Source organism: Periplaneta americana, chromosome 11, assembly GCF_040183065.1.
Source record: "Periplaneta americana isolate PAMFEO1 chromosome 11, P.americana_PAMFEO1_priV1, whole genome shotgun sequence".
Taxonomy (NCBI): Eukaryota; Metazoa; Arthropoda; class Insecta; order Blattodea; family Blattidae; genus Periplaneta; species Periplaneta americana.
The window spans coordinates 4,667,056-4,739,144 of NC_091127.1; the positions used below are offsets into that span (position 1 = coordinate 4,667,056).

The following is a 72,089-nucleotide window of genomic DNA, read 5'->3' on the forward strand; positions in this document are numbered from 1 at the left end:
GCATATAGCCAACAATGTAATCTGACAACAAGCATTATCTGAATGTGTGCACAGATACCAAACTTGTTTTCCTGAGAGAAAGTAAGAATACAATAAATCTCGCATACAAACACACCTATTTTTAATAAATGTTGTTTTTTCTAATGCCAGGCATTTGACAAAGTCATTTGACCTCTTGCACTCCAATATTTTTCAAAGATATTATCATGGTCAGCCACTGAAGCACAGATTTTGAGGTGTTCCGAATCCATTTCTTGGTTTGAGTTGCACAATGGGCAGTTAGGGGACTGATATATTCCAATTCTATGCAGGTGTTTGGCCAAACAATCATGACCTGTTGCCAATCTAAATGCAGCTACAGACGATTTTCGTGGTAAATCAGGAATTAACTGTGGATTATGATGCAGAGAGTTCCATTTTTTCCCTTGAGATTCTGTTACTAAATTTTGTTTGTTGAAGTCTAAGTATGTAGATTTAATAAATCTCTTCACAGAGTAATACGTAGATTTAGTAACAGGTCTGTAAGTAGCAGTGCTGCCCTTCTTTGCTAAAGCATCCGCATTCTCGTTTCCCAGGATTCTACAATGGGATGGTATCCATTGGAATACAATTCTTTTATTGAGTGATATTAATTGAGAGAGCATTTTAGTTATTTCTGCTGTTTGAGATGAAGGTGTGTGTTTAGAGACTACTGATAGAATAGCTGCTTTGGAGTCTGATTCCTCCCCTACTACCTAAGGTCAGTAAATTATACTTAACAAATGAAAAAAAATACAGTACAGTGGTTTTCAAACTGTGTAGTGCAGATCCCTAGGGTATTGCACTGACGAAGTGCTTCTGACATGTGCTATTACAATTGAGGTGGCCAGAAGCAAAGGGGTGTAACTGCACTTACGTTATTTTCCATAAAATGTGATTAAAAGTTACTAAGCATTCCTAAATTCCATGAAGTTTTAATTTTAAATGTTAATGTGCGATGTGATTAAAAGATATATCCCTTTACCACTGAAATTTTAAATGCTTTCGTTTACCCTGGATGCACTTAAATAATATTTTTTAGAAATGTCACTTAAGGCCCATTCACAATGAAAATTAAACATAACCGTAACATAAACACAGAAGTTTGCACCCAGGCTACCAAATGGGATCATTCACAGTGATTCACATAAGCATTGACATAAACATTACCGTAAGACGTTAACATGAAAGTTGGAAACTCCAACTTTCATGCTTACGTGATTTGCAAACAGAACACAATCATGGAGCGCTGAAGTATACAACAGAATATGAGGAAATGGCGCCGTTGTTATGTTTCCATGGTTACCAAGTATATTTGCTGTTATGTTTATGTTCCCATCGTGAATGATAGTATGACTTCTTGATTTTATTGTAACGTTAAGTTAACGCTTACATTATGTTTAATTTTCGTTGTGAATGAGCCTTTACGGTCCTTTGCTTCTAACTGCCTTAATTTAAAGCACATTAATCATTTCTAATATTTTCATACACTGCAATTTATTTTTCCTCAGACTTCAAATTTTTTACATATTTACTTATGAAGACAGCCATTTTCATTCCTTTTTCGGGCAACCAATTCAAAGAATGTCCACTAAAAAGAGACACAATTATGTTTCACTGTGAAACTTCGTATTTGATAGAAGGGAGCTGAGGTACGGCACAATGTAGACCCAAACAGTCTGAAAACCACTGATGTCGTGTATGTTTTTCATTATACCTGGTAAGGTTTATCTTGTCTCAGTAGCAATAAAACCAAGTCCCTTCAAATGAGGGTGGAAATTATAGGAGGGTTGTAAATTTTCGGGATTCCTTTCAAAACCTTGTTATTGTACAGGCTGCTGGAACTTAGTTTCCTGAAAGACAAACTCAGTGACGGAACTACACAGTACAAAGAGAGATATTTTGTAATTTTATTTTGCGCTACAGAATGTATCAACTAGTCCCTTCCGCCACTGGATGGATGGACGGCATCACTTCACTCCCCCATTGCCATAACAATACAGACGAAGTAAGACATATCTCCTTTCTCCTGAGACAAGATACATTACACAGACTCTAAGTTCGTAATGACGCCGTAAAAACAGAAAAGCAAAGAAGTTGTGTAAAACATGTTTAATAATGCATTCTTTCAATGTGGCTTACAGAACATTGGGTTGAAACATACCATAAATGCAGACAGGGGCCATCCACCCTAACATCAGCTTTCGTCTCTCATCATTCAAGGAACGTATCATCTGCTACTGCATAATATTAAATCTTCACGTCTCATTCTTCTCCTGCCCCTTGTTCTATACTTATAAATAAACTGCATTACTACCCAAATATGTATTCCTACCATTCATTTATTAATACTGAGATGATAACTGGAGAGTTTCACACATTACAGTAGTTATGAACTATAGGAACTCAAAGCAACAGTAAACAAAATTATAGCATTTACATTTAAATGAGAATTCGTTTCTTAAATTGTGTAAGTTTCCATTTTTATATACATTTTCTAGGATCGTAAAAAGATGTTTTTTTTTTTCTTTTTCCCTACCCTTTAAATACACACTGCAAACTACTTAATACTATTCACAAGTACCTAGAACTCCCATTTTCAATTTCCAAGAATATTAAAATATTTATGCATTGTATAAGTGAACAGCATATACAGGGACATCATTTTATTTTTACTTCAATTTTTACTGTACCTGAGTTTTTGAATGTACTTCACTCCCACCCCCTCTACTAGTAAACTTACAACTGTTCTCCACACAGAACTGTGGCCGCATATGCAGTACTGAGTTAGTGAGTATAGTATGTTCCAGAAATATGTTCGCGTTTTCCAGTGACGAAAGAGCTTTCAATATTGAATCATATTTTCGCACAGGTACTGTCGCACTTATCTTTTCAGATCGGGCAGAAATGAAGATTAAATTTACAATATGTAAGGTACTCTTTTATAGAGTGCATACAGAATTATTTCAACATTAGTTTCTCGTACAAAGGACGAAACTGGTAATTGGAATTAGGTACAATAGTCTATAGTGCGATAATATGCACAAAAGAACTGAAGCCTGTATCGAAATGAACGGCCACCATTTTTCAGAAATGTGTTTAAATATCCATATTATGATTATTTTTCAATTTAATTCATTCTCTATATTGTACGCTAATGTGCTGTAACAGTACAATATACACTGCATAATTAATACGTCCGAATGGATAGCTCAATTCGTGAGTAAAAACACTAAGTGTTAATACAGTACTGTATTTTGATTAAACAAAAACCTAATGGAAATTATCAAACTCAAAACTGCGATATTTTATAATTTACGTAAATGGATGAACTACTTTTCTACCCTTCTATACCTAGTAAAGTGATTTGTATTTTACGCCAGTATCATCGAACTCTAGTCTTGGAAGGGGGAGCAAGTGGTGTTTCCGGTTCTAGACTTTTAATCCAAAGATATAGCCAGGTTAATATTAGAAATGTTAGTAAAAATAAAATGATGTCCCTGTACAATACCGGTATTTAATAATAAGCAGACAACAAGATAAATGTTTGATACAACTTAGTTTACACAGGTAGGCGAACACTAGGTGACCAGAGAAGAGAGGGAATTAACCAACTTGAAAGCATACTGCCTTATCCAGAGTAAACCACAAGACATATTTCATTTTCCAATTTTCGATTCTGTCGATACAACAAATGTAGTGAACTGTACTACCCAGGTATATCAAAAAGACACAGCTATGTTTATCTATGTGTATGTTCTACCAACTCATCAGACATAACCTTCTGAACACTACGTACATATAAGGCATATTCCCTGCATTCTAGAGTACCTCTATCAATATCTTAAAATAGCTCTCATTTGCTATGCAAAAACTGTATCTTAGATTTGTATTATTTCGAATTAATTGAAATGTATTTCAAAATTAGGCAAGTCTTTAACTTATACCCAAATATTCTATTATCTTGTTTTTGAGATTTCATATATTTTTCAAATAAAACAAGTTACTTAATATGTATTGTACCCGTTGCAATACTTGGAAGGTTAAAACACAAGCTGCAAAGCCATTGGTGCAATAAAATCCTTTGGTACACTACAATTCTTTAACTTTCAGTCCTACAAGTTAAATGGACGGACCAGTTCAGTTTATCAAAATCCCGCTGTCTCTAATATTTACAGATTCTAAAGCACTTAAAGTTAAATATCAGTGTGGAAATGTCAATTTTCTGCCTGCTATGATGTAGGAGGTTATACACTGTTAAGATATTTAAAAAAAACCTGACTGCTGAAGAGAATTGAATGTGAATGAGACAGGTATCCATACTAAAACATTCAAGGAAAAATACTTCCAAAATTGTGAGATGTTTCTTCAATGAAATTTGTATATACAGTGAAACTTCCCCTAACGAACACTTCCCAATAGCGGACTCCTCTCAATAGCGGACATTTTAAAATTCCCCTGCAAAATAACATTGGCCCGTATGATAAAATTCTTCCAAATAGCGGACATTCTCAATAACGGACGCGGACACTGAAATGTATCTCCAACAACAATTAAAACTTCCAAATAATGGACAGCGTGAAAGAAAAAAAAGAAAAGGCGGTTGTAAATTAAACGGAATTCTTTGCAACAATCATTATCATGCATTTGAACGTTCTTGTACTTTATTGAAGGTAAGCAGCACAGTTGTTAGTTGTGATACTGTACGTGAGCAGTCTGTACTTTCTTAGTTTGTCAAGTTGAGTGTTCGGAAGTACAGTCACATTAAAAATGTCACAAAAAGGTAAACATTTGTCACTAAAAGAGAAAGGGGATATTGTAAAGCATAGTGAGAAGGAGAAATTAAGTGTTCGTGAGCTGGCCACAAAGTTTAAAGTGGAAAAAAACTCAGGTTAGTGAAATTTTGAAAAACAAGGATGTTATTTTAAAATCATACATTGAGAATGCAAATGAGAACACAAGAAGAGCTTTTCCTAAAACTGAGGTGCTTGCCATTGACAATTTAACATATGAATGGTTCTGCCGTGCTAGAGTAAATAAGATGCCTTTATCTGGGACCTTGATTAGAGAGGAAGCCTTAGAAATAGAAAAAAAGTTGGGTTATTCTAATTTTGAAGCTTCGGATGGTTGGCTAGACAAGTTTCGGTGAAGTGTATGTGGTGAATCTGCTTCTGTTCATCCACAAACTGCGAAAGTAAACTTACTGATACTTGTATTTTGATGTACTGTATACAAAATAACGATTTTCTAAATGGCGGACACTTCTCAATAACGGACATTTAATTTTTCCCCGGCAGTGTCTGCTATTGGGAAGTTTCACTGTATTAAGTTTGAAGACTGTGAGCTAATTTTACGTGAACTTTCAAAATGTTTTTGTCAAAAAAAAAGTAGCATTATCTGGATAAAAATGTTTAATCAGAAATTAATCCTGAGGACTCTATGTTCACTTCAAAATTACCACATCGATAGTGACAGTGATCAGGGACCAGAAGAGACACTAAGTCACACATATTTGAACTAACTGCCACATGTAAAACAAATGTACGTACTAACTACAGACGTGGACAAATTATTAACAAAATTAAAGATATTTATGGTAATTCTCTTTATAAAATTTGACTTTTCAATTTAGACTACAGTTGACAATTTCGCATATTTCTATCATTACAGTAGATAGAAATATGCAAAAATTTACCTGTAGTAAATATTGAAGAGTCAAATTATGTAAAAATGTAACTCCAGTCTAAATTGAAGAGACAGATTTTGTAAAAATATATAATAAAAATCTTCAAGTTTCCTATTAATTTGTAAATATGCAATGTCAACTCCGGTTTAAATTGAAGAGTCAGATTTTGTAAAAATATATAATAAAATCTTTAGTTTTGCTAGTAATTTGGAAATATCCAAACTATCAACTGCAGTCCAAATTGAAGATTCATATTTTGTAAAAATATATAAGAAAAATCTTCAGTTTTGCTAATAATTTGTAAATATGCAAAAATAACAATTATAGTCTAAATTGAAGAGTCATATTTTGTAAAAATATACTATATAAATCTTCAGTTTGCTAATAATTTGGAAATACGCAAAAATATCAACTGTAGTCCAAATTGAAGATTCATATTTTGTAAAAATTTATAATAAAAATCTTCAATTTTGCTAATAATTTGTCCACGTCTGTATTTATTAGAAAGAAACCTAGAAACTCCCATCATATTACAATTATTATTTTCAGTAATTCCTTCTATAAAATGAAACACCATTAAAGCCAAGTTACACACAACAAAGCTCGAACTAATATGTTTATCCAATTACTTTATCTCGACTGTACTTATTGGATGAACAAGCTTTTCACAGCGGATAAAATCTCCCAACAAAATAAACTGCACAATCTGTATTTTACTGTAATATTAATATTGCACTTATATTGTTTCTGTCTACTACTTAATGGCTTCATAGTTATAAAAATTATAAATGCTTCTATAACAAGTAACATTTCATTAAATCTGCATATTAACCTCTTGGTGATGCAGTATGCTTACACAACAGCAGCTCCTCCAAGGCTACTTATCAACCAGACTTGATCATCCAACAGAAAGAAACTGGACCAAATGTAGGCATGGTCAAAACACAAAATCGTTGATGAAGGAGCGATTCCTCCTCTATCCTATCGACATCTTCCTCATCATTTTTCTCTGTGAAGAGTCGGAACTTGCCAGTCCACAGAAAAGAATCTCAAGGTACGGTCACACGTCGCTACTTTTGCAGCGCTGCAGTACAAAAAACTGCGCAACTCTCGTATTGCGACGTGTGAACAACGGTGCAACCCGAAAAGTAGCGGCTGCCGAACCTGCTGCCCGCTACTTTACCATGCTGCGCGCAGCTTTGAAGTAGCGACGTGTGAACAGGGTTCTCAGGGTTGCAGCCGCAGCACTTTTGATATCGGTTTTGTTGAAACTTTTGCTGCGGTTGCGACCAGTGTTGCCACCCAAATGTGCCAATGATACTTTTATTGTTTGGATGTGTTTTAATGTTAGATGTGATGAAAATAAATTATTTGTAACAGTTATTAAATGCACAACACAGTCTGAGCATATTTGCTGACGATATAATTCACTTTTTTAATTTTCCGTAGCGTAGTTTCAAACAGGAGGGTTGCCAACATTGATTATGTGAATATGCTGTTGGTTATCATTTAAGTATATAGGCGTTTTTAAAAGCTTTATAGTAAAAAATAATGCCAATTTCTGAATACTAGTTAGGACAGAAAAGCAAATAATAGATAAGGAAGCTTTCGCATGACTTTATTAATAATGCGAACATAACCACAAAATGTATATTGAGAAGTCGACACGGAGATGGAAACCTGCAGCATGACTGCGGCTGCAAAAGTAGTGCCTTGTGTGTGAACAGACTCACAACCTCCAGTTGCAACTTTTGCTGTACTCGGGTTGTGCAGCGCGCTACTTTTGGCTTACGTGTGAACACAACATGCAACTTTTGCAGCTGCAATACAAAAGTTGCGCAGTAAAAGTAGCGACGTGTGACCGTACCTTAACACTGAAAAGGGACTTCATATCTGACCAGAAACTGAAACCGAATAAAAATTATGACAAAATAAAGTAGACTTCGGGAAAGGTGCTGTAATACTACTTCACAAGATTCGATAAGCACTTTGTGCACAGTACCACAGAGTTCATGGCAACCTGCTTCATGGGAAATTCTATTACCTTATCTCAACTCTGGTCACTTAAATTAGTAAAATGAAGCTGGTGCATAAACTTAATTACCAGAAACACACTAGACGATATAATACACTACCACCGAGTGCAAGGCTCATTTTACACAAAGCAACCCCTTTATAGAAATTAGTTACAAAAAAAAAAGTGACAATATATAATCATTTATATTTCAGTCTACACAATTTATTGAAATGTCCGTTTTTTTTTAATACGCAACACTACATAACGCGAAAAAAAATCCAATCCTTTAATATTTTAAGCACTTATCAGCCTGAGGTAACCTTACCGTGAATCCAATCCTTCAAATATTTTTTCAGTCTGTAACTTGCAAATTTCAACAACTATTTCCAACAATCGATATGTATGACTGCAGAATGAAGCAGATTAAACAAAATACTTGAAATAACTCTCAACACAGAGAGATATGAACATTTTATATTAAAAAAAGTCTTTACCATCTTAAAAATTGTTTACCTTGAGTTATAAAAACCCGCCATTAGTTTCATGTTGGAGAAATTCTATTGTAAGAAAAATTCTGATCGTACTTTGAAGAATAAATTTTTTGTACAGTAAAACGAGACAACATGAATAACTGTGTAAGAAGACAAGGAATTTATTTTCAGGTACCACACAGAGCTCTGATGGTATAACACACACCTGCATGAGATTCAAGACATGTTTGTTATCAAAATCCTCCATCATGGGACAATAAAAAGACTGAAGAAAGTGAGAGGTCAAATCAATATTTTTGGTGGTCACAGTAATATATATTGGCTGACACAGCCAAGAGGTATGTATTCCTACTAATCAGATAACCTGGGTTTAATTTCTGGTTCCCATCAACAGAATTTGTAATGTACGAAATTGATACAGAAGTTTTCTCCAGATAGTAACATTTTCCATCAAGTCTTCATCAAAAAGCACAAGAGAATCTGTTTCTTATATACTATGGAAGCATGTAATACAAGAAATAATCCATTTCCATCATTCTTCGCAATAGTTTAATGGAAATTGTGTCTGGTAGTATCGAACATTATTGGAATTATACATAGAAAGATGTACAAGTTAGGTTCCTAGTGTAATGGAGATGCAATGCATTCACGTACTGCTTCTTATATATTTAACACCCGCTCTTGAAAATGTTTCTTCAATTTCAGGCCCAGTTCATATACTCTAGACAAAACAGTCCTATGTACCGACTTTAAAATGTCACAATAGACAAGACAAATGGGAAGAAAATACTGAGCCTTAAAGAACACAAAAACAATTTAAATTCTTATTCAGACAGGAGAAATATTAAATACAGATTTTGAATATTTACACCATTCCTGATTTCTTATAAACGGGCTGCACTGTGTCAAAATACGGTGCAGGGAAAGACTGGACAACACAGGTCACAGGTAGTTAGGACAGATACAAGGAATGTTAGTACATCAAAACTTGTCATGAAGAATTCTCATATTGCAACACACAGATATGTAATTACACAATGAGACAAATATTAATAGTGTATTGTGATTTTCTCCCATGTCTGGTTACACTTCACATTTGATGACTGTCCATACAAGTTCAATGGCTTCTTCTTTAAAAGCTATGGAAGATACGCATGTGATGTATACTCAACAAAACGATAAGTTCGGAATATGTATGATAAGAACTTTCTTGTGTTAAATATTAACGTACCTTGTTAACATGTTTCGACCTATTTTCGGTCATCTTCGGAACTGGTCGTTGTTGGTCTTGGCGCCTCTTGTTTCATGTGTGGGTGTGTTCGTAGTGTAGAGTGAAAGAGTGTGTGTATTTTGAAATTGAGCTGTGTGTTGAGAATATCGTTGGGGTGTGTTTTTGTGTGTCTGTATATTTCATATTGTTCTAGTGTGTTGAGTTTCTGGCTTTTTGGTTGGATGTGCAGTATTTCCATGTCTGTGTTGATGTCTCTGTAGGTGTGGTTGGCATTTGTGATGTGTTCTGCATATGTGGAGGTGTTTTGTAATTTTGTTATGGCTGTGATGTGTTCTTTGTACTGTGTTTGAAAAGATCTGCCTGTCTGTCCTATGTAGAAGTTGTTGCAGGTGTTACATTTGAGTTTGTATACGTCTGTGTGGTTGTATTTGTTTGTTTGTGTTGTTTGTGTGTTGAGATGTTTTTGTAGAGTGTTATTTGTTCTGTATGAGATGTTGTAATTTAATTTTTTGAATGAGGTTGCAATCTTGTGTGTGTTTTTGTTTTCGTATGTTAGTGTGATGTATTTTTTGTGTTCTTGTGCTTGTGTTGTAGTCTTATGTTTTTTGTGATTATGTTTTGTCTTTCGTGTTATGTTGTCTATTATGTTGGGGTTGTATCCGTTTTCTTGTGCTATGTATTTGATTGTGTTTAGCTATTCTTTGTAATCCTGTTGGTTCATTGGTATGTTGAGTAGTCTGTGTACCATTGTTCGGAATGCAGCTTGTTTGTGTTGTGTGGGGTGGTTGGATGTGCGCCAAGACCAACAACGACCAGTTCCGAAGATGACCGAAAATAGGTCGAAACATGTTAACAAGGTACGTTAATATTTAACACAAGAAAGTTATTATCATACATATTCCGAAGTGATACAGTGTTAAAAGTTGTGTAACCAAGAAGTATAAAAACGATAAGCCTGAGATCATGATAAGGTAATGACAAATTACTGTGTCTTTTATACTTCAGCATTTCTGAGAAGAAAATAGTAATGTTTGGAAACTCTACCTCCCCATAAGGTACAAGCAAACCCAGGAGACAAAGGTCTCTTTCCACTCAATTCTCTATTTTTTAAAGCCACTCCTCTAGTAGCTGTACGTTCTCACATAGTAAAGGAATGCGGGAAGATTCAGAGTTTTACTTCATGACGATTTTAATTCTTTTTTTTCTAGATGCAGAGATTGATCAATACTGTAATATGCAACCTGTTTTAGTCTAGAGCCATCTCTCACTTACTAGTAACCAAACTTGAGATACTGATATTTTACAAAATCACAAGACAAATCGTAACCAAAAGGAGAGAGGAAAATTTCCTGGACTGTATAAAACTGTGTTTATAATTTAAGAGAATAGATAATAAGATTTAACCTCTTTTCTTTTGAAACATAAATATCACATCTACTGTACACTGACATGACGTCCCTACAGGTTGTGCATTTCAACTGCTGTTTAAGCAGCAGGGCGTTCAGATGCTTCAACAGGTGCCTGGTCCTGGGTTTGAGGCTGGGGTTGGGGTTGGGGTGGAGGTGGCAGTTGGAACTGGGTTTGCGGTTGAGGTGGTAGTTGGACTTGAGGTGGGAACGAAACGGTGGTTGGCTCATGTGCAACATCCACTGCTGCCGTGGCGCTTGCATATGACGGTGGAGGTGTTGGGAACTTTTTGACAGCAAATCGAGGATCGCCTACAGCAGTTTCGTAGTCGGGCAGGTCAGGGAGAAGAGACTGGCTGTCTGGGTCGATGTAGTGAATTGTTCTCTGCGCTGCCACAAGACGGAGACTCAGATATTTGTAGCAACTCCAAACCACTCCAATAAAGTAGGCCTGAAATATCGGCAGAAATTCAACCTTTTTTTTACCAGAACATATTGCGTAATTAAACATATACAATATGGCTAAGCTGAACCTCATTCTCTAATGCGTAAGTCTGTTCTGTGGCAGATGAAGTATGAATTCGTGCATTACATACCCCAACTCTGTAATAAGAACTCCAGTTATACTGCAGAAGATACTGGAAGGTTACCGGGGGGTTACCGGTTTGAACCTCCCCCTTCACCTTTTTTAAAAAATGATATATTTAGATTTGAGTATTTATTTTATCCATAATCGCTTTCCCCATCTCTAATGTTTCACTGTCAGAGTAACAAAATCTACATCGACATAAGGTACAGTCCTCCTACACTCCTTCAATATAATCCCTGTGCTAGGTGCTGCAGCATGTTCGAATTGTAACAATGCTGTCTTTATTATAGAGACACTACCGCCTAGGTCTGGTTTCTTCAATCTTTGTTAAATTATAACAGTGTGTTATTCCATTTTAACTGTAAACTTAACAGTTGAAGCATTTCTTCAACTACTGTTAGTAGTAACAGGCTGTTAAAACCTACATTAATTTAACTGCCCAATTTCATTGTATTGTATTGTATTTATTAACAATCCATGGTATTCATACATGCTTACAGCTAGAATATGGAACAAGTCAAAAAACTTAATACTATTATAAAGTCTTAATTTATAGTCACAGTCTAGATGAAATATATACAGACGAGATTTACAATATAGTCTACTAGTACAACACAAAGTTTTAGTATCAATTTCATGAAGTGTTATTGAATGTCATGAATTCACCTACAGAATAGAAGGCGTGAGAAATTAGGTACTTCTTTAATTTAGCCCTAAATAATCTTATGTTTTGAGTTTCATTTTTTATATTGATAGGGAGGCTATTAAACATTTTACTGCCATATAATGCACTCCTTTTTGATAGCACTATAGACTTGCCGATGGAGTATGAAAGTCATTTTTTTTTACGTGTATTTATGCTATGAACTGTTGAATTAGTTACAAAGTTTTTCACGATTACATACGAGGAAGACTATTAATGAAAAGATATACTGACAAGCCATGGGCATTATTTGTAGTTTTTAGAAAATAGTCCTACACGATTCCCTGGATTTGGCACCTACTATTATTCTAATTACTCTTTTTTGTAATAGAAATATATTGTTACTATCTGTGGAATTTCCCCAGAATATTATTCCAAAACTCATTACTGAGTGGAAGTATACAAAGTATATTGTTTTTAAGGTATTGATATTTACTATCTTTTGCATAGATCTAATAGCAAAACAAGCTGAATGTAGTTTGGGGGTAATTTCTTTAATATGATTTTTCCAACTTAACACATGCAGTTAAATGATTTAACTCTCTTTTAGCATAGAAGTATCCAATATGGCTGGTGCGTTAGATGCTGAACTTATATATCTGGATTATTTAGAAAATGATATCCATGAATACATAAACAGAGGGGATGATTTCTGTGATTTGACAGGCCAGAAGTTCATACAAATGTATAGGCTATTTTCTGCCAAGCCTCACTTTTCGCTTTCAACTTGGATTCGTTTGTTTGTTTATTCTCATTAATTGGTTTATACTGCGAAATAATTTCCAGCTGAAGGTTTCTTTCGAATGAAGAGAAATTAGTCCCACGATTTCTTTTTATTCCAGTGTTTTTCATTTCACAACAACAACACCAATACGCCGCTCCACGCTATTGTGGTACAGACGAGGAAAGAAGCAGAAATCAAACCTGAGAGAATAGAAAGACTTCTATCCTCTCTGAATCAAACACCGGAAACAAGCGAGAATCGCAATTGTCAAAGTTCAGAGAACAGAAGTGAGCCTATACTTGGTTATAGGTTATGGTTAAACTCTAGAATCTCTGGTCCTAACAGAGAGTTAACAAACAGAATGTTAAAATGTGAAATGTAAAGCTGAAGAAACGCAATATTTTTAACAACAATTCCTACTTTAAATTGCAGTTAATTAACGGTATGTTAGGTGCATTTTAACAAAGGTTGAAGAAACCAGGCCCTACTAATAAAATGAAGCTGACACAATATGGAATTTAATTTATTGTGAAACATGTTGAAAAAATTATTTTGACAGTTTTGCAGTGCAGTGTTGTTAAATATTCTGCATTGTCGATTTTAAACTCATTTTAAGAGAGGTATTCACCTGTTCATTAGTTTGAGTTCTGACTTTAGAACATTTCACGTTTTGTGCATTTGACAGTTCATATTTTTAATATAAACTTCACACTTCATTCTGGGTTCTTTGATATGTCTAAGCGACCACAAAGTGCAATTTTAAAATTATTTAGCAAAACGTCATGTAGTGATTCTCACGAGGTTAGTGAAAATTTAACATTGGCAAATATTTCTTCACAGCTGCAGAGTGACGATGTTGTCAAGAACGTTCTTCCAGGAACTAATTTCACATCCTCTTATGAAAACTCAGCTGATGATGATGATAATAATAACAACAATAATAATAATAATAATAATAATAATAATAATAATAATAATAATAATAATAATCATCATCCTTCACGAATTAGGCCTCTGTAGACCTGTTTCGGCTCCATCTAGCAGTCTTCTAAAAGGTCTTCCTGGTCGATGATGTCCTCTAGGTTTATACTGCATCATAATTTTTGGGATTCTTGAATTTTCCATTCTTCTTACATGATCTAGCCAATTGAATTTGTATCTGCTGATTTTTTCTTCTACTGACTACTTCTAATTGTTCTAAAATTTCTTCATTCCTTTTTCGGTCTAAAAGAGTATATCCTGCTGTCCTGAAAAATTTCATTTCCGTTGCTTTGATTCTGTTCATATCTTTTTTCTTTAATGTCCAAATCTCGCTTCCGTATAAAAGGGAGGGTAATGCTAGTGTATTATATATTTTTATTCTTGTAGATTTTTGTACTAATTTAGCTTTTAATGTATTGTTTATTATTCCTAGAATTTGTGTAAATTTGGTAATTTTCTTGTTCACATCTTTTTCATTTTGATAAGATATTTCACAACCCAGATAATTGAAATTTTGCACTTGTTCGAGGCATTGGTTATTGTGTATTATCTTACTTCTGACTGGGTCTTGTCCTAAAAATGCCATTACTTTTGATTTTTGTGCTGAAATTTCCATCCCAAAATCTTTTAATATTTTATTTAAGGTCCATAATCCTCTTTGGAAATTATCCTCTGAATTGGAAATTATGACTTGATCATTGGCATAGAGTAAGGTATTTAATGTTAGAGCACTGGTTATTTTGATTCCTGATGTGTAGATGTGGTTCCATTTAAAAAAATTTAATTTACACAAATATTAAAAAAAAAGTTTGTGATAGTGGACAACCTTGTCGAGCTCCATTATTAACTAATTTTCTTTCAGATATACAGTTATTTATTTTGACACTTATTTTGCTGTCTGTGTAGATTTCTATTATATTTTGTAACAGCAAATTTGGAATATTTTTATCTTGTAATATGTCGAATAAAAGGTCTCTTCGGACTTTATCAAAAGCTTTCACAAAATCAATAAAAGCTATACGGGTTTCTAAATTAAATTCTCTTCTTTTTTCTAACAATAGTTGATACTAAATAATGGATCTACACATGATCTTCCTTTTCTAAAGCCATTTGACACTCCAGAAGAAAAGTTTCAGTATGTTTTTTTTTAATTTTTCATTTAAAATCCTACTAAATATCTTATAACATGTGTTGAGGATACTAATCCCTCTATAGTTTTCAACATTCTGTTTATCTCCTGTTTTATATACGGGAATAATTACACTATTTTTCCATTCTTCTGGTACAGTGACAGTCAGATATATTCTGTTTAGAAATAATAATAATAATAATAATAATAATAATAATAATAATAATAATAATGATAATAATAATAATAATAATAATAATATTGCACAACATTTTAAATACCGATAATGTAAATTGTAAACAATTTTAATAATGACTGTTCATCCTTAATTTCAGTTTTTCTTGACTGATGATCCATCGATGATTGCCACTTTTAAAGGATACTGTCCATCAGATCTTCAAGCTAGATGACTTATTTCGTGTACTATTTAATGTAACAACACGAAGATTACCAACTCTTGTATTAAAGAACTACCCATGACGTAACAAGTAAAGAAAAAAGTTCCAGGGATTATGAAACAAGAGATAGGTTAAAAATGTTATGTTTTATTTAACAACGCTCGCAACTGCAGAGGTTATATCAGTGTCGCCTGTGTGTCAGAATTTTGTCCCGCAGGAGTTCTTTTACATGTCAGTAAATCTACTGACATGAGCCTCCCGCATTTAAGCACACTTAAATGTCATCAACCTGGCCCAGGATCGAACCCGCAACCGTGGGCATAGAAGGCCAGCGCTGTATCAACTCTGGGAGCCAGGCCGATCAGAGATAGGTATGCAATAGAATAAAACATGGCAGTAGTTAAGTACAGTATACTGCACATTCATTATTAATTAGTATTAGGCCTACTATGTACAACTATATAATTAATTTATTGATAGGAATTATGTTTAAAAAATTGCTGGTTAATTTAATTTTTTTCAAATTCCCCTTTGAATTAAAAAGATTTCAATGTACGCGCAATTAATTCTGCACAAATTTATTTAAAAGAACTGTATGCATATTCCAGTCATCTCTAATTATACATTGTATGTATATATATATATATATATATATATATATATATATATATATTGAGTAGAGCAAAAGCAAAGTTTGAAATAAGAACCAATAGCATTATGAGAGAAAACTTCTGTGTTAAAATATTAAGAATAGCGAGTACAAATTGCTTATTCAATGTTTATATCAAACTGAGAAAATGGAGTATAAATGATAGGGATCTGAATTTTTAACATCTATTTTCATCAAAATTAGCATCTAGTTTTTTTATTCTTTCATGATCAGTTATAATTGTTTGCCCCATTTTATGAAGGAGCATGTGTTTCACAAATTCACTCAATTCTGCCAATATAATTAGAATAACTGTCCAACTCTCCTGCGATCTCAAAAGCAAATGGCTGAGTAAACTGATGCAACGCGAATTAGGCAAGCCCATACCGAATATAGAACTTGATAATCGATATATTATAATATGTATATCAATTATCGAACCTTCATTAATTATCAATATACTATATAAAATTTAAGTAATAGATTAACTAGCGGACTTACTCGTGTTAATTATGTAAGTTTGTGTGGCTTACAGCTGTTTCGGTGTTTAACACACCATCCTCAGACCCTACTAAATCCCAGCGTCATCTCAAACTTCTCTGCCTGTTATGTGGGTATGTTTGATTGTTGAAAGGTGTTGAAAAGTGGAGTCAAATAGTGTGTGTGTTCTGAAATTGATCTGTGTGTTGAGAATTTGATCAGGGTGTGTTTTAATGTGTTTGTATATTTCGTATTGTTCTAGTGTGTTGAGTTTTTGGTTTTTGGGTTGTATGTGTAGGATTTCCATGTCTGCATTTATGTTATTGTATGTATGGTTAGCACTGGTTATGTGATCGGCGTATGTAGATGTATTGTGTCCTCTGGTTATAGCTTTAATGTGTTCTTTGTATTGAGTTTGGAATGATCTGCCTGTATGTCCAATGTAGAACTTATCGCAACTATTGCATGTGAGTTTGTATACGCCTGTGTGGTCGTATTTATTTGTTTGTGTTGTTTGTGTGTTGAGATGTCTTTGTAGTGTGTTTTCTGTTCTGTATGCTATGTTGTATTTCTGCTTTCTGAATGAAGATGCGAGCTTATGTGTGCTTTTGTTTTCATATGTTAGTGTGATGTATTTCTTGTGTTTGTGTTGTGTTTTGCGTGTTTTGTATTTGTTGAGTTTTTGTTTTGTCTTCCTTATGATGTTATCTATTATGTTTGGATTGTCACCATTTTCTTGTGCTATGTATTTGATCGTGTTCACTTCTTCATTGTAGTGTTGTTGGCTCATGGGTATGTTGAGTAATCTGTGTACCATTGTCCTGAATGCAGCATGTTTGTGTTGTGTGGGGTGGTTAGATGTGTTGTGTATGTGTGTGGTGGTGGTGGTTGGTTTTCTGTATATTTTGAAGGTGTGTTTGTTGTCAATTTTTATTATGGTGATGTCTAGGAAATTTATGGAGTTATTGTTTTCAAGTTCTAGTGTGTATTGAAGTTTTGGGTGTAATTTGTTTATGTATTGGTGTAGTTTGTGTATTTGCCTTTTGTTTCCAATTACTTATATTCAAGTGTTAAAAGTAGTATATGCAAGAATCAAAATGGAATATAAAATTTATCGAATTGAGCAGATAATAATTGATAAAGAGATAATCGATCAACATGTTTTGAGTATTTAACAATTTTTTAATTATGGTTTATTTAACGACGCTTTCAACAGCTGAGGTTATATCAGTGTTGCTAGAATTTTGTCCCGCAGGAGTTCTTTTACATGCCAGTAAATCTACTGAAATGAGTCTATTGCACTTAAGCACACTTAAATGCCATCGGCCTGGGCCAGGATCAAACCCACAACCTTGAGCACAGAAGGCCAGCGCTATACCGACTGCACTACCCAGGCCGACTTTTGAGTATTTAAAAAGTGCCTTTAATTTTCGTATACTATACACAATGCACTTTTCCCTTGAAAAATAGTATTTTATTGATAAATTTTTCTCGTGATTTCACAATTTGATAGGAAATCTGCATTTTTCGCACTTTAAATTCTGCTAGAAAATCATGCTAAATCACCTTACAGATGAAGAAAAATACTAATTCACAATTCAAAATTTCGCGGATTTCGCAAATGCGAAATTTTCAGGTCTCTAGTAATTGAATATTATGGGGATTCGGCATTCTGAGCCCCCTTAACGCAAGCTCACCACACGATCTAGAACTTCCACTACGTAGCGCTTTTTCATATTCCCCAATGGGAATTGAATACATCATAAGTCACGAACCTTGGAAAGAAGACGGCAAAAATATTACGCTATTTACCTGAAAATTTTGTAACGGAAAAAACTGTCATCCCACACCACTACATACTTCAACAAGAGGTCGCAAAACACATCTTACCTTAACCATCATGGCTACCATGAAAGTAAATAAAACGAGAAGTGAGAGGCATTGTGGGTTCAAACGCAGCAATTCTTCTTGGAACGGCATGTGAGGATTATCTGCAACCAAATGATGGATATCTGGCAGGTAGCACAGATAACCTACTGCCGTCAAGCTGAAACAAAGGAAAACAAGTTTATACTACATTATATTCTTCAGGTTACAGTATTTACTTTCTTATGGAAGATCATGACTGTTATAGGCTGGTTAATTACACTATTGTCACTTATTCATTCCAGTACATTTCATTGCCAGTCACAGACTGTACTTGGAACTAAATTTTGTATTCTTTATGGGGGGGGGGGGGACAATTTAGAGGGCTAAAGGTATACAAAAACAACAGTGTATAAATGTACATTAGAATTTTGTAACAAAGTGCAATAAAAAAATCTCTCTAAGATTTGTTCTGTCACATTTGCAAGGTCATTGTTGTTGTGTCTGCTGTGCAAGTGCAGAAATGGCATGAGAACAGGTTATGCATTAAGGCTGGTTCACAATAAACCGGGAACGAGAACCAGAATGAAAACGAGAAGCAGAGGACGTGAATATGAAAATTTTTGATTCACAATAAACCGAGAACGTAGACGACTATGCATATCGATATGCATGTCAATAACGATATGTAAAGTCGATATTACGCATTCTGATGTTATTAGTGTATAATTGACCAATGGCGTTCTCTCATGAGTACAAGGCAGCCAAAATAAACACAGGTTAACCAACTTCGAAATTTCAACGGTACTATAAATATGCCCATGCATCTTTATTATCACAACCTATTTTAAGTCTACCATAACGTAAAATAATTAGAGAAGAAACATTTGTAATAGAACAAAAATGAACACAACAGTAGTTATTGAATTGAAGCATGAATATGTAGTGTGTAATACAACCAATACAGTAATAACATATGATTCACTTACGATCGGTGTTCAAAGATGCAGCTATTGAAAGCCACGTATTCTCCTTCATTTATACGAGGCGCGCCGCTTATCGTAAACGTGAGGATTTTCCTCAACACTCAATATTAGAATCTCATCAAATAAAACTTGCTCCATGATGCACAGCACAGAACAAAATAATGCATAGGTTATGTCACGGTCTTCTTGCTACAAAATATACGACGACAAAATAACTTTTAGATGGCAATAGAATGAATCTAGTGGGCTGTGATCGGAAACATGAACGCCAAAGTTGAAACTTGGCCAACTCTCCGTTCCCGATCCCGGGCTCCGGCAAGCTTTTCATTAATTGTGAATGCTCACATTTAAATGTACACATTTTAACAATTTTGCCATTTTCATTTTCGTTCCGATTCTCGTTTCCGGTTTATTGTGAACCAGCCTTTAGTCGTTTTCTTGTCAGTCAAAATGTGGATGCCACAGCATAAAGTGCAGTGCACAATCTGTTTTGCAGAATTTATTCAGTTACACGCAGTGGTCAAATTGGAAATTAATTACTGCCAGTATGCATTACTCTGATATTTATTTCAACTGACATGTTAAGATTACAATACACAGTTGCTGAGACTTGAGTGTTGCACAGCTGACAGCAGAATACATTTCAGTCACTAGAACTAATAGCATTGATAAAGTAAACATTCTTACCTAGCTATACAGAAGTCGAAGACTTGCAGGCAGAAAAATGGCATCAGGTATGATGGTTTGCCTTTAACAGCACCAAATACCATAAGAAGAGTGATTGCAAACGTGCAGAATGTAACCACTACACCAACATTCAAGTCCTCTGTAACAAAATTCCATCTCATTAGTATTGCTGTCAAATAATTTACATTTTAAATAATTCTAAAAAAAATTAGAATTAATTTCGTAAACATAAATGATTTCTGAACCCTATTCCACAAAGGAACGGTGTTGTACATTACAAATTACGGATGAAAGATATTGTAAAGTATGGAGTTGTATATTCCTGTTTCATGAAAGAATTAAAGTCTGCTGTACATTACCCGTGAATTGTTACTAGTGACGTCATATCAATAAACATACTACGTCGTAACATGAAGCAGCTGGTTATTTTCGTATTTCATTCATTGAATTAGGTTATGTTTGTTTCTTTAATCGTAATATATTTTACGGTAGATTATACAGCAAAGATTCGTAGAGTCTATGAATTTCGTAACCCTGCAATGTTATTTTAGTTTACTTCTTGAATAATTAAAAATTTACTTCCTTATTAATATCATCACATCCTCTCAAGCTCCCCACATAATCACTGCCTGCTGTATCGCATCCTATAGCTGCAAACAGCCACAGGGTGTTATCTAGCAGGCAGTGCACATAATGCTCCTTGACAGTTTCCCATATTAGCCAACAGATGCCACTAGTAACGATCTTCACTCCCAAACTTAATTGTTGCGAAATTACAAACACTGCAAAATTATTCAAATGGTGTCAAAAGATCAGGGGCGTATTTTGCGGGCTACCGGCGGTAGTTCAAGGAAATTACAAAAGAAAAAGTTTATAATATAACATAATGTAATAATTTTGTATTATTAGTTTTACCATAGTAATTAAAATTAAAGTAATTGTTAGATATATTTTGTGTAATAATAGGGTCAGCGGTAGCCCAAACCCTTTAACCAGTATACGCCCCTGTAAAAGATATGAAATTGTTTCTTTTAAAGGAAATAGAAGCAAGAAGAGATATTCTATTGCACATATTTATCAAATATTATGAAATAAATATATTTAAATCACATTAGTACATGTATTTTTTAGTCTCCTTTTATTGGTAGAGAATATTTGATAATTCACTAGTAAGTTACAAATACTTGTACTTTAATGGAACACAATCATGAAACTTCATTGGTAATTTGTAAGTATGGAGTGGTAAAGTACTGCTGTAGAAAAGTCTTTTGTGGAACAGACACTCTAGTATTTTTACTAACTAGAGAATTTATACAAGAAGTCTCATTTTAGGCTTGGGGCTGATTTAATCACTCATTATGTATGTTTTACTTGGTAGGGAAAATATACATATTGTAGTGTGTGTGATTTATTAATTGTCACACCAGATTGGCGAGTGTGAGAATATTGGTTCTGTTATCTTTTACGAAGTATTTTATCAGGTCTTTCAATATCAGTTAGGTTTTTATTTTATAAATTTTTATTTTTCTTATAATAAACTGTAACTATTTTATTGTTAAGGTAAATGATGTTTATTGTTCACTTTCCTTACTCCAATAAGACAATTCGAAATGTTATTCAAGATTCAGGGAAGACGCAACAGATGGGTGGACTGGTATGGCATCTCAAAGCTATTCTATTTTAATTTTTAAGAATATAAATGGTTATGTAGTATAACTAGGGAGTCTCTTAAGATTTGCAGTCTGGTGTCCTGGAGATGGTAGAAAAGATCAACTGAAGATCTTTTAATAGTTCACCTTGCACCAAAAAGCAACCCAATTCTTTTCCACTTCTCAATTTTATATCTGTCTGAAAGGTATGCACAACAAGCAACAAGATTTATATCTTGTATTTGAGTGCTTCCTCTTCCAAAGCATGCCGTTGGATCAATTATGTATCCCTTACTTCTCTGTCTGTCGATCACAACTATGTCTGCTCTCTTAGTGGGACTTTCATTGAAATACAATGCATTTCTTTATGCACTTCAAACTTGTTGCACTCTCTAAAGCAGTGGACAACTGAGCGTCTTGCTCTCTTATGGCGATTTATTCTAAGAAGTTCTCCCTTTCTACAGAAGCCAAGCACATGTGATAGGGTTTCAGGAGATAATGGGATAGAGTGGCTAGTTCCTTTCCCCCTAAATGTAAGATAACAAGGAAAAATAGAAAGAAAAAAATACTAATTTGACAGGTTTAGAACTCTTGTTTTTTTTCCTTAGTAGTTTCGCACAAAGGCTATAAGCTATTGTAGATCCTTGTCAGAAGAGAATAAGAAGAATATACTTCCTTACTGGCTTTTAAAGAACCCGGAGGTTCATTGCCGCCCTCACATAAGCCCGCCATTGGTCCCTATCCTGAGCAAGATTAACCCAGTTTCTATCATCATATCCCACCTCCCTCAAATCCATTTTAATATTACTTTTCCATCTACGTCTTGGCCTCCCCAAAGGTCTTTTTCCCTCCGGCCTCCCAACTAACACTCTATATGCATTTCTGGATTCGCCCATACGTGCTACATGCCCTGCCCATCTCAAACGTCTCGATTTAATGTTCCTAATTATGTCAGGTGAAGAATACAATGCGTGCAGTTTTGTGTTGTGTAACTTTCTCCATTCTCCTGTAACTTCATCCCTCTTAGCCCCAAATATTTTCCTAAGCACCTTATTCTCAAACACCCTTAACCTATGTTCCTCTCTCAAAGTGAGAGTCCAAGTTTCACAACCATAAAGAACAACCGGTAATATAACTGTTTTATAAATTCTAACTTTCAGATTTTTTGATAGACTGGATAATAAAAGCTTCTCAATCGAATAATAACAGGCATTTCCCATATTTATTCTGTGTTTAATTTCCTCCCGAGTATCATTTATATTTGTTACTGTTGCTCCAAGATATTTGAACTTCTCCACCTCTTCAAAAAATAAATTTCCAATTTTTTTTTGAATATATGAAATAAAAGGGCAGTAGGTCATCACTTTCACTGCCAGTAACTCTGAAACTTCTGAGAGTTTTACAATTGGCTTTGCTATATGGTACAGTACTTCATTTCATTAAGTTTCATCTGAAAAAAATCATCAAAATTGAAGTACTAACCCAAAAGTGAGTCCTCTGTGAGTATACTTTAGCTTAAGAGATGGGAGAAGCCCATGCCTAACATTTCTCTTCAACAAAGAGTGTAGGCTTACAGGGCTTTGAATTCTAAGAGAGAGCATTATTTTACATGTCTTCTTTAAGCATGTGTAGTTTAAACATTGGACTCTGATCCTGAATTATTGGAAACGGCTGCTATGCACAAAGTCATTACGTATACATAACCTTTGGTCCAGGGTTTACAAACAGATATTGTTGTTTATGAACACAATTCTGTACGTATTACTATAATTATCAAGGCATTAATACTATGTCATCAAACAGTATCTGTCACGTGTTGTTAGAGATGTCTGTTTTTGTTAATAACAGATAAAACCACATGTTGCATTTAGGTGGTTCGAGTATAACATTTTTATTCATATAATGCAAATTTAAATACCAGTAGTGAAATAAAATGAAATTTGTTTATAATGCGAAAATCTTTTGTACTTGCGAAATAACACCACTTTCTGTTCTTTCCATATTTAGGCCTATATTGTAAAGTAACTTTAACAGAAGGAGTTGCAGAGTTGCTATACTTTTTATTATTTCTAATATTGTTTTATTATTTACGAAAATTGACTTTCAAACTTTTTTTTTCCTCGCTGTTATTTATACTCGCTTTAACATCTCTGGTCAATCGCGAGTTAATCTTTGGTTGAAATCCGAAGGCCTGTGTACTATTGTTAAGACTGGTTCTATTTTTGTGAACTAGATGGCGACTATATATGCATGACTGATTTGTTATAAATATGATTTCGGTGATGAATGAGGCCGGTGATTTTCAGGGATGTTGTGGCCCGAATTTCCTGGCATTTGCCTAACGGTTGAGGAAAAACCCTGACAAATCTCAACCTCGAAATTCAACCCGACCGGGAATCGAACCCGGGCCCTCTGCGTAAGAGACCAGCATGCTGACCCCTACACCACAGAGGTGGTCTTTCAAATGTTGTCAACGCTCCCTGTGAAGAATATAAGTAAACAAAACATACAGAAAGCTGAACTCAATATGAAAAGAATCACCAGTCATTCACATTCCAGACAGAATCTTCAGATGTATACTGTCATCTATTGCAATGCAGAGGAGAGCTGTTGAGGTATAATTTTTTATTACTCAAGTACAAAATTGTTTATTTATAGGTCATTTTTTCAGCATTTTAGATCATTTTCTAACATTTTTTGGGTCATTTTATAGATCTTTTTAGCGTTTTTTTAGGCCATCCAAATCCCTGCCCTGCTGATTACTTATATGCAGTTTTTTTTCTTCTGGAGAAAAAGGTGGTGGAACTCTATGTAGAATATATTATAGAGGAATACCATCCAGTGCTCGGGAATTTTGTCGTTTTAGCCTCCTTTAATCAAACTTTAAGTCTTTCAAGGCCTAGACAGAGCTAAAGAAAAATTATGTTAAAAAAATTGACATTTCTTGGTTTTATGATGAAAAAACACAACAAAAAGGTGCAAAAACACCGTTCTAGCAAGTTCCGCCAGAAGAAAATCTCTGCTTATATGTACAGCTGAAATCCACAGTTCAAACCTGTACTATGATATGGGTTTTATTAAAATAACACATTTACAGTTCGGAACCTTCTCTGTAAAATAGTAGGTCATGTAAAGGGAAATGTTTGATAGGAGAAAACTATATTTGAAATAACGCAAAACCTTCAACCTTCAGCTATAAGGAGTCACTCTCTCACTTTACTCTTCAATATTCTTCAAACCTCTAACCCTAGCTACCTAGCTTCTCGTTTTCAACTTTTGTCCTCATATCACGAAATAGATACTCGCTCACAACACCATATCACACTCTCCATTCCTAAACACAGAACATCCTTCTACTCTTCATCTTTTACGGTCTCTGCAGCTCATCTCTGGAACTCTCTACCACAACATGTCAGAGACTGTAGGACATTGTCTAGTTTCAAAAATAAATTAAAATTTCACTTTTTTTAATTAGATTCCTTTCAGTTATAAGCCCTCTTCTCTGCGATTGTTTTGTAAAAATGTAGGCTATATATTTCTTTCCTTCCTTTTCCCTTTTGGTTCTCTTTATCAGCTGATGAATTTATTATCATAGCCTTTTTATTGTGAATTTTATTTAATATTCGTATTTCTTTTCTTTTTTATTATTATTATTTTATTACATTCCATTTAGTTATATTCTACCTTAAGTTTTCCATATTAACCATTTGTACTAAATGAGTTGCTTTCACTATATTCCAATATATTTTACTTTCTTTTTTCTATTATGGTATTATTTTCATGTTGTTCAGTGTCGATTTTAGTATGCTATTATTATTTTTTTGTAATATGTTAGTATTCTGTTCTTTAACTTTTTGTTAAATTTTAACTGCTTGTATACTTTGTGACTTGGTAGAGTGTAAGAGAAGGCCCTATGGCCTTAACTCTGCCAGTATAAATAAAGAATTATTATTATTATTATTATTATTATTACAGCAACTGTCAGCTACAAGGGTACAAGGTAAGAAAAAAGATGGAGGTGTAGGAATGGTACAGTAATATTAATGAAGGTACGTTTTCTTTGCAATAAAAATAATCCCATATTCATTAAAGTCAAAAACTTACGGTGATTAAGACTGCGATGCGTGAAAATGTCGCGATATCCGTGTGCTGTGGCAAAACTTGGCCTCCTCGTATCATCTTGTGATTTTAGACTTAATTCAATATTTGAACCCATATCAGGACTTATGATTTCCACAATAGGTTCTTCTACTTCACTCAATGGAGTTGGTAGAGCTGGGCCCATCATTGAGTCATCCACCATCTCAGGGTGACGGAGCACCACTGCAATGACTGACAAAGCCAGTACATGGATCATCTGAAAATAATAACATTAAAGAATGTTATATTTCGACAAACACATTCAGATCTGAACCCCTTATTAAACTCATAAATAAAAATCGATTAAAATTTGACGTACAGTAACTTATATCTAAAATTGATAGATGTAAATACGATTCTCTTAAAAAAAGTATTTGCTGCTTTAAAATATGTTATACAATTTATATTTTTTTTTTTGTGTAGAGTTTCTTTAAATATTGGAACTAATACAAAATATTATGTTACATATATTCCATAGTGTATAAGTTCACTGACAGGCCTAGTTATGTTATGCTAACAAGCCTTTCATCATTGGAGTCATTATTATGGCTGGATCAGTGGTTAAACTTTATTTTAAAATACTTTATAAATACTGAAATCAGAAGTAAACACTGAAATATTGAAACAATTGTCTTTAGAGACAATTAATATTAGGTATCCTCCACAAAACTGGCTTCATTTATACACCGACAGATCCTTGATCTCCAGAGAATAAGGTGCCGGTGCAGGTGTTACGTGCTGTCTCTTCTCACTTTATAGATCTCTTGGATATGGAACAACAAGTTTTGATGATGAAATCATTGCAATAAGTGAAAGTCTCAGGAATCTTCTATGCCACATCGATAAATTTAAGAATGCAGTTATATTGTCAGACTCCAAAGCAGCTATTCTATCAATCGTCTCTAAACACACACCTTCATCTCAAACAGCAGAAATAACTAAAATGCTCTCTCAATTAATATCACTCAATAAAAGAATTGTATTCCAATGGATACCATCCCATTGTGGAATCCTGGGAAACGAGAATGCGGATGCTTTAGCAAAGAAGGGCAGCACTGCTACTTACAGACCTGTTACTAAATCTACGTATTACTCTGTGAAGAGATTTATTAAATCTACATACTTAGACTTCAACAAACAAAATTTGATAACAAAATCTCAATGGGAAAAAATGGAACTCTCTGCATCATAATCCACAGTTAATTCCCGATTTACCACGAAAATCGTCTGTAGCTGCATTTAGATTGGCAACAGGCCATGATTGTTTGGCCAAACACCTGCATAGAATTGGAATATATCAGTCCCCTAACTGTCCATTGTGCAACTCAAACAAAGAAATGGATTCCGAACACCTCAAAATCTGTGCTTCAGTGGCTGGCCATGATGATATCTTTGAAAAATATTGGAGTGCAAGAGGTCAAATGACTTTATTGTCAAACGCCTGGCATTAGAAAACAACAACTATATTTTAAATGACACAGGTCCGAATTATATCTGAATGTTCTGTTATATCTGAACCAAGTTACTACGAAACACTAAAGTATGTACTTAATATTCACTTAATATTAAATCATTTATTTTCAGAATAATATAAAATTAGATCAAGCCATGAACACAACCCTCGCAAACAGAATAGGTGCACTTTAACAACAACAACAACAACAACAACAACAACCACCACCACCACCACCACCACCACCACCCCCACCCCCACCACCACCACCACCCCCCCACCACCACCCCCCCACCACCACCACCACCACCACCAGCATCCTTGCATGTATTAGGCCTAGTGGTCCGTTACGGTCTCTTGCCAACGCTTGAATGGTCTGCCCAAGGATCTCTTGCCCACAAGATGGTAATTTAAAATTTGGCGTGGAATTCTAGAACGAGGCATTCTGATGACATGTGATCTCCAGTTTTGTCTGTATTCCTGTAGGTATTCCGTAATCGGTTCAATCTGCAGTTCTTTCATCATGTCAAAATTTCTAATGTGATTCATTCTCGTGTATCCCGCTGTACGACGTATAAATCTCATTTCTGCCGCCGTTAATCTTTGGGAATCAATATTACGAATCGTCCAAGCTTCACTACCAAAACAGAGTATAGGTCTGGCCAATGTTTTATAAATTCTGGTGCACGTGTTTTTTTGTACTAAGGTTGGTTTGAATATCTGATTAATTATCCCCATTGCTCTGTTGAATTTAATAATTTTCTCATTCAAATCTTTTTCTTCTTCATATGAAATTTGGTAACCGAGATAACTAAAATTTTTGACTTGTTCAATGATCTTATTATTGATGCAAATTTTGCTACGGACTGGTTCCTTTCCTAAAAAAGCCAACACTTTAGATTTGTCTGTTGAAATTTCCATATTGAAACTTTCTGCCATTTGAAAGTTGTAAACCAAACGTTGTAAATTATCTTCTGAAGTTGCCATAAACACAATATTATCAGCAAATAGTAAGGAATCTATTTTGGACAAACGACTTGTCGGTATACTTCCATGTGGTTTCAATCTCCATTCCTTAATAATGTGATTCATGTATATTATAAATAATAGAGGAGATAAACTACAACCCTGTCTCACTCCTTGATTTATTCGTTTCTATTCTGAATATTTGTTTTTATCCTAACCTGTATATGATTATTATTATAAATATTGTAAATAGCTGTTATTAATTGATTTGGAATACCATCATGTGCTAAAATATTCAATAATTTGTTTCTATCTACTCTGTCGAAGGCTTTCTTCATATCAATAAATGCCAGATGGGTTTCAATATTAAATTCTCTATGCTTTTCGATCAAAAGCTTCAGTGTACAATATCCATCTGCACATGATCTACCACTTTACCCTTAACAGTAATAAATAGGCCTAATATAGGTTAATTATGGAAAAAGACGTCTAAATTACGAAAATATCACACGAAAATCAGATATGTTGGTTAATCAGAATATTTAGAGATTAAGAAATTATTACGCCATTTATTCACAAATGAATTAAAAAAACTGATTATCTGTATTAATTATGTAAATTGATCTAAATGAGGGGTTGGAAAGCAATGGTGGATCATTAATTAATTATGTAAATATTTATAAACTATATTGTAGAGGAATATTAAGCGCACGCACACACAACCCCCCCCCCCGCACCCGCGTGGTGGTAATTCATTATCAAAAAAGACTTCAAACATTCAAATTCTAAATATGGTGTGAAGTGTATAAAATAAAATATTAAACCACAATATTAAATTTACCACCTATTAAACAATGTTACTGTTGAATTCTTAAACCAATTATTACGTCATTAAATTATTAAAAGATGTAAAATAAATAAAACAGTCTGATATAAAATAATCTTAAATACTTTGTTCATTACACATTTATCATATAACATAATCATCTTATACAAATTTGATAAATGAAATGCTTCTTAATGGAAGGAATGACTGATAAGCAACAGTCAAATGATTATCTCTGATACGAGAACAGGCTGTCTAAGCTAAACTGCACTTCTCACACACTTGAATGATAACTCCAAATTGGTCATCCCAAGAGATATTTTATCTCCTATAACATTTTACTTGAAGTCTTTGAGTTAACGCGTATTTTAAGTTAATTACTGCTTTGAATTAAACTATTTCAGAAACCACTGGCCTACCTTCTTTTATTTGCATACTTCTTCTTATGGAAAATAAACAAACACATCAAGAAGAGAACTATTACGACTGATTTCAGATATATTTGTGCACACAGGTAAAAAATTCTTACATGTCATGTAGGCCTATGCAGGCCATTGTAACTCCTTCCTTTCAATTCTAAATTTTAATACCCTTCCTTAATGGTTCATCCACACGCAACAAACAGTACCTATTAAAAGGTATAGTAAATCCTTAACATCGAGCCCACTCTACCACGTTTTCTGCTATACTTGCAATGGTGTGTTGTTTCCAGCATGAAGAATTGCCAATTCACAATGAAACAGTACATTACGATACAAGATTTTGTAATTGCAAAATACAATATATTTTGCATTGAAAGTTTAGAGTAATATTAATCCAAAGCCTTCGCAAAAGTGCACTGTAATGGTAACTAAGTAACAATAAATGCACTGTAATGGGTCTATTTCAGTATACCTAGATTATGTTATGGAGAATGGTTTCCCTAGCAACAAGTTTCTGTGTGGGAATGCTAACTTTCAAGGCCTAACAACAATAGCTGTAAAAAAAAAAACACGATCGTGTAAAAAATAATTTATTCTGTTGTTGTTTTCTAATGCCAGGCGTTTGACAATAAAGTCATATGACCTCTTGCACTCCAATATTTTTTAAAGATATTATCATGGTCAGCCACTGAAGCACAGATTTTGAGGTGTTCCGAATCCATTTCTTGGTTTGAGTTGCACAATGGGCAGTTAGGGGACTGATATATTTCAATTCTATGCAGGTGTTTGGCCAAACAGTCATGGCCTGTTGCCAATCTAAATGCAGCTACAGACGATTTTCGTGGTAAATCGGGAACTGTGGATTATGATGCAGAGAGTTCCATTTTTTCCCTTGAGATTGTGTTATCAAATTTTGTTTGTTGAAGTCTAAGTATGTAGATTTAATAAATCTTTCCACAGAGTAATACGTAGATTTAGTAACAGGTCTGTAAATAGCAGTGCTACCCTTCTTTGCTAAAGCATCCGCATTCTCGTTTCCCAGGATTCCACAATGGGATGGTATCCATTGGAATACAATTCTTTTATTGAGTGATATTAATTGAGAGAGCATTTTAGTTATTTATGCTGTTTGAGATGAAGGTGTGTGTTTAGAGACTATTGATAGAATAGCTGCTTTGGAGTCTGACAATATAACTGCATTCTTAAATTTATTGATGTGAAATACAAGATTCCTGTGACTTTCACTTATTGCAACGATTTCTCCATCAAAACTTGTTGTTCCATATCCAAGAGATCTATAAAGTGAGAAGAGACAGCACGTAACACCTGCACTGGCACCTTGTTCTCTGGAGATCAAGGATCCGTCGGTGTATAAATGAAGCCAGTTTTGTGGAGGGTACCTAATATTAATTGTCTCTAAAGACAATTGTTTCAGTATTTCAGTGCTTACTTCTGATTTCAGCATTTCTTCTGTTAAATTTAGATTATATTCTATATTTAATAGAGTTAAAGGGTTTGGTTTAATTTGTAAGTTTTCTTTTAAATTCGGGATATTGATTTTCTGTTTTAATTCTTGAACCATGGATATGAAACTTTTTTGAGTTTTCAATCTACAGAGAGGACTGTATGAATGCCAATTGTTTCCTGGTAGTCTGATAAGTTTTTCATATTGAATCAGTGCTTTTTCTTCTATTATCATTTCGATGCTGTTAATATTAGTGAGGAATCTCATAGAATCTATTGGAGTTGTTTTGATTCCACCAGTAATGAGCCTGAGAGCTAGGTTTTGAACAATTTATTCTATAAATAATAATTATTTCTACTAGCCGGGGGGGGGGGGACTTTTTTCTCAGATACTAAGGAACTCAACCCATTTGTCAGTATATTCTACGTAATAAACAATCATGAAAGCTGCCGACTTTGGTTTGGATTGAAGCATCATTGTGTGCTTTAAGTTCAAAGACCACTTGTTTTTTCACTAACACAGTAATTATATTTTACGTGCATAATTCCTGGATAAATTGACTCATAGATAAAAATATATAAAATCCAACAAATAGTTTATAATAAATCACTGTACACAGAAGACATGCTCAAAACCAATTTTTCATTATCAGGGAAACTGTGAAAATTTCAAGATCGATTTTTTGCAGCATCACAATAATTTTAATCTAATATTGCCAAAGTAAGTGTTCTGTCTCCCTTCTAAGCCTTCTGGTTACAAAAATTATTCAGTGAAAGGGAAGGGTGAAGGGACAAGAGGAAGTAGGGCGAAATAGTTTGTTCCTTTCTTTTCAATTTTTTAAGTAATAATATAAATTATACCACTTATCTTTTAGGGGAACAGCCAATGAAAGAACTTTATTCATACCTACCAAAATGTCCATCTTACCGGCACATAGGGTAAATTTTAATTCTAAGAGAACAAAGGAAACATGAGATTGGACTGGGGGAATGCCTTGTACCTGACATATGTGCACTTTCATTCTTGTTTGTATGTCATGATGAAACGAAAAATGTATCACTGTCAAAGGAAAGTGTACCCATATGTGGTTCAGTCATGTGGACGAGATAAGATAGTCTCTGAGGTTCATGGCTCATAAAACAACTAGCTAAGTCGTGTTAGACTACAACAGTTAAAGTGTTTCATCTCAAAACACTGTGGTATCAAATTAACTACATAACAAACAAGTATTATGTGGTTAAATATTATTCTTTGTATTTCTATGCTATTTACTTCAATACCAAATTACTACAGATATAGAAGTACAATCACGTTAAATAAATAACGACAGGATACATTAGGTTCTACTATCCATTTCCTTTCACACAATCTATACTAATAATCAGGGAAAGGATTTATATGTAAATACATATTTACTTATAAAGCTAATATAATTTATATTTTGCATTATCTTTATGTTTCACAATGTGTAGGGTTGAAAAATCCTACTTTTATTTTCCATATTTTTCCATATTTTAGAGTTTAGTACATATTTTCGTTAATTTCCATATATTTTCCATATTTCATATAAAACAGTCCATATTATATTAGGTTTAACAATAAAACAAAACAAAATTCCATTAACTTTTAAAAATACATTTCAACAATAGAGATTTAAACACATGTTCAGTAATCCCTTTAACATCAGAGTTATTTGAAAATTAGCAGTCCTATCAACAATGGGAAAGTAAGTTACAAAACTGTATTAATTTAATTTAAAATTTTTAACAGACTTCAGTTGTGCAGCTCAACAGTTAAATGCCAGTCAGAGTACACATAGGTTCAGTTTTGTAAATCATACTATAAAGACGGTAAATATGCCAAAAGTACGTCATTCAGTCAATTTAAAATCAAAACTAACAAGTTACATTTCAGAATTTAAAGAAGATGGTTTATCAACTGACAATAAAATATTATTTTGTAATTTGTGTCAGTGTGCAGTATCATCTACACAAAAGTTCCTGGTGCAACAACACATTACAACTAGTAAACATCAGGCCAACAAACAACTAAATTCCAAGCAGAGACAATTGTTTTTAACACAACCAACAACATCGAATGTAAGATCTGAGTTTAACATCGACCTGTGCCGTTCTCTCATCTCTGCTGATATTCCTCTCTACAAACTAAAGAATAAGGTCTTCAGGGAATTCCTTGAAAAATATACTCAACATACAATCCCGGATGAGTCAACACTTAGGAAGACGTATGCTCCATCCATCTACGATGAGACAATACAGAAGATAAGAGATGAAATTAAAGATAGTTCAATTTGGGTTTCCATTGATGAGACTCCCGACAAAGAAGGTAGACTTGTTGGTAATGTAGTTATCGGTTTGTTAAGTGAACAATATTCTGAACGAATTCTTTTACATTGTGATGTTCTAGAAAAGTGCAATAACAAAACTATAGTTAAACTGTTCAACGAAGCTATGGGTATCCTGTGGCCAAAGGGTATTATGTACGATAATGTGTTATTCTTTATTAGCGATGCTGCCCCTTATATGGTCAAAGCTGGACAAGCATTATCTGTTGTATATCCTAAATTGACTCATTTTACTTGTGTGGCGCATGCATTTCATCGTGTGGCAGAAGTGGTCAGAGACAATTTCCCTAAAGTAGATTTGTTGATTTCATCAGTGAAAAAAGTATTTCTCAAAGCTCCCAGTAGAGTTAACGTGTTGAAAGAAATGTACCCTGAAATTCCATTGCCACCAAAGCCAATTTTAACTAGATGGGGTACATGGCTAGAAGCAGTTGAATATTATGCCGAACATATAGACTCTATTAACAATGTTCTCCTTGCATTGGACTCTGAAGATGCAGTCTCAATTGATACTGCGAAAACAGTTACCTGTGACATAAGTGTGAAGAATGACTTAGCTCACATTCAGCATACATTTTCATGCATCATAAAAACGCTCAAAAGTCTCCAAAATAGGCACCTTTCACTATCTGAAAGTTTTGAAATTATAAATAGTACTGTGGAACAACTGAATCGTGGTAGAGGTAAAGTTGCAGATGCAGTAAGAGCTAAGGTGGACACTGTACTTTCAAAAAACCCTGGATATGAAGAACTACAAAAGGTTGTTGCTGTGATGAGTGGTGAATCAACAGTGAAGATTAACTTGGACTTATCCCCAGCAGACATTGTGAAATTGAATTATGTACCAGTTACTTCTTGTGACGTCGAATGCTCTTTTAGTCAGTATAAATCTATCCTCAGAGACAATAGAAGAAGATTCACTTTTCAGCACTTGAAAGAAATGTTTGTAACCTATTGTTATGGTAACAGACAATAAAAATTGTGTTTTGTTGAAACTACATTGGAAGATAAGGTACGTCCATTATATTTTTTGTTTAGTTTGATTAAAATGTACCAATATTTAACGTACATAGTCATTTTTTTATAATTTTAAGTCCATATTTAATTCCATATTTTGGTAAAAATCCATATTTAATTCCATATTTTGGTAAAAATAACTACATATATATTTACATATTTCATATATTTTTAGTCCATATAAATCCGTTCCCTGCTAATAATAAATCTGTAGCCAAAATTTTTCTGGTAATTTTCGATTTTCCAAAAATAATTGGTGTTAACATTTATAATTAACCATCCTGGAACCGAAAACCGCTTTTTTGAAATTTTTGTTTGTCTGTCTGTCTGTTACCCTTTCACACAATAATGGCTGAATGGATTTCGATGAAAATTTAAATATAAATTAAGTTCGTTGTAACTTAGATTTCAGACTATGTGGCATTCAAAATACTTTATTTAAAAGGGGGGTTATAAGGGGGTCTGAATCAAATAAATCGAAATATCTCGCTTATTATTGATTTTTATGAAAAATGTTACATAACAAAAGTTTCTTTAAAAATGATTTCCGATAAGTTTTATTCCATGCAAAATGTTGATAGGACTGATATTTAAGGATATACAAGACTTTTAAAATAACAATACAATACATTTTCACCGCCGCCTCAGATTATAGCATTGTTGTTCCTGCAGTAACTCCTATGTGCAAAATATAAAATTTTTCAGTAGGAAGAAAAAACACATTTATTCATTCCATTGCAATGGTACATAGGAGATCGTGAATTCTTACATTTTCGAAAGAAAGAAATATAATTACATATCACTATATAGTCTGTATCGCTATTTAAGTTATTTGAAGGGTTCAGAACCATAGTGGGCCAAGCGCCATTTACTGAAGACGAAGAAAACAAGGGTTAAAATTAAGTTATTACCATAATTCAATGGAAACATATAGCAAGTAATATAAAGTATACACATTAAAACTAAATGATATGTCAATCTTCACTAAACTATGGTTGCATGTAATAACAAATAAGAAACATGTTAAACAAAATTGTCATTGCACCAAATGAGTGCTCTCTGGACCAAAATGATCGCATTTTAATTATTAAAATACAATTTAAATTAAGTAACATATTAAACGATTTATCCTTCTATCAAACACGAATGTTCCCTGGATCAAATGTCCTATTTTAATTATGTAATTACTTTATATTTATTTCTAACGAGTGCAGCGGAGCGCACGGGTACGGCTAGTGAAGAAATACAGAGAACCACATTACTACAAATTAAATACAATTTTGAGAATCTTACCAAACACATCAAATGCTGGTCTTCATATTTTAATATTCTGTATTTTACTCTCATCCTCTCATAAAAATACGAACAAACGTAGCTACGACAAGAGCTTATAGTTAAAGAAACAAGAGTTGTAACACATATCACACACAGGCATATAGCTTAATTATAAAATCTGTGGTGCAAATAACCACAGAGGGCAAAGACCAACCAGCCGACTTCACATCCACATACCTCAGCAGAGGTGAACGATCATCCAATTAGTACAGGTAATATGTGGTTAGCACAATATCCTTCCAGTTTTTATAGCTGGCTTTCAAAATTAGATTTTGCTACTCACTGCAGTTCCCTAAATTCATCACGATGATGAACAGGTACCAGTTCCATACATCATCATCATCATCATCATCATCATCATCAGCCTAAGGCACCACAACTTCAAAATCGAAAGTTTTGGCCTTCTCAATAATTCTCTTCTAGACACTTCTGTCTTTGGCTGCCTTCAAATTAGTCACTTTCATTTTCTTCAGGTCATCCATCACATCATCTTCCCATCTCAATTTAGGTGTGCTGATGGCTCTACTTGATATATAACTTTTACATTACCTTTTTACCAGTCTCTGGTCATCCATGCTTATTACCAGGGAACGGATTTATATGGACTAAAAATATATGAAATATGTAAATATATATGTAGTTATTTTTACCAAAATATGGAATTAAATATGGATTTTTACCAAAATATGGAATTAAATATGGACTTAAAATTATAAAAAAATGACTATGTACGTTAAATATTGGTACATTTTAATCAAACTAAACAAAAAATATAATGGACGTACCTTATCTTCCAATGTAGTTTCAACAAAACACAATTTTTATTGTCTGTTACCATAACAATAGGTTACAAACATTTCTTTCAAGTGCTGAAAAGTGAATCTTCTTCTATTGTCTCTGAGGATAGATTTATACTGACTAAAAGAGCGTTCGACGTCACAAGAAGTAACTGGTACATAATTCAATTTCACAATGTCTGCTGGGGATAAGTCCAAGTTAATCTTCACTGTTGATTCACCACTCATCACAGCAACAACCTTTTGTAGTTCTTCATATCCAGGGTTTTTTGAAAGTACAGTGTCGACCTTAGCTCTTACTGCATCTGCAACTTTACCTCTACCACGATTCAGTTGTTCCACAGTACTATTTATAATTTCAAAACTTTCAGATAGTGAAAGGTGCCTATTTTGGAGACTTTTGAGCGTTTTTATGATGCATGAAAATGTATGCTGAATGTGAGCTAAGTCATTCTTCACACTTATGTCACAGGTAACTGTTTTCGCAGTATCAATTGAGACTGCATCTTCAGAGTCCAATGCAAGGAGAACATTGTTAATAGAGTCTATATGTTCGGCATAATATTCAACTGCTTCTAGCCATGTACCCCATCTAGTTAAAATTGGCTTTGGTGGCAATGGAATTTCAGGGTACATTTCTTTCAACACGTTAACTCTACTGGGAGCTTTGAGAAATACTTTTTTCACTGATGAAATCAACAAATCTACTTTAGGGAAATTGTCTCTGACCACTTCTGCCACACGATGAAATGCATGCGCCACACAAGTAAAATGAGTCAATTTAGGATATACAACAGATAATGCTTGTCCAGCTTTGACCATATAAGGGGCAGCATCGCTAATAAAGAATAACACATTATCGTACATAATACCCTTTGGCCACAGGATACCCATAGCTTCGTTGAACAGTTTAACTATAGTTTTGTTATTGCACTTTTCTAGAACATCACAATGTAAAAGAATTCGTTCAGAATATTGTTCACTTAACAAACCGATAACTACATTACCAACAAGTCTACCTTCTTTGTCGGGAGTCTCATCAATGGAAACCCAAATTGAACTATCTTTAATTTCATCTCTTATCTTCTGTATTGTCTCATCGTAGATGGATGGAGCATACGTCTTCCTAAGTGTTGACTCATCCGGGATTGTATGTTGAGTATATTTTTCAAGGAATTCCCTGAAGACCTTATTCTTTAGTTTGTAGAGAGGAATATCAGCAGAGATGAGAGAACGGCACAGGTCGATGTTAAACTCAGATCTTACATTCGATGTTGTTGGTTGTGTTAAAAACAATTGTCTCTGCTTGGAATTTAGTTGTTTGTTGGCCTGATGTTTACTAGTTGTAATGTGTTGTTGCACCAGGAACTTTTGTGTAGATGATACTGCACACTGACACAAATTACAAAATAATATTTTATTGTCAGTTGATAAACCATCTTCTTTAAATTCTGAAATGTAACTTGTTAGTTTTGATTTTAAATTGACTGAATGACGTACTTTTGGCATATTTACCGTCTTTATAGTATGATTTACAAAACTGAACCTATGTGTACTCTGACTGGCATTTAACTGTTGAGCTGCACAACTGAAGTCTGTTAAAAATTTTAAATTAAATTAATACAGTTTTGTAACTTACTTTCCCATTGTTGATAGGACTGCTAATTTTCAAATAACTCTGATGTTAAAGGGATTACTGAACATGTGTTTAAATCTCTATTGTTGAAATGTATTTTTAAAAGTTAATGGAATTTTGTTTTGTTTTATTGTTAAACCTAATATAATATGGACTGTTTTATACGAAATATGGAAAATATATGGAAATTAACGAAAATATGTACTAAACTCTAAAATATGGAAAAATATGGAAAATAAAAGTAGGATTTTTCAACCCTACACATTGTGAAACATAAAGATAATGCAAAATATAAATTATATTAGCTTTATAAGTAAATATGTATTTACATATAAATCCTTTCCCTGCTTATTACGTACCCCAACCATCCTATTCTGAGTGATCTAATATATATATATATATATATATATATATATATATATATATTATATAATTTGAACTGGTAATGGAAATTACGGGAAAATGGCTGAACGGATTTTAATAAATGACCCCTCATTTTGAAGCTTGGAACTCAAAGTTTTCAGTGAAATGTCAATTTTTCAACATAATTTTCCTATTTTCCAAAATCCATCTGTCGTCAGTTTTGAGAACTAGCTAATTGCATTTCAGAATAAAACAAAACACACACTACAGTAAACAATATTACACGAAGGCCATGATCTGCAAGAATGCTGACATATTTAGAGCTCAAATTAAATTGGTTATTAAAAACTTAACTTACTAAAAATAATTTACAGGTTCGATTCTGTGGCGTGTAATTTTCTGGGTACAGCTGTGTATTGGATATTAAAAACTACAAAACTTGAGGTAGTTTGATGACATTATTATCATTAGAAATGAAATATTACTGTAGTTAATGCCATGATGTGACTATTTTTCATTAATTATACATATTTATGCTATATTGATGATATGAAAGTGAAACGTTTTGGGGTTATATAAGTAGATGTAGAGAAGAACTTAAATTAGATTTTGATTTCTATATTTTACTGAGTGGCGGCTATATTGTATATATAGTATATGTTACTGAAAGCTATAAAACTTACGTAAGATAATATTATTAAAAATCAAATATTTTTATAGTTATTAATCAAGTGGGGTTGGGTCTTTTTCATATATTTAATGGCGGTGTGGTGTAGATATTTATATGCGAGGTTCTCTTCAGTATTGGCTCGAGAGAGAGTATCTTTCATTATTATGGAAGCACATAACTTTCAGAATGTCTGGTATTCTTCATTGAAAATAAATCTGAAAAATGTTTAATGAACTTAGTTTGCAGCATTTGCTGCACAAGCCACTAGTTTATTATATTTTGATTACTTAATTCACTATTAATTTTCATTCTCCAATTATTATCTGCTCCTTTTTTGGTAAAAAAATTCTTCTAAGTATTTTCTTTTAGAAAATTAGCAATTTTTTGTTTAATTGCTTCAGTTTCATACACTGGCCGAAATTTCATGAGAAAATTTCTTTCGAACCAGTGCCCATTCCGTATTACTAGTCCATGACATGACATATGATGCTTCAGACCACATGGATATGGCATGCGACATACAGGGTGTGGAAAAAATAGATATAAAAATTTGAGAGTAGAACAGGGTGACAATATTATCATCATAATTCTGATTGTTTTTTTACTCTATCTTGAAACGAGAAATTGGCCCATAAAAGCAATGCATATTTACACGAGGATGAAAGAAAGAATAGTACAATACAGAAGTATCCATGGTAGTGAATGGGGATGGACTGAACAGTTAATTGAAAAAAAAAAAAAAACTGGATAATCCGTATCATAAAAAAAGTCCATAAATTAAATTAAATGCACTTCTGTGACCTTATGTTTAACATGCTAAGTGGGGGAACAAAAGTTCACTAATATAAGTTCGGTTGTCAACAACAATTTTTAAGGTCCAAGGATACTCCTTGTGAGGCTGTCTATGGAGAAATAGGAATAGCAAAGGTCTCGTGTTGTGGATTTAAATACAGGGTTGAGCAGATAAAACCGGCCCTATCTCATGTCATATGATTTGGAAAATAAATTATGTAGGGTATTGTTTTATTTTCTTTCTTTTTTCTTGAAAATGTAATTATGTTGGCTATACTGTATCTTCCGCGTGTTTTGTGTCATTGTTGTTGCGCCATTGTTGCTTATAACCTCTTCTGGTTGCTGTTTAAAAGTCAGACGTTCTAAACACATGTAAAGAGTTGTTCTTTAAATAAGCATGACTTATTCAATACCAGAGCGAATATTCATTGTGGAGGCGTGCGTACAGACCAGCTCTATTAAGGAAACACAATTATTCAGAGACAAATATCCGCTTCGCTCAGTACCAGCAAAAAGCAGCATTCAAGATTTGGTGCGAAAATGGCGTACTACTGGATCTATAAAAAATGTAACAAGGATCAGAACTCCTTCTGTCCGGACTCCTCAACTTCCGGCGCGAATTAATGAATTTATCACGTGACACGTGTTTTCATGAACCTGTTAAAACGTGCACAGAAGTGTCTAGATGCAGATGGAGGGCACTTTCAACATTTATTATAAAGGTAAATGCATTTTATTTTCATTCCATTTGAAGTTTGTTTCAAATCATTAGTACCTATCAATGTCATAACACGGGCCGGTTTTATCTGCCTAACCCTGTACTTTATACACTTTATCCTTGTTTTTATTAAATCGTGCATAGGTGTAATGTCAATATCGTAGGCCTATTCCGATACAAGGTAAGTCACAGTATTTCAGTACCTTCTTTCCCAAACTGCTCAATTATTTTTTTCGATACTCCATTTGTAATGGAACATCAGCGCTTAATCAGTACAATTGACGACAAAACCATACCAAGACTGTCAAGACATGGGTCGTTTATTAAGTATAGCGACACTGTAAAAAATCTTGGATTATTAATGGACAGAGATCTAAACTGGAATAGTCAAGTAACTCACATCTGTAAGAAAACATTTTCATTGCTCCACTCCCTAAATCACTTGCGAAACTGTCTGCCTCTTTCCACAAAAAGAAACATTATTCAATCGCTAGTGATGCCCCATTTTGATTACTGCGATTCTCTCTTGACAAATATAACTGTCAATTTGGTTGAAAGACTACAACGTGTTCATAATGTGTGTGTCCGCTTCATCTGCAATACTCGTAAATTTGACCACATAACGCCATCTTTTGAAGTTCTTTCATGGGTCCGCCTAAAGGAACGTAGAATAGCACATTCTTTATTTGTTCTGTTTAGAATATTGTTCACTTCTACTCCAAAATATTTGAGAACTCGCTTTGAATATCTTACAACGTTATGGAATCAACATCAGGCCTTATTATCCATTCCTCATCACCGCACCTCTTTCTATTCATCCTCTTTCACAATGTCAGTTTGTCGCCTATGAGACTCCTTACCTCGTCATATCAGGGATTGCCGAACGGTTAATCAATTTAAATTAAGAATTACATACTTTTCCATGAAATTGATTTGTGAGTGTTTGCCGATTTTTATAGGTTATTCTGTGCATATGAATTGTCACTTAGGCCTATCATACAGTAGAATTAGGGTATGAATTGTAAATCACTTAATTATGTATCATGTTTAGTTAATATTTCATTATAGCCCGTGTAAGTTTGTTAATGTGCATGAAAATTATTTTTATATTTAAGTATGACTTTACTATTTTTGTCATTGTTTCATTATGTATTTCACTTCTGGTAGTGTGGAAGAGAAGGCCTCATGGCCTTAACTCTACCAGAATAAATAAATAAATTAATTAAATAAAATAAATAAATATTTAGCACGTTTTCTTTTGACACTTGTGGAAGACAGAGAGATAGATAATCCGGCAATCGGTTAATAGGGCGACAGATAATCTGGGTTCTGCTATATGCTGCAAAAATGTTCGACACTTACATAAAATTTAAGTTTTCATTGACACTCTAGCGACTTTGATTTTCTTGACTTGCATTGACACTCTAGCTCCATCTCACTTGCCGAATACCTCCAGACACGCAGCATCTGCTGCTGAATTAGCCGTGAAAAAGAAAGTCAATAAATATGCTCATCTTTTAGACAATTATATCTCTGTTCCCTTTGCTGTGGAGACCTTCGGTCCTTGGAGTCATGACGCTAAAGTTCTGGTATCTCAAATCGGCCAAATTTTGATCTCCATTACTGGTGATCGCCGTTGCACTACTTATTTGCGTCAATGCTTAAGTATTGCTATTCAACGCGGAAATGCAATGAGCGTTTTGGGTACTCTTCCAGAGTCCAGCCCTTTGGACGAACTTTTTCTCCTGTAAATTTTTTTTTATCTCTATGTAAATGTTTATATTTAGTGTAATTGTAACAGTGAAAATATTGTTAATCCAATAATTTTTTATTTTTATTTTTTTTCATAAGTGTATATTATTTTTGGGAGTGTTTTTGTAAGTAATTTTATGAGGTTGTTATTGATATGCTGATAAATTAAATAGTTTTCATTATACTGTATATTAATGCACACATTGTTAATATGAACTCCCTCATTTAGTGTTTCATCAAGGTCAATTCCTCATAGTTTAATGCTGTAAGTGTTATCATCATTATTACCCAATGTGAAGCACATAGTTTCGGTCTTTTCTCTCATTTAAATTCAGTTTATTAGCTTAAATCAAAGTCCAACTTTCTTCAGCACAATATTTTTTAAATTCCCTCCCTTATCAATACTCTTATCTGCTGTGAGCAAGATTGTGTCGTCAGCATACAATCCTGATTTGCAAGGAACACTTAATGACGATATAATTACTAGATTGGATGCTTCATTTCCTGAAACAACCATCTGCTTCCTATTATAGGCTATAAAGAAGAAAGTCCACACCTGTGGAGTAATAGCGCGTCTGACCACGAAACCAGGTGGCCCGGGTTCGAATCCCAGTCAGGGCAAGTTACCTTGTTCTTCATCAGGCTCTACAACTCTCAGATGAAAGTGTTGGCCTTCTCAACAACTTTCTTCCATTCCTTACGGCTTCCAACTACCTTTGTCCAGTTTTCCACTTTCATCAATTTCAAATCATTCAGGACATCATCCTCCCATCTATTGTTTGGTCTACCCTGCTTTCTGTTAACTATTGGTTTCCATTTGTGTATTTGTTTGACCAGTCTATTATTCTCCATTCTATTTATATAACCAAACCATCCTAATCTTAGCGATTTTATATGATTTATTATGCTCCTATTCTTTATCAGCTCATTCAGTTCACCGTTATATTTAATTCTCCATGTACAATCATTCATTTTAGTTGGACCAAAAATTGCTCTTTCAAAAATTAGCAGTCTGTGTTTTATGGAGTTTTTAAGGACCCATGTTTCGCTGGCATAAGTTACTACAGGTCTTATTGTAGTACAGTATAGCTTAAATTTGGACTGTTTAGATATCAATTTACTTCTAAATAACTGCAGGTTGGCATGATATGCTTTGTTTCCCATTACAATTCTTTCTCTTATTTCTTCCTCAATGGCGTTGTTGTTATTAACAGTTGATCCAAGATACTTGAAACTTGGAACTCGTTGAATCATTATATCATTTATTTTAAAATCTCCTAAAGTTTCTCTCTTTGTGCTGCATTTTAATAATTTTGTTTTCTTCTCATTAATTATAAATCCGGAATTCATTGCCTGTTCTTTTAAATTGTTAAATGTTTCTATCAAAGCCGGTTTTGTTCTTCCAGTTGTTATTATTATGTCATCAGCATAAGCTATACATTGCCTTAGTTTTGTTGTAATGTTTCCCCTCATCTCCAGTGGGCAAGTTACCTGGTTGAGATTTTTTCCAGAGTTTTCCCTCAACTCAATATGAGTAAATGCTGGGTAACTATCAGTGCTCGATCCCAGACTCATTTCACCGGCATTATCACCTTTATTTCATTCACATGCTGAATAACCTGAGACGTTGATAAAGCATCGTAAAATAACCCACTGAAAAAAAAGCTATAAAGAAGAAATCATCAATTTCAATTCTCTATTTTTTTACTCCATAAAAAGGCAATTTTTAAATTATTACACAGAGAAATTGTATCAAATTGCTTTGCTTAGACAATGTACAAGGCTAGCTCCTATAGAGGCCTTGTCTTCAAATTCCTCTAACTCTGCAGAGAAGCCAGCACTGATCACAAACTGAGACAGTGACTAGTTATTTACCTGAAAGTGTTCATCAAATTGTTTCAACAAGCAGTTATTTACTATTTTTGCCAACATTGCAATTAAGGATATCGGCCCATAGCTCAAAGGTGAGGTTCAATTGCTTCTTGTAACATGATATAGTTTTGGTCAGTTTAAATACATTAGAACAAACTCCATCGAGAATCTGATTAATTAGATATATAACAGGCTTCATTATACAGTCTGGTCCATTTGGGTATGAATAATCTATACTAATAATAAATCTGTAGCCGAAATTTTTCTGGTAATTTTCAATTTTCCAAAAATAATTGGCCCTAACATATATAATTAACCACCCTGAAACCGAAAATCGCTTTTTTGAAATTTTTGTTTGTATGTCTGTCTGTATGTTTGTTACCTTTTCACGCAATAATGGCTGAATGGATTTCAATGAAAATTGGAATATAAATTAAGTTCGTTGTAACTTAGATTTTAGGCTATATGGCATTCAAAATACTTTATTTAAAAGGGGGCCTGAATTAAATAAATCGAAATATCTCGCTTATTATTGATTTTTGTGAAAAATGTTATATAACAAAAGTTTCTTTAAAAATAATTTCCGATAAGTTTTATTCCTTGAAAAATTTTGATAGGACTGATATTTAATGAGATAAATGAGTTTTAAAATTAAAATAACTGCCATCTCAGGCCGTGTAATGAATTAAAAAACAAATGACTTCGTCTATAAGGGGCCTTGGACAGCAACAATCGAAAGCTATGAAAGATAGCCTACAGATAATGTTTCTGCATTTCTATGAAGAAATATGGAAGCTATATTAACCAATTTGTATAATTAATTATTAATTCACCATTGGAAAGTGTAGTTTCTCTAGATGGACATAATGCTATAATGTTATTACAGTAACTTCTGAGTGAATCGAGGATAGGTAAGATTAAAATAGATTCTTATGCACAGAAAACTTGATAGGCTATTCTGTATATTAGTTTCCTGTATTTCTTAAACTAATTTTTATGACCGAATGAGTGGTCTCTGGATCAAAATGATCGCATTTTAATTTTTTAATTCAATTCAAATTAAGTAACATAATAAACGATTTATCCTTCTATCAAACACGAATGTTCCCTGGATCAAATGTCCTAGTTTAATTATATAATTACTTTATATTTATTTCTAACGGGTGCAGCAGAGCGCACGGGTACGGCTAGTATTAATATAAAGCTATTATGACAGTAGGAAAAATTTCTTGCTGGTTATATTATCATCTCCAGAAAATTACAGACCCATATCACTTCTACCAGTCTTTTCCAAAATATTTGAAAAAGTAATGTATAAAAGATTATATCATCATCTAGAAAGATACAACATTTTAGTCCCAGAACAATTTGGATTTAGGAAAAACAAAGGCACAGAAAATTCAACATTTAGTTTAACTGACAAAATTCTGGAGGCAGTTAATAAAAAATTACAAGTTGGAGGGATTTTCTGTGATTTATCCAAAGCATTTGACTGTATAAATCATAAAATGCTCCTAGATAAATTAGATTATTATGGAATTAAAGGTGTTGCACACCAATGGCTTCACTCATATCTCATAGATAGGAAACAGAAAGTTGAAATCATTACAACTATGAAATCTACATCGACATGGGGAACTATTAATAATGGAATTCCTCAAGGATCAATATTAGGTCCCCTACTTTTTCTAGTGTTTATAAATGATCTTGCCCCCCCTAATAAAAGATTAAGGTCATCCCATATTATTTGCAGATGACACAAGTATAGTAATTACAGCTAATAACTCCAACACATTCCAATCTTCAACAGAGGAAATTCTCTTCAAAATATGTGACTGGTTCTCAGCCAATAAATTAGTATTAAATTGTAACAAAACTAACATAATTCAATTTTAAATCCTATCCAAATTCAACCTCGCACATTTCTAGCGCAATAATTAATAATAGATCTCTATTAGAAACAACAACAACCAAATTTCTTGGCTTAAAAATCGATAATGTGTGAAATTGGAAAATTCATATTAAAGAAATTACGCCCAAACTAAATTCAGCATGTTTTGATATTAGATCTATGCAAAAGATAGTAAATATCAATACCTTAAAAACAATATACTTTGCATACTTCCACTCAGTAATGAGTTTTGGAATAATATTCTGGGGAAATTCCACAGATAGTAACAGTATATTTCTATTACAAAAAAGAGTAATTAGAATAATAGTAGGTGCCAAATCTAGGGAATCGTGTAGGACTATTTTAAAAAAACTACAAATAATACCCATGGCTTGTCAGTATATCTTTTCATTAATAATCTTCCTCGTATGTAATCGTGAAAACTTTGTAACTAATTCAACAGTTCATAGCATAAATACACGTCAAAAAAATGACTTTCATACTCCATCGGCAAGGCTATCGTGCTATCAAAAAGGAGTGCGTTATAGGGCAGTAAAAATGTTTAATAGTCTCCCTATCGATATAAAAAATGAAACTCAAAACATAAAATTATTTAGGGCCAAATTAAAGAAGTACCTAATTTCTCACGCCTTCTATTCTGTAGGTGAATTCATGACATTCAATAACACTTCATGAAATTGATACTAAAACTTTGTGTTGTACTAGTAGACTATATTGTACATCTCGTCTGTATATATTTCATCTAGACTGTGACTATAAATTAAGATTTTACAATAGTATTAAGTTTTTTGACTTGTTCCATATTCTAGCTGTGAAGCAATGTATGAATACCATGGAATGTTAATAAATACAATATAATATTATCATTAAAGATGAGAGTTTCCATATATAACAATCATCAAATCAAGAAATGGATTCAGAACATCTCAAAGTCTGTGCGTCAGTGGCTAACCATGACAATATCTTTGAAAAATATTGGAGTGCAAGAGGACAAATGACTTTGTCAAATGCCTTGCATTAGAAAACAACATATATAACAATCAACAATGCATAATCTGAAAGGACAAAAGAAAATCGTAGATGATTAAAATGGCTATTACAAAACAACAGCGGGCACAATGCTAAATCTGAGTGTGTTAAAAGAGTTCAAAGGGAATTTCGAAGTGAGTATGGTGTGCGTAATGTACCTAAATATGATTCCATAATGTTGTGGTATCGAACATTTGTAGAAACAGGTTCTGTGTTAAAAAATGCAGGAAGTCGTAGGTGAAACCCAGTAAGAGAAGCTATCTCTAGGCTTGGCCCCCAAATTCTCCAGATCTAACCTCTCCTGACTTCTTCATGTAGGATTTTGTTAAAGACATTGTCTATTCACAGAAACCTAGGAACAATGATGATCTGAGTGTAAAAGTTACCCAAGCTTTTCAACAAATCACCCTTCTTATGTTACAACGGACAAGGGCTGAATTGCATCACCGTTATGAGTTGTGCAGGATGTGCAATGGGGGTCATGTTGAGCTCTGAGGAATCTCCCATCTTTCAGTGTTGTATGCACAAAGTTTCAACAGATAAAGTTCAGTAGTAAATGTTTTACGGTGTTTTTATTTTATCCATACCCAAACGGATCACCCTGTAGTATTAATAATCTATTTAATTACTGTGTTAAAGAAACTGTAATAATCCTGTCACAGAAGTACTCATCTAACCACTATTCTGGTGACATTCTGGAGCAATGCACACCCATACTAACATGATTTTATCATATTATAATATGAATTCCAAACTCTTAGGTGATGGGTTTTTTTATATTGAAGTTGTTACTTGGTGCAAAAAAATAAATAACGAAAGTTTCTCTATCACAGTATCTGTGGATGCTATTGAAATGTCTTCATAAAGTTAGTTTCGTATGAATATAGGTCCAGTCTAAGAGTCACTTGTGAAACTAGCACTGTGGTAGTTCCGGTGATTTCAGAAGTGAAAACCATTGAATTTATGAGATATTTTTGTGGAGATGCAGTTGATCGTATATACAAAGCATAACAAAAGTCTAAACTAACCAAACCTAACCTATCACAGATTCTTATATGCAAGGTGTATAGGCAGAGTTCTAAGGGAACTACCTCAGCGCTAGTTTAGCCCAGCTATTTATTGAAGAACTTAAATTTTTGACCATGATAATTTCGACGCTAATAAGATTAAATCTTCAAATTCGGTATGTCAGAGTAATATAACATTATCTAAGTGACATTTAAAATTAGAAACCATCTGCCAACTAAAAAAACTAGCTGCTCTACCAAAGTATTTAAGATTATGGCCGACATAATTTCAATATAATTTCTTCTAAATTCTCAAAATACACTCTGAATAAAGTAGACCTAATTACTATTTAGAACGTTGTAAACATAGGTCAGTTATAAGAATTACCGACCTCTGTTCGTAATCTACATCAATTGCAAGGATTATCTACTTTACGATAGTGCTGATAATACAAGATAGCAATGGTCTTCCCTCTTCTACGTGAATATGGAATTTGGAGGTAAAAAATGTGTTATAAAAATCAACATTTGAAATTAATAGATCTCTTGGATATGGAACAACAAGTTTTGGAGAAATCATTGCAATAAGTGAAAGTCTCAGGAATATTCTATTTCACATCAATAAATTTAAGAATGCAGTTATATTGTCAGACTCCAAAGCAGTTATTCTATCAATAGTCTCTAAACACACACCTTCATCTCAAACAGCAGAAATAACTAAAATGCTCTCTCAATTAATATCACTCAATAAAAGAATTGTATTCCAATGGATACCATCCCATTGTGGAATCCTGGGAAACGAGAATGCGGATGCTTTAGCAAAGAAGGGCAGCACTGCTACTTACAGACCTGTTACCAAATCTACGTATTACTCTGTGAAAAGATTTATTAAATCTACTTACTTAGACTTCAACAAACAAAATTTGATAACACAATCTCAAGGGAAAAAATAGAACTCTCTGCATCATAATCCACAGTTAATTCCCGATTTACCACGAAAATCGTCTGTAGCTGCATTTAGATTGGCAACAGGCCATGATTGTTTGGCCAAACACCTGCATAGAATTGGAATATACCAGTCCCCTAACTGCCCTTTGTGCAACCAAGAAATGGATTCGGAACACCTCAAAATCTGTGCTTCAGTGGCTGACCATAACAACATCTTTGAAAAATATTGGAGTGGAAGAGGTCAAATGACTTTATTGTCAAATGCCTGTCATTAGAAAAAAACAACAACATCATTTGAAATTAAATTCCTGTGAGCAGTTGGAAGTCACAAATTATTAGATAAAAAGAAGAATAAAGACATATAGGATGGAAGTGAAATAATCTTGCAGATTGAAAGGGATGATAGGGTACACATAAATGAATATAAAACCTGTATTATGTTTTGTGATTAAATGCACAGTTAATTAAAAAATTATGTTTGAATTTTCAGCAGTCTGGCAACATCGTCACTAATACACTCTACTCGTATACAGATGTAAGAGGTCAATGAACTCAGCGAGCCTCCATATGTAAGCTGCCAAGACGTTGCCATGCGTTCACTTCATGCACTGGTTTGAATTTAAAGGTTCCTTAATTAAATTTACATGAAAACTGTGCACACTATTGAAATACACCAGAAGGATAAATTATTCTTTTGATAATCTATGTTGAATCTTTCATACACTACTTTTAACACTTGAATATAAATAATTGATTAAATGGCGATCTTACTCGTGTTAATTATGTAAGCATGTGCGGCTTACAGCTGTTTCGGTGCTACTTGACACCATCCTCAGAGCCTTCTGTGTCTCGGCTCGGGGTCATCTCAATTTCGCTGCCTGCTGTGTGGGTGCATTCGTGTGATGAAGAGTTGTGTCAAATAGTGTGTGTGTTCTGAAATTGATACATATGTGTGTTGAGAATTTGATTAGGGTGTGTTTTAGTGTGTCTGTATATTTCATATTGTTCTAGTGTGTTGAGTTTTTGGTTTTTGGGTTGTATGTGTAGGATTTCCATGTCTGTATTTATGTTATTGTATGTGTGGTTAGCATTAGTTATGTGATCGGCATATGTAGATGTATTGTGTCCTCTGGTTATTGCTTTAATGTGTTCTTTGTATCGAGTTTGGAATGATCTGCCTGTCTGTCCAATGTAGAAACTGTCGCAACTATTGCATGTGAGTTTGTATACGCCTGTGTGGTTGTATTTATTTGTTTTTGTTTTTTGTGTGTTGAGATGTCTTTGTAGTGTGTTTTCTGTTCTGTATGCTATGTTGTATTTCTGTTTTCTGAATGAGGATGCGATCTTGTGTGTGCTTTTGTTTTCATATGTTAGTGTGATGTATTTCTTGTGTTTGTGTTGTGTGTTTTTGTGTTTGTTGAGTTTTTGTTTTGTCTTCCTTATGATGTTGTCTATTATGTTTTGGTTATAACCGTTTTCTTGTGCTATGTATTTGATTGTGTTCACTTCTTCATTGTAGTGTTGTTGGCTCATGGGTATGTTGAGTAATCTGTGTACAATTGTCCTGAATGCAGCATGTTTGTGTTGTGTGGGGTGATTAGATGTGTTGTGTATGTGTGTGGTGGTGGTGGTGGTGGTTGGTTTTCTGTATGTTTTGAAGGTCTTTATCACACGAACGCACCCACACAACAGGCAGCGAAGTTGAGATGACGCCAAGACACAGAAGGCTCTGAGGATGGTGTCAAGTAGCACCAAAACAGCGGTAAGCTGCACATGCTTACATAATTAACACGAGTAAGATCGCCATTTAATCAATTATTCTTTATTAGTTTTCCTATTGATATGGACAAAAATCACGATCCTACTCACAATAGTTACCGAATAAGAGGTTGTTAAACATTCGAAAAAAAAAAATTCTGAAAAAAACTATGAACTTTCCACCAATATGATATTACAACAAGAAGTATTTGCTCTGGAAATCTGCAAGGCTATTTCACGTCCATCATGTATAAAAAGAACTTCCACTGGACAAGTAGTAAACAAAACCCAGTCGGGCAGATTACACTGGACATGGGACATCTCTAGACTGCAAACAAGACTATCACTGATCACAACAGATAGGGAGACAAACGAAAGAGAAAACTGGGATGTCTAAAAAAATTGACACATCAACTGGAGTCTGAACAGATCAAAATAAAGACCATTGAAGAATAAGATTATATTAACCATTAAAAAAAAAAAAGGCCTAAAATCTGTGTGCATAAGAATTTATATTTTAGTACTTACTTACAAATGGCTTTTAGAGAACCCGCAGGTTCATTGCCGCCCTCACATCGGTCCCTATCCTAGCAAGATTAATCCAGTCCCTACCATCATATCCCACCTCCCTCAAATCCATTTTAATATTATCCTTCTATCTAAGCCTCGCCCTCCCCAAAAGTCTTTTTTCTCTAGCCTCCCAACTAACACTCTATATGCATTTCTGGATTCGCCCATGCATGCTACAGGCCCTGTCCATCTCAAACGTCTGGATTTAATGTTCCTAGTTATGTTAGGTGATTTTAGTACTGCTGCATCCAAATTCTTCAAATGAAATATCTGGGAAAAGTGACATAAGTCAGTTTCCACAAACCTTTTTTGATAATTTATTGACAACTTACACTGGTTTATGTCGATTTGATTTTTTTCTGTATGAATTATTGAAATGGGAGGAATATCTATGTATTTTTTTCCAAGCGAACAGATGTTCCGTAGTTGTCAATAAATTATCAAAAAAAGTTTGTGGAAACTGACTTGTGTCACTTTTCCCGACCACTACAGATATGGACAGCTAAAATAAACTCTGAAGATTTGAAAAGAATTAATAATTTCTCAGCTATTTTACTGAAAGGAATAAAGTCTGTTTACAGTAATCCAAATACTTGAATTTTATATTCCAGAGTTATTAATGACGAGAATATTGTACGAAATGGAAATATAAAAATTGGAAATTTATCTTTTGAAGAGGTGGAAAAGTTCAAATATCTTGCAGCAACAGTAACAAATATAAATGATACTCGGGAAGAAATTAAACACAGAATAAATATGGAAATGCCTGTTATTATTCGGTTCAGAAGCTTTTATCATCCAGTCTGCTGTCAAAAAATCTGAAAGTTAGAATTTATAAAACAGTTATATTACCGGTTGTTCTGTATGGCTGTGAAACTTGGACTCTCACTTTGAGAGAGGAACATAGGTTAAGGGTGTTTGAGAATAAGGTGCTTAGGATAATATTTGGGGCTAAGAGGGATGAAGTTACAGGAGAATGGAGAAAGTTACACAACACAGAGCTGCACACTTTGTATTCTTCACCTGACATAATTAGGAACATTAAATCCAGACGTTTGAGATGGGCAGGGCATGTAGCACGTATGGGCGAATCCAGAAATGCATATAGAGTGTTAGTTGGGAGGCTGGAGGGAAAGAGACCTTTGGGGAGACCGAGACGTAGATGGGAAAATAATATTAAAATGGATTTGAGGGAGGTGGGATATGATGACAGAGAATGGATTAATCTTGCTCAGGATAGGGACTAATGGCGGGCTTATGTGAGGGCGGCAATGAACCTCCGGGTTCCTTAAAAGCCAGTAAGTAAGTAAGGGTTATAAATGCAGTAAAACTTTAGTACTGCTTAAAGAATCACCTCAATGTTGTTAGCAGGATAAATGAGTCATAATTAATTAAATTTTATAATTTTTATAATGCCCAATTCCCTTTTGCTTCCATGTTTACCGTGCCACTTCTTTGTACAATAGCTTGAAGGAAGTAAATTGACTTACCAATGTCAGAAAACAACATACTGAAGCTATACGAACACGTGACTCAATGAAACAAGTGGTTATGTTTAATGAAATGCTAATGAGAGCTCTTCACAAAACGTTTTTCAAAACCACAAACAATGCAAGAATTTCAAAACTGTTTTAAATTCCGGAGACTGATCATCATGACCACGAAGTCTGTGAGATTGCTTTCATTTCTATGCAGACTGGTTCCACTCACCCTCTACGTAACAAAATCTGTCGGCAGACAGCGAGTGATCTTAAGCAGTGGATGGACATTTGCAGCTGCATTCAATGATGACCGTCACGTAATGAAACAAGAAATTACTATCTATTAAAAGCAGACTATGCATCTAACAACAAATTGTCCCCTGCAATTTCCCATGTGTGCATTCTTCTAATAGGATAAATCAATAAAAGCACCGACGACTATGTAAATTCAAATTATGCTACACTCTCACGATGATATTATGGTGTTCTCTGTGCAAGGATTAAAGAATGCTTGTTTAAAATAACAATATACAATTCAATAACAACCATTCTTCTTGAGAAGTCTGAATTTTCCTCTTCAAGGGATCTAACATAGAGAGTAGGCTATAGGCCTATAATGTCATTCAAAAATATATTTTACCACATAAGAAAAGTGGCAAAACCTCTGCCTTTGTCTTTCTACCCTTGTTTACAGTAATAACTAAACATCAATGTTGTTTGTTGTGATATATGTAGCTTTGTTGATTGCAAAAGAGGATTCAGCATTTCTTTACTATAGTGTTACCATGCTAAGGTAGAAATTTACATTCTTGGGTCCTAGACAAGTCATAGATATCATAAAGAAAAAAAATGAGTGTCGGCGCAAATTTCAAATAACAATCGAAAGTTCCTGTGAAAATGAAGGTGGAGAGATGCGGGCAGGAGAGAGCATTCTGATGATCTGAGAGTAAAAAATTACCCAAGCTTTTCAACAAATCATCCTTCTTATGTTACAATGGACATGGGCTGAATTGCATCAGCGTTATGAGTTGTGCAATAGGGGTCATGATGAGCTCTGAGGAATCTCCCATCTTTCAGTGGTGTATGCACAAAGTTTCAACAAATAAAGTTCAGTAGTAAATGTTTTACGGTTGAAACGAGCGTTGAGGGACGTCCGCCGATTTTGGAATAGACACAGACTTGAACTGCCAATATAGAAAACAAAAAATCACACTCAAATCGCTTTCACCTTCATCTTGACGGGATAATAAAAGCCTAAACTAACCTAACCTAAGTGCGTCGGTGTCTATTCCAAAATCGGCGGAAGTCTTTCAACGCTCGTTTAACCATATAATTATACAGGAGTCTTCTAAAATTCATTATCTTAAAAGTAGTAGTAAGTTAATGAAAGCTGTAACTGTAATTGTAAATAAAGGTTCTTTAATCTTGGCACGGAAAATATCAACATCTCTTAATAAAATAAAAATAAAATGAAATAAAACTTACAAGATGCCATATCCCAAGGAAAATGGTTCCAGTTCTGACATGACAACAGAAGCAACATTTCCAATCATTCCTATGGTCCCCGAATTTGAGCCTCATTCCCTGCATAAGGATACCTGAAAACAAATATGGGCGCACATGAAACATGGCAATATTTCTCACATCAACACCTAATATGCTCATCAAAATTCTTATTCTCTGTCTATATATGAATCAATTAAGATACATATTTCACGATAAGAAGTATTGTGACAAGCACATCCTGACATCTTGAAAATAAATCTGACGAAAAATGCTTGGGCACGCATTCATAATTTATACATCTATTACAGAAATATTCAACCTTTTTGCTCCATTGTACTTACTTATATAACAAAAATTATTATACGAATGAATAACAAAACGAAATATATAGCAGTTCTAACTTATCCTTCGAACCACTCGACAAATACTCTAATGGCGTAATGACGTTTCTTACGGATTAATCAAAATACAACCTTTAAGAAAAATATTCACAATAATAAAACAGTCAAGTTAAAATGGATTAATTAGTATAAATTATTTTTCATTCTGCTCAAATTACCACTGCAATTTAGTTACGATTAAAACACAAGATGAAACATTACTTTGAATACAAATGTTCCACAGATATTAAAAGAACTTAAATCCGCAATGAGGTCACAATCGCTGAAGCATAGTCTTGCGGCCAGCCACCATCTTAACATACTACAATATGAAAGATATTTTGTACACGATTATCACTTACGAAACGTTAATAATAATTAATTATGACAACTATAACGTCTTTGATGACAACCCAGTCAGTGACCCAGTTTTTTTAGTAGGTTATTTTACTACGCTTTATCAACATCTTAGGTTATTTAGCGTCTGAATGAAATGAAGTTGATAATGCCGGTGAAATGAGTCCGGGGTCCAGCACCGAAAGTTACCCAGCATTTGCTCATATTGGATTGAGGAAAATCCCGGAAAAAATCTCAACCAGGTAAGTTGCCCCGAACGGGAATCGAACTCGGACCACCTGGTTTCGCGGCCAGACACGCTAACCGTTACTCCACAGGTGTGGTGTGACCCAGTTACATGTATCGTAAACAAAAAAGAGGCATCAGTTCTTAATTTTATCGCCTTTATTTATTATTGCAGTATTGGTGGAATTTTCTGTTAGATCAGACTTTCAACAGTTCTGAACTTCATACTCCGTCAAAAATTTCCTTGTACAGACAGAAATAAGGTTTCCTCTGAAAATAATAATAATAATAATAATAATAATAATAATAATAATAATAATAATAATAATAATAATAATGATGATAATAATAAAGCTTGCTATATTACACTTATTTTACTGTTATCATTATCAGCGACTGATCGCACTCCTACTAATCGATAGTGATCGATAATTGTTCGTGTAAGTTTAGTTTCTTTATTGATTAAAGTTCTCGTTAACACTTTGTTAAAAACATAACATTTACTCTGTCACACGTTAAAAGTGTTAAAATTGTTTAAAAAGGTATTTACCTTCGACAGATGCCCGTTTCGACGCTATTTGTCGTCGTCTTCAGTGTCTCTTGAACCACTCAAGAGACACTGAAGACGACGACAAATAGCGTCGAAACGGGCCGTCTGTCGAAGGTAAATACCTTTTTAAACAATTTTAACACTTTTAACGTGTGACAGAGTAAATTTTATGTTAGTTTCTTTAGTTATTACTTCTATGAATAGATGGCGAAGATGGCGGTCAGTGTAGCCAATAGTACATACACATACCAAAATCAAAGAATTAAAAATTACATCACCTTCTAATGATGTAAAAACAACTAGGATTAGCAGGGAACCGCTAATACTATCAATTCTATGAATAATTTATTCTTACTCTGCATCATCATTTTCCCCCAACAGTTTTCTACCCGTTTCATTAAATGTGTCACCTATTGAGAACTATAGCGAAACTATATCAAAGTTACACAATTTGTTACATCTTTGGTTCTTACTTTTTCCGTGGTTAGGAAGTTTGCTTGCACGATCATAAAATCGTAAATCAGATGTCTTTGAACTTTAGTGTATAATGATCTCCAATGTGACCACGTTTTGCAACCTTCACATTCGACTGAGCAATCGTCGTTGATCATCTTCTTGTAGGTTTCGCATATTTCCACTTTAGCGCTGTCATCGTGTCTTTCAATCAGCATGACGAAGCTGATTCAGTGTAATTACTCGGGACAAATAAACTAGGCTATAAAACGTCTTTGCAAATAGGAATACCGCTGATGTCCGAGGCTACCACTTATTTGCTTACTTACTTACGGCTTTTAAGGAACCTGTTCATTGCCGTCCTCACATAAGCCCGCCATCGGTCCCTATCCTGAGCAACAATCATCCAGTCTCTACAATCATATCCCACCTTCCTTAAATCCATTTTAATATTATCCTCCCATCTACGTCTCGGCCTCCCCAAAGGTCTTTTCTCCTCCGGCCTCCCAACTAACACTCTTCTGGATTTGTCCATACGTTCTACATGTCCTGCCCTCTCAAACGTCTGGATTTAATGTTCCTAATTATGTCAGGTGAAGAATACAATGCGTGCAGTTCTGTGTTGTGTAACTTTCTCCTTTTTCCTGTAACTTCATCCCTCTCAGCCCCAAATATTTTCCTAAGCACCTTATTCTCAAACACTCTTAATCTGTGTTCCTCTCTCAAAGTGAGAGTCCAAGTTTCACAACTATAAAAAAGAATCGGTAATATAACTGTTTTATAAATTGTAACTTTCAGGTTTTTTAAGAGCAGACTGGATGACAAAAGCTTCTCAACAGAATAATAATGATAGGCATTTCCCATATTTATATTCCGAGGACGCCACTATCATGTTTATATGCGTGTTACGGTGGAAACGGTGAGTGGAAGGGAAGAAAGAGAGCATGTAGGCTACACAGCCTGCAAAGATGCAGTAGGCCTAGGTCTACCTGCCCGAGATATGTAGGAATAACTCGGAGCGTGAACTTCCATCGAAGATATTATCACAGCCTAGTATATACAGTCACGAAGTTCAATACGTAGTAAATATGCAAATATTAGATAGTTGCTCACAACTAGGATCGCTAATATCGCCTCATTACAGGCAATGCAAAATAGTACCGGCACAGTCTATTGTTTCTAGCACCCTCAAAACTCAAGCTTCGTGACTGTATATACTAGACTGTGATATAATCGTAGCAGAGAAGAGAGCCCGGAGGAAGGTAGTACATACCACTACATGTCAAAATGGTATTCATAGCTGGGAAAATACGCTATGTTATAGGTACAAATTGCATGCCCGAAATGCTAGCTTTCTTGCAGTCTTTTGCTATACGTATATCTCACCAATGTTTCATTCTTCCCCACTGCTTTCACTGTTCTTTCAACAGCTCTTTTCAAAGGAATAGCTAGACCACTATTTTTGTTCTTCTTTACGAACTTAGGCCTAAATACATTATATATTATTAGGGAACGGAATTTGGAGTAGTAAAAGCTAGTATTGGCATCTACACAGTCATTTGTTTACAACCCTTTATACCAAGTCCTCCCCTCCATGACATACTCGCAGATATCTGCACGTCAACAACAGGTGAACGGGACAGTTGTCGCATAAGAACTTCAACATGCAGGTTTACAGTTCAGCGTAGTGAAGTGCATGTACAATGCCGAAACCAACTAACAATACAAAATTGAAAGATTATATTTGTAAAAGCTAAGATCGAGCATTAAAATTCAGGAAACAATTCCCTAAATTATCGCTTCCCCCATGTACAGTTCTTAAGAGATGGGGGTCATGGTTAGAAGCTTGCAATAATTATTATTACGCACATCACCTCCAATCTGTGAAGAAAGTGGTCCAGTCTTTCGACTGCGATTCAAATATGCCAGGAACTGCTAAATTATAGAATAATAAAAAAAGAAATCATGGATATTAAGTCAATTTTTTTATATTTACCGGATGCCAATATTCGATTAGTACAGTCAGGAGTAGAACTAGTTGAGCAAATAAATATTATGAGTACTATTGTAAATAAACTGAATGCAGTAGAAGGTGAAGTAGGAAAACGTGTTGGTGAAAAAATGAACAGAGTTTTGATTAAAAATGATAGGTACAGTATTCTCAGTCGGATTTCAGATGCACTAACAAACACGTGTCCCAATGACGTCATTCAACATTTGAATTTAATTGACGTATTTTGTTTCAAGTACTCCCCAATTGTCTCTGCAGATGTAGAGCGGAGTTTTTCCATATTAAAAAATTTCTTTCCTTGCAAAAGAGCAAAGTTATGTTTAGAAAATTTGAAAATGATATTTACAATTTATTATAACAAGGCAGCAGGAATCAACATTTAATGATACTCTATTAGGCTATGTTGTAAATATTGTAGTATTATATATATATATATATATTCATTCTAAATACTGTAGTGTACTTTGTGTACATATTATCATATTTCATGATATTGTAAATAAAATTTTTAATTTAGCACGCTCCTGACAGAAAAACACACATATTCAGAGTCTAGTTCCATACAGAAGCCAACTATCAGCCATCAATATTTCCCCTGACACGCGAGGACGCAGAGATTGATATTTAATTATGTATATTTGTAATGTTGTTTATTGATGTCTTGTGCGTTGCCAAGAAAAGCGCATGTAGTTCAAAGTGAAATGCAGATTATGTATGTAGGCCAATATATGTCATTAAACTATTCCATATGTTAATTCTGAAATACGTTTAGAGCACGTTGCGTGTAAGTTTGTATGAAGTGAACTGTACTCGTCCATGCTCTGTGACGCAGCTCGCTTGACAGTCACTGATCTACGAATATCTATACTACGTTTCACCATTCTTTATATTACTCCAAATCCCGTTCCCTATATATTATCTTTAAGGCCACAGAGCTTTCTCTTACAGTCTACCAGGTCACAAAGTATACAAGCAGTAAAAATTTAACAAAAAGTTAAAGAACAGAATACTAACATATTACAAAAAATAATAATAATAATAGTAATAATAATAATAATAATAATAATAATAATAATAATAGCATAATGAAATCGACACTAAAGAACATGAAAAATAATACAATAATAGAAAAAAGAAAGTAAAATACATTGGAATATAGTAAAAGCAACTCATTTAGTACGAATGGTTAATATGGAAAACGTAAGGTAGAATATAACAAAATGGAATGTAATAAAATAATAATAAAAAAGAAAAGAAGTAGGAATATTAAATAAAATTCACAATAAAAAGGCTATGATAATAAATTCATCGGCAGATAAAGAGAACAAAAAGGGGAAAGGAAGGAAAGAAATATATAGCCTATATTTTTACAAAACTATCGCAGAGAAAAGGGCTTATAACTGAAAGGAATCAGAATTGAAAAAATGCAATATCTTTCTATTTAGCGAACGTATTTTTCCTAGGCGGAGTTGCCATGTTTGAAAATGTTATTACACACAATGTTATCTTCTTCTTCTTTCTCTTTTTTGGACTCAGGTTCAATAAAATGATTCAATGTAGCCAGATAAATTCTGTAACATAAAACTATATTCTGTAGTATACAGAAAAAGAAGTACCGAAGTGCCACACCTGTAGGTGACTATGTTAAAAAACGTAACTGAATAATGGAAAATAAATGATAACAGTGAACACGTCTGCACTTCGGAGACAGAGCGATGACTCGACAATGCTATCACTACGTATAGAATACTTCCGAAGCAGTGTTGCCAACCGTACGATCTGAATCGTACATGTGCGATAATTTGGTATCATGTACGATCCAACCCGCAGATAGTGCGTAAAATGCATGATCCTATCGGCAAAGAGAGTAAAACACGTCAAAAAGAGAGGATTTTAAACATTTATTACAATTTACGACATTTGAAATTTTATATACAGAGTGTTTCAAAATAAATACCGAATTTTTTTTGGGATGATAGGCTGTATTTTTGCGTAGGAACATGGTGTCCGCGATGACGCATTCTCTCGCTATCGAATGTCAACATGATGCCTATCCGCCTGAAAGTTAGGTAGCCGGCATTGAAAAGAGCACTTTTCATTTGTTTACACTGCTACGCCACCTTTCGAGTTATCTGCTGACTACTTTCCACTTAATGTTCTGTTTCTCCTCTCTTCGGAGTACATGTCGTGGTGGGACGGTTCATTGACCAGCACGGTCACCAGACCTCACGCCTCTTGATTTTTATTAGTGAGTATACATAAAGACTATGGTATATAAAAACTCGGTAGGCACTGAGGAAGACCTAGTGGCACTAATTGCCGGTGCTGCAGGCGAAATTCGCGATAACGCACATGATGTCTAACGGTCCTTGGTCCGACGAATGGAATTGTGACGTCAGTGCAACGGCGGACACTTTGAACACATTCTGTGAGTTACGTTCAAGTAACTGTAAGTGTAAACTGAATAAAACTAATCTTCACCTCTCGTGTCTCCTATTCTTAACCAAAGTAGATATCTTGTGCTTCGAGGCCCATACCATTGTGGGATGTTAAAAAGTAGCCTACTCTGTACGTGTTGCTCCCTCTTTCATCCCAAAGTACCTCCGGCTGCCTATCCCCCAGGGTACGCTATGCCACTTTCGGCATTACGTAGAATATAAGCGTCCCATCTGTGAGACCAGGTTCCTATCCTTAAAATGAATAACCAGACCCAACTTATCATTCACAAAAAATCGGTACTTATTTCTGAAACACCCTGTATATATTTCTGCTGTATTACGGGTATATGTAATTTATACATTTACACACGATTATTCGTGCGTTTTGTAGGTTAAGAACATGCAATTTTGAATACTATCTTGGATGATTTTGAAAATTAGAAGTTAAAATCTGGTTATTAAGTAGTCTACATTAAAGACATTATCACGAAATTGAGTTTTGAAATCAAGGTTCCCATACTTTCTTGTTTTAGACATAGACTATATTATTCATAAGTATATTTTTTCACTATGTATCGTCCTGGACAATAAACATCCCAGTTAATAGAGAGTTTGCTGTACGTATAGTGTCGTCCCATTGCAAAATACAGGTCGGAGACTCCTACGAGTACTGAATATAATCTAATTGTAAGCTAACACACTAAGGTTGGATAAAAAGTAATGGCAACAGTTCGATATTTCTGACATGGCTTTATTCACAGGGGTACAACATTTACGTACCTTCTATATAGTCGCCCCCCTTATTTATTACCTTTTGCCAAATGTTTGGAAGGCGTCGTACACCATCAGCGCGTCCATCTTTGTTGATGTTCCGTATTGACCGCCCTAAAGCACGGATAAGTTCATCTCTGGCATTGTACCGGGTCCCTCGCAGTGGTTCTTTCACTTTGGTGAAAAGATCGTAATCGCATGGATCATATCGGGTGAGTACGGAGGATGTTCCAGTAGTCCGCGTTTTCCGTCTGCCTTGGAGGTACAGCGTGGTGCAGTATTACCCCATCAATGTCATACGCCACAATGAACATCTCCTTCACAGCACTTTGTGTAAGGCGCAATTTCTTCGGACGAGAAGAACCTGGATGCTTCCATTCATTTGATTGACGTTTCAAGTTTGGTTGATTCGTATGAGCGAGTCCAGGTTTCGTCCATAGCGACGATTCGTCCAAGAAAGTCGTCATCTTTCCTTTGGTACCGGTCCAACAAGGCCTGTGCGACTGAATAGCGGTGCCATTGTTAAACCTCGGTAACCCAGAATGTCTTGCAGAATGTGGAGTTCAGTTTTGTGACATACTCCGACTTCCGCTGCTAACTCACGCGCAGTCCATCGGCGATCAGCATCCAACAGGGAAGCAAGGAGTTGAACTGTGTTGTCCTCCACGCGGGGTCGTCCTGTACGGAGGTTGTCCTGAACGGCATCCCTGCCTTCCCGGAACGCTTTAACCCATCGTGCCACTGTGCGATATGGCAACGCTGCATCGGCACATGCTTTGCGCAATCCCTGAAAACATTCTTGTGCACTACGACCTTGTGTCACTTCAATTTTGATTCAGGAACGTTGCTCCAGTTTTGTAAATGTGGTCTTAGGGCGCTCGCACTATCCCTATGAAAGTCAACGTCTACACAATGCAGTAGATTGACAGAGTACTGTCGCCGCTGGCTACACTAACTCATCTAACAGTCCTTGTTCATGTCCATACAGGTGGCAACTTTCGAACGCACCATCGTCACGTGACAGCAGTGTTGCCATTACTTTTCATCCAACCTATGTAGCTTGCTGTCCAGGTTGCATATGTTTTTATTAATTTTCTTTGCCCTCTTCCAAAATGAAACTGTAGCCAGCAATTCCTTACTTGAAGTAGTTCTTTTTGTTTAATAGCTAGCACTTTTGATGTGCAATTTAAATAGTAATACATTTTTTTAAAGATTCAAATAATATATTTAGAATTTTTCGGGACCTGATTGAAGGCGAAAAGCTTTTCCTGGTTTTTACATATAGGAACAACAAAAATTTAGCATTTTCAGTTGTTTTTAAGAATATTTAATATATTAAGGGTGGAATTCATAGTCATCACTTAAAAAATGAGTGAACCCTTAAGTAATAAGTGTTTGCTTATAATAAGGGAACCCTTAAGTCAATTCCGAATTCATAGACAACACTTATTTTCACATAATGAGTGCTCACTTACAGCTCCCGGACATGACGTCATAACAAAAGCTGACTCTCATTGAACTAATCGAAAGCAGCTCTACATGTGGAGTTGCTATAACAACGAGTTATCAATATTATTGTACTGAGTAAGTTATATACAGCAATAGTTTCATGATATGTTAAATTCTAGTTGCACGTTAGTTATAGTTATAATCAGATATCCTACTAATTGGAACACGTGTTCTGTAGTAGTGAATTTCTTAAATAAATAAATTAAGCCTATTAGCCCTACTATATAATACTGTATATTGAATTTATTAACATAGTGTTATATTTACTCTATAATTTGCCAATTATAGCTACATTTTGCATTTTTGGCTATGATATCTATACTTAACCCCTTTTAATTTATTTTTATTTAGTATTTTTCATTTATATCTAGATCTGTGTCTTTTATTTAGGTAGTATCTACTTGTTTTTTTTTTATTTTTAATTTGTAATTACACTTGTATCTGCTTTATCTCTTCCTTTCATGTTAATTGCAATTCTATGTTTTTTTAACAAATATCTATACTGTCTATTGTAATTGGAGCTTTGCCCTGTTAAATAAATAAATAAGCAAGCAAGTAAGTACATAAATAAATAACGATCAATTTGGCTAGAGAAACAACTTCGAATTGATCTGAAAACGATATCGCTTCTTAAATTTCAGTTCACTATACATTTCCAGAGGATTCTCCATGTCTCTAATATACCTTTTTGGGACACGTATATTTTCCTCATTTCGTTCAACAGACTCCACAAAATCCTCAAAATCATTCTCAGTATCCATTTTGAAAATGAGTGGTCACTTAAGGGTACAGATCAGCTCACTTAAGTAATCACTCATTATGTGAATGAGGGACAACTATGAATTAGAAATGAGTATAAGTAACCACTTAAGGGTTCACTCATTTATAAGTGACGACTATGAATTCCGCCCTAATACACTAAGTAAATCCTCAATTGAGGGGTTTGGTGCAAAAACCAGATAAGTCCACTTTTGGTCAAAAATGAGATAAAGTATGCATGATATATAATACGACAGTGCGCATCTTTTGATGCAAGAACCAGAGTTGTGTGGACTTATCTGAATGAGATACGCTTAGTTGCCAACAGAGACCATGGTTGTGTTTGGAGCAAGAATCAGACCAGTCCTGGACTTGTCTGGTTGTTGCACCAAAAGATGGCAGCACAAGCGTAGCAGCTGTTTCCTGTTAGTGAAATGACTGCATGAACGAGATGTAGTGTAGTCTTTCCAGTTTATTGTGTTTTTCAAAGATGTCATCTGATAATTGAAGCAGTGATAGTGATAATGGTGAACATTCCAGGAAAAGAAAACGTGATCCCAGTAAATTGAAAAGAAATAGGGACAAACTGAAAAGATTAAGAGGTGAATTATATGTCTCAAGCAGTGGAAAAAATATACCAGTTGTAGTTTCCCCCATTACTACTGAACTTGTACTTTTTTCAGACAACTGTGCTTCACAAAACAAAAATAAAATACTGGTACAATATCTTTTCAGTCTTACACATTCAAATAGATTTCAGATAATTACACATCATTTTCCTGAACGAGGGCACTCGTTTTTGCCCTGTGACAGGGACTTTGGCAATATTGAAAAGAAAAAAAGGCTTATAACTAGATTACATAGTCCTGAAGAATGGCATTCACTTGTCAGGAAATCATCTAAATTATTTACAGTTGTTCCTGTCACTCAAACCATGTTCAAAAACTACAGAGACCACTTCAAACCGTTTTTTAAAGTAAACATGAAAACAAGACACAATGAGCTTTTCAAAATTTCTCAGTATAAAGTATTCCAATACAGTTCCCAGCACAAATACATATTGAAAGTCAGCCAACATCAACAGACAACAGTTATTTCAGAGTTCTGTCCACTGAAGAAAACAACCAATGGAGACCTTGGTTTTCCAGAGATATTATTGTGCAATGGGCCATTGCCTATTAAAAAGGCTAAATATGAAGATGTGATGAAACTGGCAACGAAATACATTGCTTCAGCAGACATGGGGTTCTAAACTGTATAATTCTCAAGGTAGTGCCAATGAAGCTAGTGAACATAGCTCAGATGATTCAGAATAAGAAGTCAAAGACTTGGACTGGATATTGTACTCCAATTAATTTTATTTCCTCTTTGCTCTATTTCATTGTCAAGTTAACCCACAATTTTTTCATTAACTTCTTACTAATATTGAATAACCTACTAAACACAATACTGGCGTTTTCTTCATATAATGCATCTTTCTTTCTACTAAATTCTCAAGCTACTATTTTCTTATATATTGTAATGTACTATATTTATTTATGTACAATATTACCAATTCTGTACGTCCTGGTATTCTGATAAATTTATGATTATTAGTATTATGGTACGTATTAAGTGCAGCATGAAACCATACATATAAATTAATCATCCAATTCAACAGAACTTATTGAGAATGTAAACACTGTAATTTAATAATAATTCGGATGGCGTTTGTACATTTAAGTATCTAAATATTGAACAGAAGTTATTGTAACTGTAAAAATTTGCACTTTGGTAATATAATATGATTCACATGTAAAAGATATTGTAAGATTATTGATAGGTACTAATAAAAAATGATTCAGTATTGTTTATATTTTGTGTTTCATGATATTTACTTACATAATAATGATCTTTCCCAAATCATATGTCAGATTTTAAATGTTTGGTGCAAAAACCAGGTAAGTCCAAATAAATATATAATTAATTTTAAAATGCACATATATAATTTTATAATTGATATTCATATGTAACACACATAACACATACAGAAATCGTCCAGTACAATTACAATTTCAAAATTCCTAAAAATACATGCCTTTAATGGATGTCAAACTTTGTTTTTGCATTTACTCTAAAAGTGTTTTTCTGGACTTATCAGGTTCTTGCACCAAACCCCTCAATTTTTATATACTTAAAAACAAATGCACACGCAAAGCGCATCCCTCAAAGTACACGCGCGCTATCTGTTGGTGCGATCAAATCAAGCCTCAGAATTGGAGCAGCAACTGATTGCATCGATTTGCTGTTGAATGTACTCCGTATATCGCGTTGGTGTATAAATACGCCGCTGGGAAAGACAGCTGACCCAAGTAGTGCCCTAGATCATACTGGTATTCCCTTTATTTTAAATTTGATGTTATCACCACTGGATTTTGATTTAATGGTTTTGTCCCACTTATATGAGTAGCTTAATATCAAAGACGGACATCTAACCTGAATCGAAATTTAGATAGCTGTGGTTTTTTATACAATTTTTCATGCTCTTTCCAGTTATAGTGAAAACATTTGCAAACTCTAACACTACATTTATAAAATAAATTGTGTTAAATATTACAAAGAACACTGTGAATTAAAAAAATTGTCTCTAGATCAAAACTATGGAGACGACAGATGTCCGTCTTTGATATTAAACTACTCATATTTCCTCGTTTGTTGTCAGATATTGTGAGTGTTACATAACAACAGTTCCTAAACAGCAAATATTGCCTCTTATCAGTGTTGCCAACTGTTGCCAGATATCACACGATTCTACGTACTGAACGACTTATTTACTTACCGTACTTTATCTTTATATTGGAATATTATTCCAAATAGTTCAATAATTTGTAACATATTTACGTAGGCAAACTACACGAAAAAGGAATCAACGTGTTAGGCATTTTGTCTAGCAATATGGAATTCATTGGTTTGACCAAACAATTGATTCACGAGACCTAACCTAAAAATGTATTTTGTTTGACCGCATGAAATTATTGATACTAACTCCGAAAACTTACCTGGCTATAGTCTTGAATTATAACCACAACGCAACATATAAAATAAGTACTATGTATTAATATTAATACTGATATTATTAGTACATTCAAGTTTCACTAGCTTTCAGTAACCGGCTCAAAATGTAGTACAATTTTAATTTCATGGAACTCCAATACCGACAACATATGTCTCAGCTGCCAACATAACAGTTACAAAATCGCTACCATTTGTAGTATTTGTCAGTATCGAAATTCGAAACAAAGTTGGAAAAAGAAAATTCAGTATAATATTAATGAGTAGACATAACCACAGTATAGGTCTACTGCTTTTAATTTCTCAATACCGCCCTACGAAGTCTTATTTGTATGGCAAGTCTGATATAATTTTCTGACTAATTTGTTCATATAGGTGAGGCCAGAATCAATTCAAATATCCATAAATTTGGTTGTAGTTCATTTAATAATAGCTTTGTTTAAATCTTGATTTTTAGAGAATTTTGTTTATTTTATTTTTATTTTAGTAGGTTATTTTACGACGCTTTATCAACAGCTTAGGTTATTTAGCGTCTGAATGAGATGAAGGTGATAATGCCGGTGAAATGAGTCCGGGGTCCAACACCGAAAGTTACCCAGCATTTGCTCATATTGGGTTGAGGGAAAACCCCGGAAATAACCTCAACCAGGTAACTTGCCCCGACCGGGAATCGAACCCGGGCCACCTGGTTTCGCGGCCAGACGCGCTGACCGGAGGGTTTTGTTGTGCACTAAGTTGAAGGGAATATAATTTGTTTTTATCAATATTTAATTCAACTTCGTTAATCTTCAGCCACGATTTTAGTTATAAAACTGATTTCTTTGCTACTGATTCAAGTCAAATTGTACCTATATTGGATAAGAACATATTTGTGTCTTCGACAAATAATATTAATTAAGATTGTGAAATGCATAGGTGAAGTTTATTTATACAAATAAGAAATAAAATTGGGCCAAGGATTGAACCCTGAGGTACGCCACTGTTTTTATTGGTACTATATTTGATTTTAGAATTCATTTCAACAATTAGCTGTCTACCACTTAAGTATGAGCGAAACCAATCGTTAGCTATGCCTCTAATGCCATATTCTTCTAAGTTTTAAAAACAAAATTGTTTAGGCCTAATTTTCCTCATAAATAAAATTACTACTTTGGACACTCTCGGTCATGCAATATTATACATACGTAAATGATGACTGTAAAAATACGCGCACAGTGACCTCTACCGTCAGATGTTATCAAAACACAGCTGTTACTGCAAACGTAAACGTTTATGAGTTATTTGTGAGAACTTATCTATTCAGTAGAGTAAGTAGTTTGATTTGTAGTCGTTAATATTATAATGAGAAGAAGAAATGTCAATTTTGTAAAGTAATTTTTTTTTATCAGAATGGACTGATTTATATTGCGTCACGTTATATCATCGATCGATCTGTAGCTTTACCAGTGCGTCTGACTTGTTAACAAACTATTACAATAGTCATGATTTCCAGTATAAAAAGGCACAATGACACCGATCACAAATCGTATGTAGACAAGTATCCTATTGGCAGCAGGCTTAGAAAATCCACAATAGATATCTTACTTAACTTTTTTCCATTGTATCACTTAAGCTCACCTTATCAAATACCTTACTATAATAATACCGAACAGCTAGCAGTTTTTCGCGTGAACGACGCTGGTGCTGCTACCTTGGCGGCCAGTGTGGAGATACACGCGAAACAAGCTGTAATCAACTGCAATGTATATTGTTGTTGGGCTAGTTAATAGTTTTATTAATTAGTGCTGTGTTAAAATGTCAGGGTGTATATGTGCTGTTTATAATTGTGACAATTACACCATTACAAATTGCTCCAAATCGTACTTTCGATTTCCGAGAGTTCATAAAACGTGAGTCAACAAAATTCTTTATTAGTCCTAATGCCTTTATCTCTGTGTTTATAGAACAATAAAAATTAGCGTTTTTATTTAGGCTTAAATGAATAGAAGTTAAAATTATATTGTAAATTTTAAGGTTTAGCAAATTAAGTTTTATTGTTGTCCACATGCCTTTACTAATTATTACAAGCATCAGATTACTACCATTTTTATCTTTGCAGTTGTCAGCAATGGGTATATAAAGCGTTATTGTAAATTCATTCTTAATGTCAGAATTAATTTTGTCTCACTAAAGCAAAGAAAACATACGCAACAATTAATTAGGAAAAATAATATGAAGCATGCAATATTTCTCATAATATGCAGCTTTGATATAAAATAATGTTACATTAAATACTATCTCTTGCATTTCCGTCTTCTCATTATTTATGTCAGTTGCACTATCAGTTTCTTCCAACCACAATTCCTTATAGTGTTTTATCCATCTATCTTTACCTATTATATTTAATCTCGCTACATCTTTTTCGGTTTTATTCAATTGTTTGATTAGATTGATGGGATTACGTTTGAAGAACTTAAAGAAGCTATAGAACACACTAAAAACAGAAAATCAACAGGCCCGGATGGTATCAATATGGAGCTATTAAAATATGGAGGAAACGCTTTGCATGGAAGACTGCTACAGCTAATTAATAATTGTTGGAGAACTAGAATGATTCCTGAATCATGGAAAATAGCAGAAGTTATATCGCTATTTAAGAAAGGAAACCGTGAAGACTGCAGAAATTATAGAGGAATCAGCCTTTTAAATGCAATATACAAGATCTATACAAGAATAGTAAATAAAAGGCTAAGAATAGTAACAGAAGTTCTTATGGAGGAGGAACAAAATGGTTTCAGACCCGGACGCTCCACAATTGATAATGTGTTTATCATGCAACAGATGTTTGAGAAGAGGAAGGAATTTAATCTCGAAACTCATGTCGCATTTATAGACTTTGAAAAGGCTTTCGATCGAGTAAACAGAAAAAAGTTATGGTTTATAATGAAAGAACAAGGATACCCTCAACACTTAATAGATGTAGTGAAAAATATGTATATAAATTCTAAAATAATCATTAACACAGGGGATGACAGAACAGAAGAAATAATAGTAAATAAAGGAGTTAGACAAGGGTGTAGCATGTCGCCAACTCTTTTTAATATTTATATGAATGACATTATTCAAAAATGGAAACTCATTATTAACCCAGGCATAAAAATAAACAGAGAAAGAAAAATAAATATTTTATTATATGCAGATGACGTGGTTTTAATACAGAAAACCGAAAATGACTTACAATACTCTCTCCATATATTAAATCAGATAGCGAAGAACTATAACTTTAAAATCTCGAAAAGTAAGACTAAAATAATGGCCTTCTTGGGAAAAATGCAAATAAGATCAAAAATTATAATTGATGAACAACCCTTGGAGCAGGTGTCCAATTATAAATATTTAGGTTGCGAAATGAGTGTCTACTCAGGAAATTTAAAAGACATAGACACTAAACTGTCCAGATTTAAGATGATATGCAGCATCATCCATAAGACATTAAGAAATAAAACAAGAAAAGAAACTAGAATGAAATTTTACAAAACAATGGCAGTCCCAACGTTATTATATGGAAGTGAAGTCTGGGTAAGTTCGAACAGTACAAAAAGAAAAATTCAAAGTGCAGAAATGTATTTTCTAAGGAGAACCAAAAGTTGCACACTAATGGACAAAGTTAAAAATGAAGAAATTAGAACAGAATTGCAGACAATTTCTATAAACGAACAAATTGAAAGCTACCGTAATAATTGGTTATATCACGTAGATAGGATGAGCAATTCGAGACTACCAAAATTACTGTATCAATACCGACCGATTGGAAGGAGGGACGTGGGACGACCAAAGAAGAGATGGAGAGATATGCTGTGAGGACGGAACAGGCATTTTGCCTATACCGTGAAGTGCAGAAGAAGAAGAAGAAGATTAAATACTATTCAACATTTCATAAGTGTCTGGTATATTATTCCACATTAGTACCTCACGTTTTAAGTAGTCCGATTTCTGCTATGTTAATATTTGTATTTGTGGACGTAATTCCACGCCGCTCCGCTAGATGTCAAGTCCGCGATATTTCGCTGATTTAGGATAGAAACTACGTAATATGGTATTGAAAATGTATTGTTTATCGTTACAATTTTAGATTTATGTTTTGACTATTATGATGTTAATTTCAATGCTAATAAGGAATATTAAAATTTAACTTCTTCTTCTCCTCCTCCTTCTTCTTCTTCTTCTGCTTCTTATTCTTCTTCTTCCTCCTCCTATCAGTATTAAGCCTGGTGGCCTGTAACGGTCTCACTCCATCGTTTCAGCGGACGGTCCAAAGATCTTGTTCCTAAAGGGCGGTAATTCAGTGCTTGGCGTGGTATCCTTGTTCCAGGCATCCTGAGTGTTAGAGATTTCCATTTCTGTTTATAATTTTCTGTAAAATTGGGTCAGTATTTAATTCTTTCAAAATATCCTAATTTTTCTTCTTGTCTAATCTACATAGGTTCGATAAAAAGTAATGGCAACACTGCTGTCACGTGACTATGGTGCGCTCGAGAGCTGCCAGCTGTGTGGACATGAACAAGGACTGTTAGATGAGTTAGTGCAGCCAGAGGCGCAGTAGCGGCCGGTCATCCAAATCCTCGGTGAGGCCAGATGCAACTAGTTTAAGTGCCTCCGATAGAAAATGTTTATTTATGATATTATGTTGTTATATTATTAATATCATTATTACTGTATTATTATTATTATTATTATTATTATTATTATTATTATTATTATTATTACTAGTAATGAAAAATAATGCGATCGGTTTGGAAGTAAATCCCGAAAAGACTAAGTATATGATTATGTCTCGTGACCAGAATATTGTACGAAATGGAAATATAAAAATTGGAGATTTATCCTTCGAAGGGGTGGAAAAATTCAAATATCTTGGAGCAACAGTAACAAATATAAATGACACTCGGGAGGAAATTAAACGCAGAATAAATAAGGGGAAATGCCTGTTATTATTCGGTTGAGAAGCTCTTATCATCTAGTCTGCTGTCAAAAAAATCTGAAAGTTAGAATTTATAAAACAGTTATATTATCGGTTGTTCTGTATGGTTGTGAAACTTGGACTTGAGAGAGGAAC

General features: G+C 34.1%; 1 protein-coding gene across 1 annotated transcript; it reads right to left on the bottom strand.

Annotated features, from left to right (window-relative positions):
* Positions 1-10,316: 10,316 nt before the first annotated feature.
* LOC138708730 (lysosomal-associated transmembrane protein 4A) lies at positions 10,317-54,958 on the bottom strand. The gene is made up of 6 exons (XM_069838852.1): positions 54,832-54,958; positions 54,470-54,582; positions 25,795-26,047; positions 20,042-20,180; positions 18,393-18,549; positions 10,317-11,300 (listed from the first exon to the last, which is right to left on the bottom strand). The coding sequence occupies exons 2-6, from the start codon at positions 54,572-54,574 to the stop codon at positions 10,929-10,931; spliced, it is 1,026 nt and encodes a 341-aa protein (XP_069694953.1). The 5' UTR covers positions 54,575-54,582; positions 54,832-54,958; the 3' UTR covers positions 10,317-10,928.
* Between the last annotated feature and the right edge of the window lie 17,131 nt (positions 54,959-72,089).

Coding starts and splice junctions, on each gene's coding strand:
- LOC138708730 (XM_069838852.1), bottom strand. CDS start 54,574: ATGCAGGGAATGAGGCTCAAATTCGGGGACCATAGGAATGATTGGAAA. Junction 18,550..20,041: donor TTCGACTTCTGTATAGCTAG/GTAAGAATGTTT, acceptor CCTTTGTTTCAG/CTTGACGGCAGTAGGTTATC. Junction 11,301..18,392: donor TGGTAGCCATGATGGTTAAG/GTAAGATGTGTT, acceptor CCGATATTTCAG/GCCTACTTTATTGGAGTGGT.